This window comes from Podarcis melisellensis (assembly GCF_964234715.1).
Source record: "Podarcis melisellensis genome assembly, chromosome: 6".
NCBI lineage: Eukaryota > Metazoa > Chordata > Lepidosauria > Squamata > Lacertidae > Podarcis > Podarcis melisellensis.
Genome location: NC_138538.1, coordinates 78,029,258 through 78,101,346, shown reverse-complemented (window position 1 = coordinate 78,101,346; position 72,089 = coordinate 78,029,258). Strand labels below are relative to the sequence as shown.

Sequence of the window (72,089 nt, the reverse complement as noted above, 5' to 3'; positions counted from 1 at the left end):
TCTAGGCGTAATAACTAGTCTGTATAAAGAGATTTGAGGGCGGACACTTCAGGTGCCTTTATGTTTCTGATCAAAGCTTTCCTGGTGAGGTGCTTGATTATGACCCTTTGTGTACATAGGATAATAAAAATACCCGTCTTGCTCTTCTGGTGCCCTGACTGTCCAACTTACTTTTGGCACCCTAGACAGAAAATCCCCCCAAAAAATTCCTTGGAATATAGTGTGTGTGTGTGTGTGTGTGTGTGTGTGTGTGTGTGTGATAATTAATTAAGAAGTAATCATTCACTGATGTCTCATGACACCCAAAATCCACTGCTTGAGGCAGGTGCTTCACTCTGTCTGATGATAGAGCCAACTCTGTCCATCCCTGATTAAGTTCCCTATTTTTCCTTTTCCCTGGCTGGTACTGAAAATGATAACAGCAGCTTCGATGACCTAGACCTAGCCCCATTCTGGAAAATGGCAGCCAGAACAAAAAGAAAAATAAATTTGGAGAATATGGGTTGTATTCAATATAGCATTAAGCAGATTGTTTTGTCAGCAGAAGGATTTTTATTTGCACAGTGGCATAATCTCCTCCCTCTGTGTATCCCCTCAAGATGTTATGGAGTTTTCCCCTAACCCTTCAGAGCAGATTTGGAGATGGAATGGGGCACACACTGGCGGAGGAGAGATGGGAAATCCTGTTGCATTGGCACTAATCATTTCACTAGCATAACTTATTTAATTGAATTCTGTGGCCCTTTTTAAATGGGGGGCGGGGAGTGGTGGGTGTGGCCAGAGGCAAAAGTGGACGGATGAATGCATGTGAGTCTTAGCTTTGTATAGCAGGTTACTGCTCTACCCTTCATCCAGGAAGCAAGAGGTGTTATCACAATTCAATAGCACACTCCAGCTAGGGAAAAGCACTTGAGCAGGATGTGGTGGAAACCCACCAAGGAGTGGAACTCTAGGAAGAGTCCTAAGGGCTGGATAGAGATGCCTGGATCTTTCCCCAGCAGTGGCCTACAGTGAATTTTTTCATAGGGGAACAGTTAGGGTCAGAGGCACCAGCTTGCAAGAGCAATTGAGGGAACTGGTGTAATGTGTGTCACCTCAATATCAGGAGTTCAGCCTACACTTGAGTAGGACCCTGGCAGAGACACATGCCAGACTGGCATGTTCCCTCCTTCCTGGTTGATCGTTCGGGAGCTTCAAAAGCTTTCTTCTGCCCGAACATTACAGCAACTGATACCAATAAACACTGGCACACTTTGGGATCCGCAAAATTTGTGCAGTTGCGTAACAGACCTCAGCAATTCAGCATTTTGGCTAATCTACTTTATTTAGATATAAACACACACGGAGCACTGCAACATGGCTCCCTCTCTCTCTAGCATCAGACAGCAAAGAGAAAAAGAATGAAGGACAATAGTCCCACTTCACAGAACACAGTAACACAAACATCCTGTCTTTGTCACTTCCCACTCTGTGGAGTCAAAACATATACCATCATGTGATAGACAAAAGTCCCATGACTGCAATCTCTAACACTCACAACGTCCTGACGTCATGTGTGTGAGCACTGTGCCTCCCTCCCCAAGCTGGGCAGAAGCTTCCTAGGCTTTGGGAAGGAGACTCTAGGCTTTAATGCTTTAATACTCTAATTTACCAGGAACATTTAGGGGACTAGCCTAGTCCCCCTAGTTAACTAACTGCAAGCCACTGTTCCCTGGCCCTACTGTACACAGTGTGTGCTGCATGTGATTCCACAGCCTCAATGCTACCACTTTCTCAATGTCTGCTCACTTTTACCATCCATTGCAAAGTGCCAAAATCATAGTGCCTTCCACTTCATGTGTTGAGGAAGGTACTAACCATGGCTCAGCTATGTTTGTCTCTGCTGCTGAGTTCTGTTCTTTCCACAAGCAAGAACTGGTAAAGGAGGCCACTGGATATCTATGGTATATGATCTGTGCTCAAGTTGTGCTCCAAAGCCAGCCTTGTCTCTAGGAAACTGGCTCATTAATGTGTGTAATAAGTGTGTGTGATTTGCAGATTTGTACCACGGGAAGAAAGTGGGAAGTGTGTGGAGGGAGGCATGGAACAAAATATGCATAGCTGTCAAGCATCCCTTATTTGAAGGGACAGTCTCTTATTCCAGCACCATGTCCCGCTGCTGTACCTTATTGATGGATGTCCCTTAAATGTTCCTTAAATGATGTCCCTTAAATTTCAAAGGAAGCAGCTCCTCTCCTCCCTCCCTGCCGGCCAGGGAGGAGGGAGGCTCCAACTGTGTTGCTTGGCTGTATTGTTCACCCAATAAGAAGTCTAAGAACGACTGGGGAGCTTGCATGCCTTGTGCCCAGCCACATTGCCTGGGGACTCGCCTTTGCTCAGTGCTTCCCAGGGGAGAGGTGACGGTGGTTTCCCTTGAGGCTTCATTTGGCTGCTGGCTGGGCTTTCTGCCTTTGGCTCAGAGGGGCTCAGAAGTTGAACATACCTGTGCTGAGTGCTTGGATCGGAATCGGATGGATACGTCATTGACAGCCCACTCACCCTTGCCGGCGAAAAGGTCTGTCTGGAGCGGGGGCACATGGTTGGGGGGGGGGAAAGGAAAGGAGATCTCGTGGCGAGGGGGGGAGGCTGTGTGTGTGTGGCTAGTTAATGCAAGCTGAGGGGGTTTTTGAATGCTGGACACCATTTTGTTGCACGTGCTGCTGCAAACTTTGCAGTGCAAAGCCAGGCCGGGGAGCCATCTTAAGTTGAGGCTGCATAGGCCTTGCGGTGCATGTGATTCAGATTCTATTCAGTTGAACCTCTGGTTACAAAGTTGGTTGGACAGTGTTCTCGAAGCTACCCAGCATGAGTTTGACCAGACTGCAGGAGGACAGGAAGACTGGAGTGCCTGGAACAGGTGAGGCTGCAGGTCCCTTATTTTGACTGCTGGTCCCTTATTTTCAAGGCTGCTGGCCCCTTATTTTCAAATCTGTAAGTTAACAGCTATGAAAATACATAATATTCGTCTTGAATGGGATGGTTGGATCATTGGGATACTAATAAAAATGATGTATTGGACAAATGAGATGATGCTTTCCTGGTGTTGATAGATGCAAGCCAACAGGACACTCCTACTCTGCAACTTCCATCAGGAAGTTTTGCTGCCTGAGTCAAAGAGAAAAGATGGCTTCCTATCCTCCCAGTTCCACATACCTGCACAGAATTACTTCGTAAAACTCACTACACAAGATAAGCACTGAATATTTTATATTCAAACTGCACTGCAAGAGATATGGAAGGCTGTGTGTTTATAATTGTATACTTGATGGATCTGTACATTATTAATATTGTTTATACAAGGGCTATAAATATTTTTTATTTAAAAAAATTAAGCTGCTTGCAAGAAACTTGTAACACAAGGCAGGCAATGAACAATAGACGGTCCAGAGTAAAGGAGGTGGGGAAGAAAGTTAAAAGGACCCATTGCTCCTGGACCCTGATGGAAGAGATTAATGGTGTTTGAGGAGAAGGATCATAGAGAAGAGTGCAAGGTGGGTGTGTTCTAAGGAAAGGTACCTGGCCTTTCCCCACAACACTTTGTCCAACCAGGTGAGTGAGCAGATATTATCTGGGCAAGATCTTCCACACTAGTCAATGGAAGGATGCAGATGCAGACCATTATGACAGACCCATGCTATAAGAACATCAGGAATGCCTAGCTTGTTTCAGAGCCACAGCTTGGGGAAAGAGTATCTGGTGGGGATAGTTTGACTGGGAAAGCAGCAAGTTGGGGAAGGGTTAGCAACCACTTGCACCCACATGCTTCTCTGCTTTAAAATACCCCCTTTCTTAATTCTTAGAGGTGTTTAGTGGCAACTTGCATTACAGACGCCACTCTGCCACTTTTGTGTGTAGCTTAGGGTTGCCATATTTCAAATATGGACAGTGCATGTAAAAACCTAATACATTTATGCTTAATTTCCTTGGTATGTGATTTTGCATTGGTGATTGCTTTTAATAGGTAAATATGAATATTATTTATGAAGTCCCTGGTTTGATAGCCTTACTCTTGTCTCTGTTGCTTTATGGGTGCATTCAAAGTAGCTGTGACTAATACACAACAGAGCAGTATTGAGTGTGTGCCTTAAATGTTGACCACAGTCCAGCTTTTGCTGCAAGCAGTTGTGTTGCCCATTACTCATGGCTGTGTATGGGATGCACATCTCAATCAATAATAGCACCCAGGGGTGCTAATCCCATTTTGCTGCCTGAGGCAAAATGGGAAAGTGCTGTCCTGTCCCACTGCATGATTTCCAGTCCAATAAGGAACTGCAGAAAGAGCTCCCTCAATGGATCAGGAAAATAAACAGAGGAATTCTAACTATAGAAATCTGGTGTATGTTATATCAGCTTAAGTTACCCCATTCCAAATTCCTTTCCAGATAATTTTGACTCACACTGCCTTTTCTGCTGGCTAAGTTTCTCTGGGTTGCTAAGTCATATGTCAGAGCTGAAAGGGGGTTAGAATAGTTAGTGTCTCCTTGCCACACCCTGCTCCCCACTGCCCCCTATTAGGGACTTACACCAGCGTATGTTCCACCAGCTTAATTTCTGCCAACTGAGACCTAGCTGAGCTAGTCAAGTCCAAGGTCAACTGAATTCAAACTCGTGCATCTTGGGTTTGCATTGTGTGGTAACTGTGGAATAACTTATAAAATATGTGAGCTCTGTAATTGCACTGAGATTAGTTGACAACAAATTGATAACCATTTTCATCTAACCACAAACTGAAGATTACGTGTGCCGATATTATTTTATTATATATCCAGCAAGATAAATAAATAAACAAATAAATAACTCTAAACACGCTTCCTTTGTGCTTTACAGGAAACTCAAACAGAATTTCCTTGTTTCATGAATAATATTAAAATTATGGATAGGTGCCATTTGTGCATCGTTTTGCTAAAAAGCATGCTGTGCTGGAAGTTAGGTGTCTAAAGGCAGCAATGTTTTTTATGTGCTGTATAGATCTCTGAATGAAATGACAGAGGTGTAAAAATCACTAAGAGCAAAGAGCTCCCTAGTGATTTATACAGCGGAGGGAATTTCTGTGTTTAGAAGCAAGCAAATACATGAAAATCCTACAATTCAGAAATGTGGATCTTGCATTTACTGCTCTGAAATACATGCACTTTCACTTGTTTGACATAAGAGATGGGCGCAATGAAACCACCGACTAGTGAATTGTTGCACAGATGTAGTGTGCCTGCTTCAGGACAAACATATATCAAAACTGTTCTGCTGATCCTTCAACCTCCCCTCCATAATTTGAGACTCCTGCCTTTGTCAGGGTCAATGCTACCAGAAAGGACACTGAGTCCCCTGGGAGTAGTAGTGGAATAAACATGCATCCTCTGCGGTCTCCCCAGACCCTCATGCTTCCCAAGCCCCCACCACACCAGCAGAATGAGCATAGCTCCATCAGTCATGTTGCTCGAGCTCCCACTATTGGCCAGGGACTCCACAGCTAGGATGACACCCAACCGGGCAGAAGAGGAAAAGTGAGCCAAATAGATAGGCTGGCCAGCAGTTGGAACACAGCACTGGGTGACTGAAACAGTAGAAGGTGTGGTGACCATCCACAGGTTGAACCTGGGCAATGTGGAGAAGAGTCAGTATGGGAAACAGGGTGCTAGACTTGTACAGGTGATGAGGGAGCTCACAGAGTCACTGTTTAGAACCTCTCACACTCCTGATTATGTCATCTAGTCAGTTTATGAACTTCAGAATTAGATTACAAAACGAACTATTTCCCATTTTCATAGCTTCTTCCCACACAAACCAACCGAGACCCTGCATTCTTCATCTGAGGTCCTTCTCTGTGTGCTCACTCCAAGGGAGGTGACAACAGAAGAATGGGCCTTCTCAGTGGTGGCTCCCCATTTGTGGAATGCTCCACCTTGGGAGGCATGTCTGGTGCCATCATTATCTGCTTTTAGGCACCAGGCGAAAACTCTTTCATTTACCCAGGCTTTGGGCCCTTAATTTGAAGGATATGTATCTGCGGTCTCTTCTTCTGCTCATCTTTTTAGTGGAGTGGGTTGCATTTGATCTTCCCTTTTATATATAGTAGGGCATTCTAGGTTCTTATTTTACTTTTGTTCCTATGTTTGGTTTTAATGTTTGATTTTGCACTGTAATAAAAAAAGTGAAGGGGGAATATGCTTATAACAACAACAATTTCCAAAATAGAGGATGCGTACTGTATTTTCCATCATTATTTCTATGGGGGTGCCGATCTGAAAATTCAAAATATGTACTTTAACGTGAATTCTTATGCACTTTTTTTTTTAAATCACACACACAAATTAATGCAGAAATGGGACAGAACAGATTCATGTATGAACATTCTTGTATTAATGGTACAGGCCAGAAACCTGCCTATCTCTAACTGGATCTGAACATTACACACAAGGCTAAATTCCTTGTTTTAGCATAGTGCTCAACAACATGGTTTGTCTTGTAAGTTTCACTGTCCTGTCTTTTGGATGGCTTTGCCAATTCCCTTCTTAGTATTCATTGCAAGGTTAGGCTTGCCAGCTTATCATGGGTTTCTCAGGTTGTTCCTGTACCCTAATTGTGGCTTGTTATGAGTTCTAAAATGTCCTCAGCCAAGCTCAATATAACATTCCTTTACGAAGAGAAAATACACTGTCTTTGGGTATGCACGCTAGGGAGAAATACAACCTACCATGAATTTTCAGCCCATGAAAGAGCTTGCGATGAAGAAATAAAATGCTGTTTGAACTTCTGCATAAAGCTTATGAATCAAGAGTAAGACTGCTTTTCTTAATTGAAAATGATAAAATGTATATCCAGTAATTCAGCACCAACTGTTAAGCCTCCTGTAAGAACAGTTGCATTGTTTTGAACCAATGCTGCATTATTCTTTCTTCAGGACAGACCAAGCTTTCATGCATTTTTGATGAGGAACAGCAACAATGGCAGAAAGCAATAGTGAATAATTCCATTCCCATTTTTTTCTCCTCCTCCAAGCTTCAGGGAGTTTAAAGAAAACCTCAGAATGGGTATGAAGTCATGCGAATACCATGTTAGGGATAACATCACACACCATCTAGCAACCAAACTTTCCTGTCTCAAAACTTTCCTGTCTGGGTCCAGCATTAGATAAACGATCCAAAAGATTATAAGCAGGCCACTTGAAATCCTTCTAGCCCAGGGGCCACATGAGGTGCTGCCAGACCCTCTGGACTCTCACCAGTCACGCCCCCTCTCCCGAGGCCACACCCATCCCTTCTTCACCCCCTTTGCACATTCCTTTCTTTTCCCCCAATAATTTATTATTAAATTTTCCACAATTGTAACAAATATTGAAACAAACATTGCACAAAGCGTGTTCTCCTTCAGGGAGAGCACGTGTTGCGTGGGGTCTACTGAGCCATCCCTTTGTTGCTGGGTAAGTTCTCCAAGATGGCCAGGGGGCATTGATTGGATTGCCGAGTTGCTGGGGCAAAAGTTATGTTGCAATTTTGGTGGGAGGGGTAAAAGGTTTAAATACTCTGCACGCAGCCTTGTACTTTCTCTTTTGCTGCGTGCAACAGATCACCCGCCCACCCGCCCTAGAATAAGGGGTTTGTTGCGTTGACCTTGCTATGCCTGTCATGGGGTCGTCTGCCTTTGAGCAGGGGCCTGGTAGGAATTTTTACACCTGGCAAATTGTCTGGCTGGGTGGTTTTTTGCCTGCTGCGTAGCAAATCGTCACAATTTGTAAGGTTGTGGCTAGGCATTGGTTATAAATCTGGTGGAGGAGGGGTTAGGATAGGCTGGGCCTACCCCTCCGTGGAGGGGTTCAGGATAGGCTGGGCCTGCCCCTCCATGGTTGCTGCGGAAAGGGAATTCTGTTAAAGGAATCCTGGGGCTTGCCATCTTTTCGTCCAATCCCTGGAATGGGACTAGGGCCGGCAAGCCTTCGGGGAGCAGGCGGGTGAGAGTTGAGGGTCTGTGTCTCAGCTCCAATTCTTCCCCGACTTGCTTTCCCCCACACTGTCTTTCGGTGGTGCCCGGAAGTCAGTTCTGTCCCCAGGCGGGGGGACGGATAGTCTTAACCAATGCCTAAACAACCACTCACAGTTTGTATTTTAATAAAGTTGTGGCCAAAATCATGCCAAAAATCTTAAACAAAAAATACGTGTCCGTTGTGAGTTATTTTGGGGGGTGGATTGGGGACCTCAACACGCAACCGAAGGTCAAACCTAAACAAAAACAAAAGAATACATCAAAGAAAAAAGGCACCAAACAAACAATAAAAACAAACTTAATTGTTTAAAAACCCAACTTTATGAACATATTAATTGACTTCCTCTAGTCCCTCCCTTCTGAGTTTCCTTGTCTCTGAATGTAACAGCATTCCAATATCATTATTAAACAACAATATTCCAATTATAATCAAATTTATTCACTTTTCTTACTGTTCTAAATCCCATTTATTTAATTAGATCATAATTTAATCCCAGGCCTATTTAGTACAGTGGTACCTCGGGTTAAGTACTTAATTCTTTCCGGAGGTCTGTTCTTAACCTGAAACTATTCTTAACCTGAAGCACCACTTTAGCTAATGGGGTCTCCCACTGCCGCCGCGTTGCTGGAGCACGATTTCTGTTCTCATCCTGAAGCAAAGTTCTTAACCTGAAGCACTATTTCTGGGTTAGCGGAGTCTGTAACCTGAAGCGTATGTAACCTGAAGCGTATGTAACCTGAGGTACCACTGTACTTTCAAGTAATTTCTATTTTTTTATATTACAATATATATTCAAAAGTCCTTGAATTTCCTCCAGTCTTCTTGATATTCCTCTTCTTTCTGGTCGCAGATTCTTCCAGTCAGTTCAGCTAGCTCCAAAAAGTCCATCATCCTCACCCCCTTTGCACATTCTGTTTTGAATGACTGTAATGGACCCTTGAACTTTTATAATGAACAGCTAGAAAGACGTGGGTGGCAAGAAATAAAATGTGCAGCTGTGGTGGCTGATATGGAGTCCCATAATCAGTTGGAGAATTTCTACCCTCCTGGGGGAATTTGATGAAATGCTCCATATATATATATATATTTGCACTCTCAAATAGGATGGGGACTGTTGAGAAACCATTTGCGCGCATCTCTAGTTTTAAGAGCTTCGCAGTCTTTCTCGAGCACTTTTTTGTCATTGATTTTGTAAGTGGGCCTGCTGCTCCTTAAGTGCGTTGACTGCTGCTTTGGGGTTCTTATTGTCCTTTAAAGTTTATTATTTATATAAAGTAAATTGGACCTCGGCATATACGATGCAGGGAGATATATCAATCTGATGAAATGTGAGCAAATAAAAGAAATAACCAGTACCCCTTTGCATTTCTAGATTTATTGGAAAACTATTTTTTCCCCAAATGAGAATGCAAAATATTGGGGTACTATTCATCTAAGTTTTATTCAGAATAAACTTATTGAAATGAGTGGTCCTTACTTGTCATAGTCATTAATTTTAATGAGTAAAATTTAGTTGAACACTGTCCTTAATAACATATAAGAAAACTCAGAATTTTCCTTTTAAACTATTGCAAAGGCAGGGAAACAAGGGTTTTTTTTGCACTTTCCCCCCGTCTGCATTAAAAATTCAGTCATCTCCACCTAATGCCCCGTACTGCAAAACCTTTAGTATACCAGTTGAGATGAGCCCCAGATTGAAGGTCTGATGATTGACTGAGCTGTAACATTCAGAAGGCTTCAAGAAAGGTTTCTCTCTCTCTTATTTCACTCAACACTCGCTCCCGCAGGAGTTCACATTTTCTGTTTTATCTCTGGGAGTGAGCTTAGTGACAGACACACATTGAAAGTCTGTGTGAAATGCCATGGGAGCTGCTTAACAGCATTCAGATGCAGAGATGGCATTTGATTCCCAAGCATCTTTGTTGAAGCCACTCTAGAAGAAATCTAAATCGGGATGGGGAGAGCGGGGTGCCGGGCGGAGGGAAACGGCAGGGTAACAAAATGAAAAAGTTGAATCTGCACCCTTCAGCAATTAGAACCTAATAAAGAAGAAAAATCATTGAAATGTTATAAGAATAAGCAAGAGTTATAAGAATACTTTTCTCTCTTCTGTAAAGACATCAAACTCTTCAAAAATAAAAAAGCAGATGTTCTTATGGAAGCATATGTTAGCTGTCAATTGAGGACCTCTGGAAAAATGTCTTTCAGATTAGGCCCTTTCCACATTTACCATTTATCAGAGATGGCTCATCAATGATGCAAGGTGAGGCAACTGCCTCAGGTAAAAAAGTAAAGGGACCCCTGACCATTAGGTCCAGTTGTGACTGACTCTGAGGTTGCGGCGCTCATCTCATTTTATTGGCCGAGGGAGCCGGTGTACAGCTTCCAGGTCATGTGGCTAGCATGACTAAGCCACTTCTGGCGAAGCAGAGCAGCGCACGGAAACACCATTTACCTTCCCGCCAGAGCAGAACCTATTTATCTACTTGCACTTTGATGTGCTTTAAAACTGCTAGGTTGGCAGGAGCAGGGACCGAACAATGGGAGTTGTGGGGATTTGAACCGCTGACCTTCTGATCGGCAAGTCCTAGGCCCTGTGGTTTAACCCACAGTGCCACCCGCATCCCTACTGCCTCAGGTAGCACCTGAGAAAAACAGCACAAAGGAAGTGGAAGCCGCTGCCCCACTGCGGGGTTGCCACAGCCACCATGTAAGGCAGCAGCAGCAGCAGCAGCGGAGCAATGGCTTCTTTTTTTCTTCCTCTTCCAAGTGCCACCTGTCAGGGCTGGAGTCAGATGCAGGTCAGCACGAAGAAACCGAGTCAGTTGTCAGTGAAGTCAACTCTTTATTCAAGGAAACAGCATCCAACTCAGGAACACTTCTCAGGAGGTCTTACAACTACAGAGGAGTTGAAAGGACTGAAGATCTCTGCCACCCACTCTTTCTAAGGCTCCTCCTCTCCCAGATGTTTCCAAAGCAGTCTCAAACTGCATCTGCCTACTTCTGACCTCTGTTCAACTCTCCTTATTATTCAGTGCATTCTTGGATACTGGAGAGAGGTGAGCTTGTTACAGCAGGAGAGGGAGTCTCCCAGGATTCTTCAGCACTCTTGACACCCCTCGTCTGCTTCAGCCTCAGAGTCTGAACTGCTCCCTGTCACAGGTTCTTCCCGCTCACTAAACCCTGTTGTACCTTCAGTATCCAGCACCTCCTCCCAATCTCCCCCCTCTGACTTCTCCTCGGTGTCCCACCACCAATCCCCAGGCTCTGAACCTTCCTCCTCTGGGATTTCCTTGGGAGGTTCCCCAACTGGCACCTCCTTCCACTGCTCTGCATCTAGCCACTCTGACACCACTCCTCTCTGGATGGCCTCAGTGAATAGGCTTGCTGCTTTTTGTAGCCTATGTAAGAGAGCAGCAAGCATATTTGCCGAGCACCCGGAGAACAGCAAGACTATAGGAGAGCAGCAAGTTACTCCCCCCCCCCCCGCTGCTGCTGCTTTACATAGTGACTATCATCATCTTCACGATCATCGTTACTGGTGAGTGCTTGGTACTGTGTAAATGTGAAAAATGTCCTAGCAAGGTTGCATGGCAGTAGCGTGGGGTGGGGTGGGGAGGTTCCCAAATGTCTTGGATTTGACCCTGCCATTTATAGTGGAATAGGTCTGGGTGTCACCCCAAATCTCAGTTTTTTGGCATGCTGTCACATGCTGTCAGCATTGTTCAGCTGGCATTCTGGAACAATGTGCTTTTTTATATATATCACAAGAGTCCGGCTTTTGTTAAGGATACACAATAGATTCCCCATTATTATTATTATTATTATTATTATTATTATTATTATTATTTGGCAGATTGTTGACCAACCAGGGCTGGTTCTAGGGAGCATATGACTCCCTTGATAGAGAATCTCCACTGGCTACCAGTCTGTTTCTGGGCACAATTCAAGGTGCTGGTTATGACCTAGAAAGCCCTAGGTCTAAGCTATCGCAAAACCTCATATGAACCTGCCCAGGTTTTGATATCACCGGGGGGGGGGGGTTAGTTGAGTCCCACCACCCTCATAGACATGCTTGGAGGGGATGTGGCAAAGGGCCTTCTCAGTAGCTGCCCCCGGACACTGAAACTCCTTCCCTGGAGAAGCTAGACTGATTCCTTGTTGTCCTTCTGCCAGCTGGTGAAGATCTTCTTGTTCCAACAGGCTTTTGGGAACTGACTACTTTTAATGAAATGGCTGGTGCCGTGCTGTTGATATTGCAACTATTTCTATGCTTTAAACCAATTTCATATATGTATATAGTTTTAAATTCTATTAATCTTTAATTCTTTTAATGATCATTTTGATGTATTCAGCAATTTTTGTTTTTATCTGTAGGCGGTCTCAAGTCCTGTCAGGGGGAGAAGGCAGAATAATAATAATAATAATAATAATAATAATAATAATAATAATGATGATGATGATGATGATGTTTGAGCACCCTCTTTGTGTGTGATTTGGTGGGTGTGACTTAGGAAACATCTGTTTTGTTTTGCACCAGTTCCCTCTGACTGGTGTGAGCTGTCAGTTAATCATCTCAGTTAGTTATCAGAGTTCAAGGACCTATCACAGTCAGGCAAAACCCTCATGGAATGTGCAAGGGACAGGGAGGGATGTAGCCTGGGGAGGAGGGTGTGGCTGATGTTTGTGCTGTGGGGAGAGTCCTGAGAGCCAGGTAGAGAGCTGGGGGGGGGGGCTCATTTGGCCCTGAGGCCTGAGGTGTCCCGTCATGGTCTACAGAAAGGAACCGTTTATGTAAATGTAGGCTTTTCTCATTCCTCACCCCTAGATTCTGGAGGAGCATTGCCATGTTCGCCCTCCTATGAATGAAGAGTGATGGGAGCAGAGCAACATGCTAATCTCTGCTGCCTCATATACCCCTGCATAGATCTACATCTGCCTTTTTATCTCTTTAAAAGAGATACAGGCCTCAGTCCTGTATACCTGAAGGAGCGTCTCCACCCCCATCGTTCAGCCCAGACACTAAGATCAGCACCAAGGGCCTTCTGGCGGATTCCTCATTGTGAGAAGTGAGGTTACAGGGAACAAGACAGAGGGCCTTCTCGGTAGTGCCGCCTGCCCTGTGGAATACCCTCCCTTCAGATGTGAAGGAAAAAAGCAGCTATCTTATCTTTAAAAGACATCTGAAGGCAGCCCTGTTTAGGGAAGTTTTTAATACTTAATGCTGTATTGTTTTTAACACTTGATTGGGAGCCACCCAGAGTGGCTGGGGAAACTCAGCCAGATGGGCAGGGTATAAATAAATTATTATTATTATTATTATTATTATTATTATTATTATTATTATTAAGCCTTCTCTAGCAATGTTAGTTTTTCATTCAGCTGTTAGGTTTAATTCTTTTATTCTTAATTTCACAGAAACTTTCAAATTAAGAAGATGGCTGGAAATTAATGGGGAAACAAGTGACTAGATGAAAGAGGTAAAATATAACCACTGCAGCTATAAGATAGCATCACACTTCACTTGCGGATGAAGGATGGAATAACTCTCAGTATCCTCTCCCTCCCCCACTATTTTTAAATTCTCCCAGAAAACAATTGATTTAAAGGTAAAACCTTTTGAGATGCAAAGAATCACACACCCTCCTGCATTTACAGCTAAGTGCTTAAGAGGTTAACTATAATAGAAACATAAATCTCGAGTAAGTCTTATTAAAGGATAAATATCTGCAGTATCTAGGTTAGACTTCTTTCAACCAAAAACTCCTCTTCTGAAATGCTCGCATTCTGACAGTGTGACAAATTGCTGGAACAAATGCTAAATAGTTAAATGGACAGGTGATGGATGGCCTCATAAGCCTTGCAGGGCAGCCGGTGTAAGATACTAATTGGTTCTGTGGAACTGGTTTTAGTCAATAAATTCACTTGAGAGAGGGTTTTTTGGGTTGTTGTTTTTTTGTTAGACATCCAGAATGCAGTGCTGTAGGTGACAAACCACTTGGAACATATTAGGCCACCAACAACTTTATTACTTTTCAAGGGTAGAATCTCCATCTCCACCCATCTTGATGTGTCAGCTAACAATTTATATAGTGTGTGTATTTATTTTTTTAAACCCAAACAAACAGGGAATGCCAGCCTATTTGTATCAAGCTGTTTCTACCTAGTTTTGATCTTATGGAATACTAGTGTCGGTTTGTAAAATAATTCAGAATTTCAGATCTGCATAATTATTTTCTTTGCAGTGTTGCATAGTTCCATAATAATGAATGTATGAAATCAAATAGAAAGCCATTGTGCTTATGTATACATTAAACCAGAGTCTCCCAACCTGGTGCTCTACAGATGTTCTACAGGTAGAATACAACTCCTGCTATCCCTAACCATCAGGCATGGTCTTTGGAGCTGATGAGAGTTTAGTTCAAAAGGTGTGGTAAACACCAGGGTGGTGAAGGATATACTGAACAAACATGAACACACACCAATCCTAAACATAAAAAGAAATAAAGGGAAGAGGGAAGGAAGGCCTATTCCACCAGGGAAAAGAATACTATGACTTTAATTATAAGAGTACATGGTTAACCTTTTTTCTCTTATATATTGGCAATAAAAGGATTCATGAAACAATGAAACAAATTTAATAAAGCATTCCATTGTCTTCTGATTACTCCCTTTATGCTCAATTGAGAAATTCATTCATAAGCTGATGGGGTTGTCAGCTAATTCAGTCTGCCTGCCTGCCTATAAGTACATGTGGCGAGATTATATATATATATATATATATATATATATATATATATATATATATGCAGGTTTTGGTGTCCTCGGGTGTCTTCCCGTGTAAAAGTTGGGGTGTCTAGGCGACGTTTCGACGAGGTCTCACTCGTCATCTTCAGGCTGGTGCTTTCGGCTTCTTGTTACTGGAACAGAGCAGGATCTCAGTGTTTGAGTTCCTATAAATACTGTTGAGGGGGTGTGGTGTATAGCCTCCAATGTTCTGGGCAGAGAGGAAGTTCCCAGGCTAGTGTGCCTTTTCTTCTTTTGTTCCTTAATTACTTGAGGGATATCTTGAGTGATTTCTTGAGTGATATCCTGAGTACCACTTAGGTGGGTCATTAGGTGTGGATTAGTTGCTAAAGTCTTTGTGTCTTGACCTCTTGAACTTTGTGAAGAGTTTTTCTGAGAAGATGGCTGTACTGCACTTAGTTGTGCTCTGGCTTGGCTTCGTGTATAGGGGCGAGCTGTGGTTTTGTGGCCTGTGTCAGCCAGATCTGTGTAGGGATTGCAGGGGGGTGCAGCATCCGGAGGTGCCACCATGGTTTGGCTACTGGATGGTGTCTGTAATTTATCTGTGGAGAGGGTCTGGGTTTGGGTCTGGTGTGGTTGATTGGTGATGGCGTTCTGTGTGCCTCTGGATCTGGTGTCAGTTTTTGTGGGGAGGGCTAATTTCCAGATGTCTGGCAAGCGGGATGTGTCGTCACGCTTGTTCATGTTGTGAGGGTGTTTCTCTATCTCGATGGCTTCCATGATTATTCTCTTGTGGTGATGTTCCATGTTAAAGAGCAATTTGGAATCTGCAAAATTAATTTCGTGTCCTGTTTCTTTCATGTGTTGGAAAAGAGAGGAAGTTTTTTCTTCTTTTTTGACGGCATTCTTGTGTTCTGCGATACGTGCATTTATTCGTCTGTTTGTTTGTCCAATGTACGTGGCTGGGCAGACTTTGCAGGGTATTTCATAGACCCCTTGGTTTTCCAACTGGATTTTATCCTTGGGGTTTCTGAGGATATTGGCTATTTTTTGGTTGGTGCAAAAGGCTGTTTTGATATTGTGTTTATGGAGGATTTTGCTAATTTTATCTGTAGTGCCCTTGATATAAGGAAGGAGGGCCATGCCATTGTTTTCTTCTGTGTCTTGGTTTTTGGGGGGTGTTTCTTTTTGGATTAGCTTCGTAACCCTGTTTTGCTGGTATCCATTGGCAATTAACACATTTGAGAGATTCTGTAACTCAGTTGTCAAGTGGTCTTTGTCAGCCAGGCGTTTGGTTCTGGAGATGAGAGTCTTGGCTACGGAGTTTATTTGTGCAGGGTGGTGGTGTGATTGTGCATGTAAGTAGCGGTTGGTGTGTGTTTTTTTTCCGGTAGATAGTGTGTCCTAGGGAGCCATCAGGTTTTTTGTAGATTAGGACGTCAAGGAAGGGAAGTTGGTTGTTGGCTTCTATTTCCATAGTGAATTGTATTTTGGGGTGTAGGCTGTTGAGATGTGTGAGGAAGCTATCCAGTTTTTCCTTCCCGTGTGGCCAAATTACAAAGGTGTCGTCAACATATCTGAGCCAAAGTTTGGGTTTGTGTTCTGACTTGTCTAAAGCATTGGTTTCAAAGTGTTCCATGTACAGGTTTGCGATGACCGGTGAGAGGGGTGATCCCATAGGTGCTCCTTCTATCTGTTTGTATCTTTGTCCATTGTGGATGAAGTACGTGTTGGTTAGGCAGTGGTTGGTCAGGTCCAAGATGTATTCGGGGGGATTGTATTTGTTTTGAATGGCTGTCAAGGCTTCATTAATGGGCACTTGTGTGAAGAGAGATACAACATCGAAGCTCACAAGTAGGTCATTAGGATGTAGGTTTTGCTTCTTTATTGTTTCTATGAACTGGAAGGAGTTTGGAACGTGTGAAGAGATGGATTCTGCATAGGGCTGAAGTTGCTTGGCGAGAAATTTAGCGAGATTTTGTAGAGGTGAGCCTATGGAGCTGACTATTGGTCTGAGTGGTGTTCCTTCTTTGTGTATCTTGGGGAGGCCGTAGAGTTTGGGGCATCTGGATGATTTTTCTCTGGGGATGATTCTTAGCTGGATTTCTTCACTGATAGGAGAGGCTTTTATTTTGGATTTGGTGGTTTTTTCCAGATAGGTGGTGGGATCTGTTTTTATAGGTTGGTAGGTAGCAAAATCCTCCATAAACACAATATCAAAACAGCCTTTTGCACCAACCAAAAAATAGCCAATATCCTCAGAAACCCCAAGGATAAAATCCAGTTGGAAAACCAAGGGGTCTATGAAATACCCTGCAAAGTCTGCCCAGCCACGTACATTGGACAAACAAACAGACGAATAAATGCACGTATCGCAGAACACAAGAATGCCGTCAAAAAAGAAGAAAAAACTTCCTCTCTTTTCCAACACATGAAAGAAACAGGACACGAAATTAATTTTGCAGATTCCAAATTGCTCTTTAACATGGAACATCACCACAAGAGAATAATCATGGAAGCCATCGAGATAGAGAAACACCCTCACAACATGAACAAGCGTGACGACACATCCCGCTTGCCAGACATCTGGAAATTAGCCCTCCCCACAAAAACTGACACCAGATCCAGAGGCACACAGAACGCCATCACCAATCAACCACACCAGACCCAAACCCAGACCCTCTCCACAGATAAATTACAGACACCATCCAGTAGCCAAACCATGGTGGCACCTCCGGATGCTGCACCCCCCTGCAATCCCTACACAGATCTGGCTGACACAGGCCACAAAACCACAGCTCGCCCCTATACACGAAGCCAAGCCAGAGCACAACTAAGTGCAGTACAGCCATCTTCTCAGAAAAACTCTTCACAAAGTTCAAGAGGTCAAGACACAAAGACTTTAGCAACTAATCCACACCTAATGACCCACCTAAGTGGTACTCAGGATATCACTCAAGAAATCACTCAAGATATCCCTCAAGTAATTAAGGAACAAAAGAAGAAAAGGCACACTAGCCTGGGAACTTCCTCTCTGCCCAGAACATTGGAGGCTATACACCACACCCCCTCAACAGTATTTATAGGAACTCAAACACTGAGATCCTGCTCTGTTCCAGTAACAAGAAGCCGAAAGCACCAGCCTGAAGATGACGAGTGAGACCTCGTCGAAACGTCGCCTAGACACCCCAACTTTTACACGGGAAGACACCCGAGGACACCAAAACCTGCATATATATATATATATATATACACATACATACACACATACACATATACATACACACACACACACACACACACACAGAGTGGTACCTCGGGTTAAGTACTTAATTCGTTTCAGAGATGCTTCTTCACCTGAAACTGTTCTTAACCTGAAACACCACTTAGCTAATGGGGCCTCCCGCTGCCGCTGCGCCACCACTGCACGATTTCTGTTCTCATCCTGAAGCAAAGTTTTTAACTCGAGGTACTATTTCTGGGTTAGCGGAGTCTGTAACCTGAAGCGTGTGTAACCCGAGGTACCACTGTATATATATCCATGCTAATAGAGATTGGCCTCAATTCCTTGTTGTGGGTGAACATTTTGTCTTAATTTGTGTTAAATTGTAAGCCTAAGCCCCCTGCTTTCCCTCCTCCAGTTTTGTTTTTGTTCTCTCTTTTTTCCTGAGTACAGTGGTACCTCAGGTTACAGACGCTTCAGGTTACAGATGCTTCAGGTTACAGACTCCGCTAACCCAGAAATAGCACCTCGGGTTAAGAACTTTTCTTCAGGATGAGAACAGAAATTGTGCAGCGGTGGCAGCGGGGGGCCCCATTAGCTAAAGTGGTGCTTCAGGTTAAGAACAGTTTCAGATTAAGAACGGACCTCCGGAACAAATTACGTTCTTAACCTGAGGTACCACTTTATTGAGGGGAGGAAGAGGACTCTTTGGTTGTGTGCACACTATACCTTTAAAGCATGTTCAAAACACACTCTTTCCCTCAAAGAATTATGGGCACTGTAGTTTGTTATGGGTTGCAGGGAACTGTAATTCTGTTAGGGGTAAACTTCAGTGCGCAGAATCCTTTGAGGGAAAGAATGCGTTTCAAATACAATTTAAAGGTACAGTGGTACCTTGGGTTAAGTATTTAATTCGTTCCAGAGGTCTGTACTTAACCTGAAGCACCACTTTAGCTAATGGGGCCTCCTGCTGCTGCCGTGCCACCGGAGCCCAATTTCTGTTCTCATCCTGAAACAAAGTTCTTAACCTGAAGCACTATTTCTGGGTTAGCAGAGCCTGTAACCTGAAGCGTATGTAACCCGAGGTACCACTGTATAGTGTGTGGACAGCCTTGGGCTCCTTACTGTTAGGCTGTTTAACCTGCAATTTAAGCAATCTAAGATGGAGGCACCATATGAGTTGTTAGAATCCAACATGCCCCCTACCAACTTTACTATGAGGGAAGAAGGACTTCCCAGATGTCTGGTGACAAGTGAAGAGACACATTCTTCCCAGGCAGCTAAGATTTGGGTAGTCCATGGTAACTAAGATGTAGAAAGTCTATCTCTGTAACAATGCACCAGAAAACATCTGTATATATGCTATGAACCCAATTATGGTAGATTACTGTACAAAGACATGGCTAAGTGTTTTAAGTCTTAAGAGGGCTGAAGGAAGGTTTGATAGATTGACTACAATACAAGCAAAATTAATAAGGAACTTTTCAAACTCTAATATTTGCTGAGCTGATTCTCTCCCCCTCCACCACTTACAGCACCAGTGTACTTTTTGAAGTAGCTTTTTATTGTCAAGTACTTAGGGTGTATTTAGATGAAGCCTTTGTTGTGTTCTAAAATGCTGTGCTTAATTTATAAAAGAGGATTGCTAGGGCTCAAGTGTGCTTGGAAGTTAGAGCATTTCTGACTCTGAAGATTCATGACCACAATGGATCAAAGGACTAGAATGGGAGGAGTCTCCTCCCCACTCTTTGTTTCAATACCTGTGTATTTAGACAGCATCCCAGTTCTACACAACTGACTGTGTAGTTATAGTTATAGTTCATTAAACAATTTAATGGCAGTACTGTGCCAAAGGAATAAAATTAACAGTTCTACAGATAATTATGATGATAATTATGATAGATATGTGTGTGTGTGTGTGTGTGTGTGTGCATATGTGTGAAAGAGACAGACAAAGAGTAAAAATGAGGATGTTTCTGAACTTGTGCCTTCCCTCCAAATTTCTCCCCAGACTGAGCAAACATTATTTACCTGGTCCTAGTATTTGAGTACTGACCATCTGCAATAAATATATTTTTATGGAATTTGTAAAGATCACCGCAATGATGCTTGGTATATTATGGGGTATATACATGGGATTTATACATATTGTAATAAAATTGTATGAGTAGCTGTTCACAAGAATTTCTTTTTTAGAAATGTTATAACTTGGGATAGCTCAGTCAGTAGAGCACAAAACTCTTCATCTTAGGCTTGTGTGTTCAAGCACCTTGATGGGCAAAAGATTCCAGCACTGCAGGAGGTTGACTAGATCTTGCGATCCCTTCCAATTCTATAACTCTGTGCTTGTGTGTCCTTTTGAACACCCTTTTACCTTGGCTGGCTAGGGAAGGGAGGTCATCAACTGTCACTGGGTGGTATAAGAACACTGCTGATTCTTTGAAGAAACTGACAAGTTAGATACAAAGCACACATTAGGTACAGATGCCGATATAAAGGTCTTTTGTATAGTCTTCTCAACTAACTAATCAACTTTTTATTGTCTTATATATGTATTTCATTTTGCATTATGAAGACATTATGAGATCCATTTGTTACTGAAATTGGCTGGAATTTGTTTTATGGGATTTGTAAAGCATTTGAGCTAGTTAGAAGACATTTGCTATAACTGTGGCCATACTAATTGGCATGACTTTTAATGCTACAGGGGTCCTGGCATGGGAGGGTAGGGGAGGGGGAACCTTGGATGCTGTGATTGTATAAGAAGCCTAACAAACTCCTGACAATGTACTCTTTCTATGAGTTCTGCAGAGCCTTTACCATTACCAACTGAGCTTCTGGCCTACAGGTCACTTCAAGCATGAGGCTGCTTTGTGGTTAACCGCAGATATCTCTCTGAATTGAATGGTATTCATTTTTTTAAAAAGCATAAAAATAAAACTTGGACTTTGTACTCTTCTTTTTAAACTTTGGGAACATCTGACTTCTCTCCTGGCATTTGTCTCAAACAATGGGCCAGAGATTAAAACATCCTGTGAATCACCAGGCATTAGTCACTGCTGATTATGGGGCACCTGCCCTAAATTGACTCCAATTCTTCCTTCAGCACTGGAACCTTTATCATAATTCGTGTCCCATATGTCACTGTCTAAAACATTATTTGCTGTTCATTGTTAATTTGGAAATGTGAAAAATAGATTCCCCCCCACCCCCCGTAAAACCATATACAGTAAGCACATTGGTCTGAACTACTGTCATGGATACCAGCATTAGCTAGCAATTATCTGATAGAATGAGAGAGGATGCTGAATTGATTTGGAGCCAAGTTTTCCAATACCCTCCTGTGGTTTTTGTTCTGTGATCAAACAGTGAGGGGATGGGCATTCTAAGAGTACTGCTGCACTGCTAAAGAACTGGGCTGGATTTAGAGCTATCCATTAACCTCATAATAATTCTATATCATTCCTTTCTGAATTAATCTTGCCTTATGATGTCTTACTAAAGGCATAGAGTCTCTTCAGAATAAATCTATCAATACGAATAAATTGTGGGCATTTACAATAAACAAATATTATGTGATTTCTCCAATGCCATTTTCTTTATATATATATATGAACAATTGAAGCTCAGAAAGAGATGATTTAAGAAATTCAGCCGTAATATTTAACTATTGGATCAAACAACGCTGACAGATTAGGGTCTCTCTGTCTCTTTCTATGACACTGAAGTAATAAGGTTTTATTGGCAAGACCTATTAAAATGACACTTACCATATATCCTTGAGATATTTTATTTCATCACGATGCAACATCCCTAGGCTTCATCTTGTGAGTTGTCTAAACCACCTTCCATGTGGAGGTTCGTGAGTGGATCATGCCCAGAACAAAGGCAGGATGAACAAACAGCAGTGATATCAGTCACCCTTTCCAGGATGAAAGAGGTGAGAATAAATATAGAAAGAGAATGAAAATAACAGAGAGGCAGGTAACAACTAAGAAGTGTGTTTTATGTTACAGGTTGTCAAGGTTGAAAAAGTTGGAGATGACTGTTATAAATTCTCCAAGGGCATGAGTAGAGGATTGCAGTAAGCTAAGTGAGCAATCATGGGATCCGTGTTATGTCACGCCTAGCAAAAAATTCAATGGAGGAAGGGGCTCATGTTCCTCCACAACTGGTGACTTATCCAGTTTACTGCAACTCTCTATTAAACCTACGATTAGACCAATCAAGTTCTCAAACCTCCAACCCCCATTTACTGTCCCAGGCAGGTCACAGTGTGTGACTGCACTGGGAAGATTGGGAAAATAAAAAATAAAGATTAAAGTTTATGGTTGGGGGTTGAGGGGCATACAAAGATGTGTACACCAGCTGTATGAATAAATGGCTAAAATACACTAGAATTGAATCGAATTTCCAGTCCCCCCTCAAAAAATAATTACTAATTTTGTCATTTATAATTTGCTTGAGAAATGTTAGCTTCAAAAAGGGTGAGTGCCTTCTACTTACTAGTGCTACGGAATACGTAATGTAATTGCAAACAAAGTGTTGTCAGATATGAATATCACTGCATGTTATCTGTCAATACCATCTTCATCTATGTGGATAATTTCTTAGGTGCTGTCAAATGTAATCATATATATCAAACAGATGCATCAGTGAGTATTAAGGAAATAGTCAAATATTCAGCAGATATTTGACACTGAAATTCCCAGCCAGCAGATATGTGAGGAAAATAATCCTTTGCACTTTACTTCTAGAGGCTCCACAGGGCACAGGGGCGCAGAAGGGGCTTCAGACCCCTTAATATTTCTAGGCTGAGGGCCGAGCCCCCCCCCAATATTTAGGGGGCCATCATCCCCTGCTGCCCCAGGGAGAGCTGGCCCGCCAAATAGGAGTGGGAGGCATGGAGGGCGAAGATTACCCTCCACATTCCCCAGCCCCCGCCACTACCAGGAGAGCATTGGCACGCAGGGGTGGATCATATGATGCTAGGCCTCAATGTGGGGGGCAAGTTGGCGTCCCTGACATGGCAGGACCTGCCACACCTACAGCAACAGTCCCTAGTAAGGCCAGCCAAACCTCATGGCTCTGGGGTTCACCAGAAGTGCCCCACTGGAAGATCTCCATGATGGAGATGAAGTATAGGGGATGCTACTTAAGGTTCCAAGTTGATTGGGACTTTCAGCATTAACACAGGAACCTTGAACTTGGCAAATTGGCAGCTCAACAGTTGTTCTTGAATGGCAGTTCACTTCAGCCCTGCTGACTGGCCATTCTTGCTGAGGCTGGGTGGGGTGGGGAGGAGGGGAGTTGAATTTAAGCGACTTCTGGAAGGCCAAGAGTTCCCCACACCTGCTTTGAGGTGCCTCAAGATTTGTTGTTGTCAGAAGCAGGCAAACACAGCTACTCCTCCAGCAATTAAAAGCTACACTTTTAACACTGGCAATATGAGTCACAGAAAGCATTCATTGCAACATGATGAAAGTAATTATCTTTCTTTATCAGTGTTGTAAACTGAAGCTTTGCCAAGTATAGCTGTTACAGCTGCAGTGGATTTGTACTTCTAGCTGCATGGGTGTGTGTGTGTGGGGGGGAAATACACAGTACTATCTGGGCCTTATCAAATTGCATCATCTTAACATTTGACAAGTTGTCAGCAGGGGAGGCAATTATTTCAAGCAAAACACTAAGAGCAAAACTTAACATTTTAGCGGGGACAGAATGCAAGAGACATGCATTCATTTAGTGAGAGTTCAGCTCTTTATTTCAAAAACACTATAGCATTTCAGATGACAATAAAAGAGTATTTCATTTAAATGGTTTAATTGTGCTCAGTCTCTTAAAGACGAAGGGGGGAAATATATGGAATTGACAAACGGAAGCTGCAAAATAGCCTGGGAGTCTCAGAACGAAAGCTTATATTTATGGAACAGTGTCATCATATTTCCAGTTTGCTGAGACTCATTGATGCAGGAGCAGTTTGTGTTATAGAAAGAGCATATATCTCAGAGTGGTGGCATGTTGGGTCTCTGGGGGCAGCAGTGAAGAGTGTGAAGAGAAGCATGTGTGGTTATTAGGAGCTGAGCTGCTAAGATTATGAGAGGATTTTTAGCTTCTTGTTTCAGTTTTTTAAAAAAATATTTTTTTAAAAACTGAGCAACGCTCCCAAGAACAGCAAGTATTTTTGAGCTAAATGCTAGAATACCTAAGAAGCTTAAGGGAAATGGAGAGTGGGCCTCAGAGTGGCATCAGAAGCCTGCGGAGGACCGGAAGAGCAGTTCACGTTGTCTGAAAATGGAACAGCTCTGAGAGTCCGTCAATGGAAATGTTTCTGCTAAGTCTTAACTATGTAGCAAAAGGAAGAGGATACGGAGCTAGGAGTGGATTGAAATAATGTGAGGTGGTGGTGGTTTCAAAGCACACACAGAGTAAGTAAGTAGCGTATCAAAGCGGTTTTGAAATGGAGGGCAGGCACACCACAAATTGCATGGTGTTGGAACGAATTAAATATCGTTTCTGCAAATGGTGATGGAGTGGAACTGGGCAATGAGCATAATAGCTGCTCAAAGGGCCATGGAGATATCAGGAGAGGGATACCTTGTACAGAGGTTTATATGATAAAGAGAAACTACTTAATCTGCACTTCCCAAACCAATACCTGCACTGAAACACAGCTGTCATTCAAAATCCACACTTCTCTGAATTTTGTTTTTTTTTTTTTTATAAAAATTTTTATTAAGATTTTTTACAGATTAACAAACAGAATAGGTTTCATAACATCCTTTCATTCTATTGCGGACTCCCTCACGTCTCCCGCTTCCACTTTCATCATTAAAAACGAATTTTTCCAAGCAAATTATCATCTTGTTTATGCTCTTAATTACAATATTTAGGTTAAACTCAAATAAAAAGTTATAATTTAATGGTAGACAGTTATTTCTGCTCTGGCTTCCTTGTTAGGATTCAACCAAATTACAGTACTTTTGTAAATAAATCTTAAATTTCTTCCAGTCTTCTTCAACCCCTCTCCTCTCCCAGGTCGCGGATTCTGCAATCATCTCAGCCAGTTGCATATAGTCCATCAGCTGCATCTGCCATTCTTCCAGTGTTGGTAGATCTTGGGGTTTTCCAGCTCTTAGCAATAAGTATCCTTGCCGCCGTTGTAGCGTACATAAAAAATGTTCTGTCCTTCTTTAACACGTTCTGGCCGACCATGCCCAGAAGGAAGGCCTCTGGTTTCTTGGTGAAGGTATACTTAAATACCTTTTTTAACTCATTGTATATCATTTCCCAAAAGGCCTTCACTTTAGGGCAGGTCCACCAGAGGTGAAAGAATGTTCCTTCATTTTCCTTACATTTCCAACATTTGTTATCAGACGAATGGTATATTTTAGCCAATTTCACTGGGGTCATGTACCATCTATATATCATTTTCATTACATTTTCCTTCAGAGCATTACATGCTGTGAAGTTCAGCCCGGTGGTCCATAACCTTTCCAGTCCTCAAACATGATGTTGTGCCCAATATCCTGGGCCCACTTTATCATAGCCGATTTAACCAATTCGTCTTGTGTGTTCCCATTTCAGCAGCAAGTTATACATTTTTGAAAGTACCTTGGTCTTAGGTTCTAGCAGTTCTGTCTCCAGTTTCGATTTCTCCACCTGGAATCCTAACTTTTTATCAATCTTAAACACTTCCTTAAGCTGAGCATAGTGTAACCAGTCTCGCACTTTATCTTTCATTTTCTCTAAACTCTGCAGTTTCCAATTGTCTCCATCCCTTTCTAGTATTTCCCAATATTTTGGCCAATTGGCCTCCATATTGGGTCTTTTTCGGGCCTTAGCCTCCAAAGGTGACAGCCACCTCGGTGTTTTGTTTTCTAATAAGTCTTTGTATCTTGTCCAGACATTAAATATTGCTTTTCTGACAATATGGTTCTTAAAAACCTTGTTGATCTTAACCTTGTCGTACCATAAATATGCATGCCATCCAAATGCATTGTTAAAACCTTCCAAATCCAGCACATCCGTGTCCTCCAGAAGTAGCCAGTCTTTTAGCCAGCAGAAAGCTGCGGCTTCATAATACAACTTTAAGTCTGGCAGGGCAAAGCCCCCTCTTTCTTTTGCGTCCGTTAATATCTTAAACTTAATTCTGGGCTTTTTGCCCTGCCAGACAAATTTGGAGATATCTTTCTGCCACTTCCGGAAGCACTCCGTTTTATCTACAATCTGCAATGTCTGAAACAAAAATAACATTTTTGGCAATACATTCATCTTAATAGCAGCTATTCGACCTAACAATGAAAGTTTCAATTTTGACCAGCTATCCAAGTCTCTCTTAATTTCAGACCAACATTTTTCATAATTATCTTTAAACAGACTCAAATTCTTTGCTGTTATGTTTACCCCTAGGTATTTAACTTTCTTAACCACAGTTAACTCTGTCTCTCTCTGAAACCGTTCCGACTCAATATCTGTCAAGTTTTTTCCCAACACCTTGGTTTTTTGCTTATTTAGTTTAAATCCCGCCACCCGACCAAAATCTTGGATTAGTTGTAGTACTCTTTTCGTACTAGATTCTGGCTCCTGTAATGTCAGAACTAAGTCATCTGCAAACGCTTTAAGTTTGTATTGTTTCGCTCCGACCTGTATCCCTTCCACCAACCTGTCCCCTCTAATCGTGTTCAAGAGCACCTCCAGGACCGAGATAAATAACAACGGGGAAATCGGACAGCCTTGTCGTGTTCCTTTTTCAATTTTAAACTCTTCTGTAACCACATTGTTAACTATCAGTTTAGCCTTTTGTTCTGAGTATATTGCATCAATCCCATTCTCAAACCCCCGGCCCACTCCCATTTCTTTTAAATTCCCTTTCATAAACTTCCAGGATATGTTATCAAAGGCCTTCTCCGCGTCTATAAAAATTAAAACAGCTTTAGTATTTATGTCTGTTTGTAAAAGCTCCAATATATCTATAATGTTCCTTGTATTGGCAGACATATGTCTACCTGGGAGAAAGCCTGCCTGGTCTTTATGGATTACTTTGTTTAAAACCCTCTTGAATCTACTTGCCAAAACGTCTGCAAATATTTTGTAATCCACATTTAAAAGGGAGATGGGACGGTAGTTCTTAAGCTGTGTCTTTTCAGTTTCCGATTTTGGTATCAATGTGATGAAAGCTTCTTTCCACGATTCTGGCGCCTTCTTCCCCTCTAAAATTTCATTGCTGACCTCCATCATTGGTTGTATCAAATAGTCTTTCAATGTCTTATAGTACTTGGAGGTCAGCCCATCTGGTCCTGGTGATTTGCCCTGTTTCATGTTTTGGATGGCCTGCTCAATCTCTTGTCGTATTATTTTGCCATTCAGAATTGATCTATTTTCTTCTGACAACTTTGCCAGTCCATTTGTCTTTAAAAATTGTTTAATCGCTGCTTCATCTTGTGGCCCTTGAGTGTATAATTTTTTGAAATATCTCTGGAAACACTTTCTAATCTCTCCGGGGTTCTGGATACATCTTCCTTCAATCTCTAAGTTTGTCACTGTGTTTAACTTTTGTCTCCTCTTCAACTGCCAAGCTAGCAGTTTTCCACATTTATTAGCCGACTCAAAAGTTTTTTGTTTCATTAGTTTGATTTTCCATTCTATTTCCTGATTTATCAGTTTACAATATTGTGCTTGGTAAAGTTTGATTTCTCTCAGAATCGGCTGGGACTTCGGATTAAGTCTTAACTTCTTCTCCAACTCCTTGATTTTTTCCAAAATTTTATCTTTCCTTTCGTTTTGTTTCCTTTTCTTTACTGTGTTCTGTTGTATCAGGAACCCCCTCATCACGGCCTTACTTGCGTCCCAGATAGTTCTTTTTTCCACTGTGGTGTTCATATTGATCTCAAAATAATCCTTTAGGGCTTTTTGGGCCTTCTTAGTAATCTCCTGATCTCTAAACAGGCCATCATTCATCTTCCATCTGAAGGAACCGGTTGGAATCAATGTCATGTCCATTCTCAGTGCGTTATGGTCGGAGCATGTCTTTGGGCAGATTTCCACCTTTCTGATCTTAGGTGCCAGACCTCTAGTTATCCATATCTGGTCGATTCTTGTCCAAGTCAGTTGGGCTTCAGAGAAAAATGTTCCTTCCCTTCCCAAGGGGTTTCTCACTCTCCAAATGTCAATCCAGTCCATATTGTCTGTCATTTCAAAGAAGGTCTTTGGTAGTCTCCCATCTTTAGAAATTTTTTGGCTCTGTGACTTATCCATGTTGGTTGATACAACTCCATTCATATCTCCCATCATAATGATGTTGTTGTAGTCCAGATAGTCCAGCATAGTCTCATGCAACTTCTTATAGAATTCCGATTTTCCTTCATTTGGAGCATAAATTCCTAATATCAGTATTTTTTCCCCTTGATGTTGTATTTCTATCGCCAAAATTCTTCCATGCTCATCTTTAAACAGAAATTTAGGTGAAAGGCTCTCTTTTGCATAAATTACCACACCTCTCTTTTTAACTGTATCCGAAGATATAAATTCCTGACCAAGTCTTTTATTTGTTAACACTTTTCTGTGGAGCCTGGTCACATGTGTTTCCTGTAAGCAAATAATGTCCAAATGTTCCTTTTTTAAAATGTGAAAGATTTTTCTCCTTTTTCCTGGAATGTTACAGCCATTTATGTTCCAGCTCAAAAGTTGCAGAGACATCCTGAATATATCTGGTTATTCTTGCTGTGGGGGTACCTTGTTCTCAGATTTTTGGGGGTCCGAGGGTGCAGGAACCCCCGGAGGTTCAGGCCCTGGGGGTAATCCAAGTCCCTTATGGAGATCTTCTCCGTGTGCCACCAAAAACTTGTCTCTATCCTCCGGCGTTCTAATTTTGATCTTCCTCCCTCTGAAAGTAAACGATAAACCTTGGGGAAACTCCCACCTGAAGATGATTGAGTTGCTCCTTAGCAGTTTTACTAATTCCGAGTAGTCTGCTCGAAGATCCAACAGCTGTTTAGGAATATCCTTATAAATTTCAATTCTTTTGTCCAAAATATCCAGTGACTTTCCGTAGTGCAGGCCTAGAATCTTGTCCCTTTCCTCCTTTGATCTCAATATTATCAAACAGTCTCTGGGCTTCTCCTTCTTTATAAGTCTTCCAAGCCTAAAAGCAGATAGTATTTTAAAGTCTTTTTCTTCTAAGTTCCAAAACTTGGAAAATTCTTTGGTAAGGAACTCAGTTAAGTTACCTTCTTCCACTTCTGGAATTGAGCGTATCCTTAAATTGGCCTCCCTGTTCCGAAGTTCTGTCATGGAAAAGTAGATCTGGTGTTCTCCTACTTGTTTGCTGAGTGGTCTTACTTCTTTTTCAAGCTGTCCCAATCTTTGGCTAGTGTCTTCCGCCAGTTTCCGATTTTCACCTACAGCCTCCTTCAATTCTCCAATAGATTGAACATTCTGTGCAACTTGTCCAGTTAGTCTATTTAAACTTTCTGTGTTTAAGTCAATTTTAGCTGATTGCTGGTCAGCCTTTCTGTCCAGAGCCTCCAATTTTTCAAAAATTTTCTCCAAAATAGTGCCACTTGCTCCTGAGGCCATATCTTCCAGTTGTAATTCCTCAGTTTCTCCCTCCCCTGATTGTAGCAGGGAGGCCGCTTCTGCCTCAGGAGGCAAAGTAGTAGGCAAAGCAGGCACAGATGATCTACGCTGTGAGACTGTCGGTAAAGTTAACGTTGTTTGTCTGGTTCTTCCCCTTTTTCTTGTTCCACTCATTCCAAAGTTATCTAAAGACCAAGGTCAAACTGAATTGTTCCCATGAGAAAGTAAGAGCCCAGATGGTAACACTCAAACAGGAGGCCGGGAAAGAGAAAGTAAAACAAAGTCACTGCTGTAAATCCAAAAATCCTCTAGGTGGAGCTTAGAATGTCTTTGGGGAGGAAGTCCAATCCAATTAAAATTAGTAAGTCTGAATTGATCTCCAAAGATCTTCACAAAGATAAATTTTAGCAGAGTTAAAACTTAAAGCCAAACATTGTTTCCAAAAGTGCTTAGACCACAAGTGTTTCAAAGTAACAAATTCAAACTCAGTATGTTCCAAAGTTCAGATTCAAAGTATCCAAAGCCTGCAGGCTGACTGCTCAGTTGCTCAGGCAGCTCCAGTACCTGGGTTTCTTACTTTTATTTGTAATCCAATAGATCAACAGAAGACAGGTACCCTTGTCTCAATGAAGGTCCAAAAATCAGCCACTTAAAGTCTTTACATCAGCCAGAAACAACAGTTTAAATAGATGCCAGATCAGTCAATGCAAAACGTTACTCTTTGTCTCCACTCCTCCTGCTCTTTACTTTCAAGTTCAGTGTCAGCGGAAGACGGACTTCCTGTTTTTCGTCACTCCGCTTTCAGCCAAATTCACAATTTTTAGAGGCTTTAGAAGTATATTGTCCAGATTACTCACGGGTTGTTGTTTTCCAAAGTTAGCAGTTTCAAGAAGAAAGGTCAGCGCTCACCGGCAACAGCGACGCGGCTTCGCTCCGTTGATCGCGCAACGACCCACAGCGCCGCTACCCCCTCCGCGGTCCGGAGCCCCTTACGGGGTCCCTTCTTCGTTTTAGGGGCTGCTTTTGGCGCCCGCCGGGTCTCAGGACCACAGGCTTCTGCTGCCTGTGGTTTTTCTGGATGGGTCCCCGCTTCGCCGTAGCGGGCGACCCGTTTCAACGGAGCTACCCTCTCCCGTTCAGGAGCTGGCAGCCATTGCCGTTCGCGCCGCCTCCGGAAGTCTCTGAATTTTGGGGATGCAGATATTGGGAAGAACTCACCATCATGCAGTGGCGTAGGTATTAGAATATTTCCATTCCACCTTAAATAGTCAGGCATGATTGTTGTGTGTCACATGCCTGTTTACTTCCTGCTCACTAGGAGTTTCCATTTTGTATATAGCATTTGTTCTGGATGTTTTCCTGGACATGGATGCAAGCAGTCATGTTTTTCCTTTGTTCTGATCAACATTGAATAAAACTGTACATATGCTCTCCTGCCTGAATCTTCCGTTGTGGAAACTCTGCAGAAAGGATGTGCACGAGTCTCAGAATGTGTCTGAGGCTCTTGTCGCTAATTGACTGATGCTGTTCTACGGGAGACCGGGAGATCGTCCAGAGACGACGTGGAGGTTGCCTGATGCCTCTGTCTTCCTGGCAGTATCCCAACAGTAGGAAGGGCGGGCGGAGGGGGTGGTCTGCCCCGGGTGCCACTCTGGAAGGGGTGACAAGATGGCCCCTGCCTCCCCCCAGCTGTAGAGCAACCAAGAGCACCCACAGTCCGTATGGGCGCTGCTCTCGCGGCAGCCTGTATGGCCGCTGTGCAAGCGGCAGCCTGCACATGTGTGGAATTCCGTACATAGTGTGCACATGCAGGATGCCGCACATGCACAGTCTGTACGGGTTGCGCCACCCCGGGTGCCGGAGAGGGTTCCTCCGCCACTGCCATCTTGCTAAGGTGATGGTTCTATCTAGGCAATCATTTCAGCTTGTCAGTTGGAACAATTCCCCCTCTCTTCCTGCTATGCACTGTTCCAGGGGCTCTCTGAACAACACACCTGAGTCCATTTGGGGGGTGCAGCGGCGGCAGGGGTTGGGGAGACAAGTGAAGTCTTGTTGCACAAGCAGGAGTTCTTGCGTAGGACTTCTGCTGATGGGACTCATCGGTTGAATCCTGCCCATTGTTTATCAGTTATTTAACAAAATTTAAACTTGATTGTAACAGAACCTCTAAGTGATTCACAAACAAGAACCCGTTGATACTATAATTATCAATAAAATGCAGAACAGGCATTTAAGAACCTTTAAAAGGTCATTAAAATTAAAAGTAAACATAAAAGATATCTTAACCTGGAACTGTTCTTAACCTGAGGTACTACTTTAGCGAATGGGGCCTCCCGCTGCTGCGCGATTTCTGTTCCCATCCTGAAGCAAAATTCTTAACCTGAGGTACTATTTCTGGGTTAGCAAAGTCTATAACCTGAAGCGTCTGTAACCCAAGGTACCACTGTACAGTGAAAGAACCTGCCTGTTTTCAAATGGCAAGAAGTTCCGAAGTGTTGCTGCTACCACACTAAAATATTGATTATTTACAAGCGCAGAACAAATATTATGTGGCATCTTTATCCATGCCAGTTCTGTAGATTGAAGTGATTGATTGGGCATATATGGTGTAAAGTGACCCTTCAGGAAAACTGGTCCCAAGCTGATAATAGAAACAGATTGAACTTGCCCCAGTAGCAGTGCAGATTTCTAAGCAGAGGTGTCACATGCTGACAGTGTCAGCCCTGTCAGCGACCTTGTTGCAGCATATCTCTGGATAAAGCACAAGGGAAGTTGCCCACAGAGCAAATTGCAGTAATCTAATCATGAGGTCATCTGAATGGTATACCTTAGGGGGAAATGTGCAGAAAAATGCACATATTAATGAAAAAAAGCATGTTTTATATATGGGGAAATGGCTTGCAAAAATGTGTGCATTAGTTAAAACTGCTTCCAAATATTTGTTTACTAGGAGAAATCTACCCTAAAGTGCTGACATGTTTTCATTACCATGTGGTGTGTTTCTTTAAAGAAATATGGAGAATTGAGTTTAAGACTGGAGAAATGAGAAACTGAGAAAATTAAGACTGGCATCGCTAGTGCCTGGATAGGTACACATGTGGGATTTCTAGAGTTCCTTCTTACTCTGCCCCACAAATGATGCTGAAGGATGATGCAGTGTCCCCCTTTTTGTGTGTGTAGGAGAGTTACAGAAGGAGGCAGCTGCATCCATCAACTTGCATGGGTCTTCAGTGAGCAGCAGATAATATATTGTGCAGATCAGGGGTAACAGTGTTTGGGGGTGCAAGGGCACCCATTACTGCTAGAGTTAGTGAATGTTAGAAATGGTAGAAATTCAATAATATTTGAAGTATTGAAGGGAAGTTGCCAGGCCAGTGAAAAATGCAGGCTAAGCTGTTTCCCCCCCCAGGCCAGGGCATAACCTGGGACCGGAGTCTTTAAGAATGACGAAAGCTCGTGGAAGCAAGTCATTAACCTATCAGCCAGGAAAGAGGCTGTTCTGGTGAGAGGAGGAGGTTGCCAAGCTGTTGAACAGTGTGATGTCACACAGGGAAAATATCATTTTACACACAGGGAAAATATCATTTTAAAAAAACAGAAGTCTGGAGGAATGAGGGTAAGTGGACGGAAAGGGAGGTGTTGCATTTGGCAAGGTGTTCTGGAAACTAGAAGCAGGAAGTAAGGAGAACCATTTTGGCACCTGCTGGAGGAGGCTGCACTGAGAGGAGATGATGATGATAATAATAATAATAATAATAATAATAATAATAATAATAATAATAATAATTTATACCCTGCCCATCTGGCCGGGTTTCCCCAGCCACTCTGGGTAACTTCCAACACATATTAATAATGATAATAATAATAATAAAAAAGTGATAAAACATCAAACACTAATAACTTCCCTAAACAGGTCTGCCTTCAGATGTCTTCTAAAAGTCAGATACTTGTTAATTTCCTTGACATCTGGTGGGAGGGCGTTCCACAGCGTGGGTGCCACTACCAAGAAGGCCCTCTGTCTGGTTCCCTGTAACCTCACCTCTCACAGTGAGGAAACTGCCAGAAGACCCTCGAACCTAGACTTCAGTGTCCAGGCTGAACGATGGAGGCGGAGACACTCCTTCAGATATACAGTGCCGAGGCTGTTTAGGGCTTTAAAGGTCAGCACCAACACTTTGAAGTATGCTCAGAAATGTAGATCTTTCAGGGCTGGTGTTATATGGTGGGAGAGACTGGGGACAATGACTGACTGCTGCTTTGGACCCAAACTTGCTGAAGCTATAGGTGGAACAAAATGGAATGTTCTGCACCCCCTTCACCGAAGGCTTTAAGTGTAAATATGTGTAAACAACCCCATCCACCACCCACTATATTTCTTAAAGAAACTAGTCTCAAATGTGCCTTGATTCCCCAATGGAAACACAACCCTGGGTGAGTACCTGGAACTCCCTGGAATGTAGAGATTGGGGGTGGCATGCAACCTTTGTAACAATATTTTAAATATCTTTGCTTTATCTAAGTACCAGATTTTGTGTTGAGCGGACAGCTGCACTGTTATTTTGCTCAGGATCTGCAGCAGTGCCTGGGGCTTGCCAGGGGCATCAATCTCCCCTCCGCCCAGAGCGTCTTCTCAGCTTTGTGCACAAAACAGAAAGGTTGAAAAAGAACCGGTAAGGCAACCTGGCACATGCTACCAATGGTCAGGCAGCAACAGGTGTTTTGGGCTCTGAGCAGGTGCTCCCAAAGAGAGGGGAACTGAATCAAGACTCTGGGACAGAGAGGTAGATGCGATGAAGTTGGGAAATGTCCCTTCGATCTGGGGATGGATAGTGAAGGTGTGTTGTTGTTTAGTCGTTCAGTTGTGTCCGACTCTTTGTGACCCCATGGACCAGAGCACACCAGGCACTCCTGTCTTCCACTGCCTCCCGCAGTTTGGTCAAACTCATGCTGGTTGCTTCAAGAACACTGTCCAACCATCCTGTCCTCTGTCATCCCCTTCTCCTTGTGCCCTCCATCTTTCCCAGCATCAGGGTCTTTTCCAGGGAGTTTTCTCTTCTCATGAGGTGGCCAGAGTATTGGAGCCTCAGCTTCAGGATCTGTCCTTCCAGTGAGCACTCAGGGCTGATTTCCTTCAGAATGGAGAGGTTTGATCTTCTTGCAGTCCATGAGACTCTCAAGAGTCTCCTCCAGCATCATAATAAAAAAGCATCAATTCTTTGGCGATCAGCCTTCTTTATGGTCCAGCTCTCACTTCCATACATCACTACTGGGAAAACCATAGCTTTTACTATACAGACCTTTGTTGGCAAGAGTGAAGGTGTAGGTATAGTTAAATAACCCCTCCCCATATTTTATTCAAGTTGGCAGCCCTGATATGGGTTCAGGCTATAGTGAAGATGTAGATATAGTTAAATACTGCAGAACTGCCATGGAGAAAGAAGCCTGAACCAATATCAGGGCTGCCAACTTGAATAAAATATGGGGAGGGGCCAGATAAGCCCCACCCCGCATAATCACTCACATGACATGGTGCATGCACACCATTTGAATGACAGTGCCCATCAACATTTGGGGGCCACAGCTCCGTCAAATATTTTATTGGGGGACCGAAGATCCCTTCGCCCCTAGGAGTTGGCTCCTATGACCAACACTGAGCAGGGGTGACCCTGTGGCCCTCCACATTGTTTGGACTACAACTCCCATCAGCCCTGGCTAGCATGGCTAGTGGCTGGGGATGATATGGGTAAAAGTATCAAACATCAGGAGTGCAGCAGGTTGGATCAGGCCACTGTTGGAAGTCTATTCTCAACCCTCTGAACTAGACCTGCCAATGTTCTCTGTGCACAGGATGTTTTGTTCTCCCTGTGATAAAACAATTGTGCATTTTTTTCGTGAAACAGTTGTGCATTTTTGTGAAAACCCATCTTCCTTCTGAAAAACTCTCCCCGACATGGTATTTACAAGTGATTTGATTAGTAAGACTCTAATGTGATCTGTTGCTAAAGGTTCATCTTTTTGAGTAGTTTAAATAACTCCCAGCAGTGTAACTAGGAAGCGAGGAGGAAAAGAGTGAAGTGGGAAAGCGGGAAGATTAATAAATGCTCCAGGCACAGCAAATGTTCACATGTAATCCACCTTCAAGTCTTGACACATTTTAAACTGTAAACTGTAGGGTTCAACTCTAAATTTTTGGCTTTAAATGTTCTGCTCCTGTGTAGATACCTGGCACCTGTCAACAGCAAGGAGGTGACACAAAACAATTTATCTCGTCTGCTGGTATTGTTGCTATTTTTTTAATCATTATTATTTTTAATGTGCATTACAAGTTACCAAAGCAGTTGGAGAGAAAAGAGCTCGACTTTGAATTCAGAAGGATTAGGGGTCATATTTTCTTTGCATGACTGTTGTTAGGTGGATGTAAACTCATAGCCCAAATTTGCACAAAGTTTGCATATGTTATTTTTTATGTGTCAGTTGGAATGAGGGAGAAAAATTGGTACAGTTTGCTATTTAATACCAATTTACCAGCCTTTCTTCCAGCAATATGCAATCCAAAGATGTCACAGCCTTTGGAAATCCATACCTCCCTATTTTGCAATGCAGTTCTCCTAAAATCTCTGCCCTTAATCTACACCACTGCAATAACTCCTTGGAGGAGAAATTTAATAAATATGTGAGAGGTGATTTTTAAAGCTCTTCATAGTTAGTATCTCAGCTTTCTGATTGACCACCTATAGTATTACCATATTGCCCACACAGTGAAATCCCAACTGGAGAATAATAAGCAGCACGGTATCTAAAAATATAAAAGCAGTGCACAGATGCAGAATTTTCTCTTTCCAAAAGTAGCTCTTCATCCTGACCCCCACAGAAAATGATAGACCCTCTCAGCACTCACCTGGGAGCTCCCCCTCCTCTCCCAGTCTCCCACCCTAGGAGATCTTCACTTCTCTGCCTGTCATTTTGGGGCCTACTGCCATCAATCTGTATTCATTGACTCCTAATGGCACCCATTGCTATGGTCCTGAAAAAGTAGGTTGCGATATCCAGGAGCTGTGACTGGGGGTAGGTCTATGCTCCTTTGAGCAGTGATCACATCAGCCGTATGCTATAGCCGGCCAGCATTGATCAATCAGAGTTTTCCTGGAGGAGTTAGGCTTGCATCAGGGACACATTTCCCCTCCATCAATTTCCCCAGGATATCACTGAAGTTAGTTCCCATGCTAGTGATCTCTCGCTGACACCTGGCCTCAGAAAGTTGGCAGCTTCCAACCAGGGAATTCTGCAAGAGGTTGCAGCGGGTGCTTGTGCTTGTGTTGATTGACAGGTAGCGTTCTTCTCCAGTAAACTGCTTTCTAGGGTCCAATGGCAAATCTCCATTTGTAGGTACTGTGTGTGGCTTTCTTAAACGAATCTTTAAAAACCAACACCGAGAAAACTGCCACTGCTTTTTAGTTTCAGAACTGCTCAGTCACCTTGGATAATTTCTGCGGTGACTTTACAACTGTTGCACAGATGCATTTATTTGGAAAGTAAGGACCAAACTTATATCCACTTTCCATGTAAACCTGATATTTCATTCGGAAAACAGCTGCCCCATGCTGTCATTTTGTGAAGCTGCAGATAACCCTTCCCATACTGGCAAATGTTCCAGTCCCCTCCTCCTGCTGCTACTTTCTGAAACACCCATTGAGGCACTGAATTGCTGCTACTTTCTGAAACACCCTTTGAGGCACTGAATTGATTTCAGTAAAATTAATCATCAAGTATTTATTTATATGCATTTCTCACCACCACCACCTTTACCATGTAGTCCTGAGGTGGGTTGCATGCAGCTTAAAGCAGCAGGTAATCTGTATGGTGCATAGCAATGATAGACCATCAATTAGACTGTTTGAAGCTGTGAGAAAAACCAGAAGGAAGGCTGCAGAAGGAGTGATAAAGTGAACTCACCATCCATGCCCAAAGGACTAGTTCTTGGCCCACAGATGAAACATTTGAAATGATGGGGAAGACTAGAAACAGGAGAGGAATTAGATTCAGTCTGCATTTAAAGATAAACCTCGCTAATTTACAATTTCTGAAACAATCTAAGAACCAAAATACAGCCATCCTTCAAAATTCGCACTTTGCAGAATTTTGCAATGCAGGTCTCCAGCCAATGTGTACACAATTTGTATAAAAATGCACATGATGGGGAAACTGGGCATAAAAATGCAAACGTTAGGGAAAATGACATACAAAAATAAATTATATTAGGAAAAATTGTACGTATTGGGCAAAATTGTATACAAATGTGTATTTGCAGGGGAAAATTGCATTAACATGCTGGTGAATTTTCGTGAAGACTTTTTAAAAAATAATAATAATAATAATGCAAACTGATATGCAAATGTGCAGACCTGAACCTAAGGTTGGGAAAACAAGAAATTGAGAGAAACCATCATTTTCAGATTCATCCATCCTTAGCCCTAGCTTTAATGTGATGCTAAGTAATATTCCAGGGCGCTGGTGGTGCTGTGGTCTAAACCACAGAGCCTAGGGCTTGCCGATCAGAAGGTTGGCGGTTCGAATCCCCACGACGGGGTGAGCTTCTGTTGCTCGGTCCCTGCTCCTACCTTTTGTGCAAAGGTAAAAGTTTCATGGGTGAGACATGGGTGGAGCCGAGGACTTGCCAATCAGAAGGTCGGTGGTTCAAATCCCCGCGACAGGGTGAGCTCCCGTTGCTCGGTCCCTGCTCCTGCCAACCTAGCAGTTCGAAAGCACATCAAAGTTGCAAGTAGATAAATAGGTACCGCTCTGGCGGGAAGGTAAATGGCATTTCTGTACACTGCTCTGGCTTGCCAGAAGCGGCTTAGTCATGCTGGCCACATGACCCAGAAGCTGTACGCCGGCTCCCTCAGCCAGTAAAGTGAGATGAGCACCGCAACCCCAGAGTTGTCCATGACTGGTCCTAACTTTCAAGGGTCCCTTTACCTTTACCTATTAAGTAATATTCCAGGAGCATCCTTTTCAGTTTCAGTGTTCATCTGAAAGCACTGGCAAAGCCTGGGTGAAAAATTTAACCTTTGCTACATGATTAAACAGATTGTCCATCCTCTGCCTTGCTTTAGATATAAGATATGTATCTTCTATTCCTCTTTGACAGCCGCTATTGACACTTTCATTAAAATATAACCTCTGGCATCAATATAAAGTTGTTTTTACTAAATGACAAGCTGTAGTTAAATGTGTCCCATTTTAGACTACCCTTGATTCTTTTTTTTTAAAAAAATCCCTAATTATTCCTCAATCCCCTTAAAAAAAGAAAAGAACCTTGCTAGAATTTCTCATCCCTTCCCAGAATATCCTATGTGAATTCTAACAGGTACAATGAATGTGAATATTCAGTAGGAGAGAACCATCTCCAGAATGTTAAGTGACTTTCTAGAGTGGTACTAATTGTAGGAATGGGATGGTAGATATAGCTGTGTGCATGGCCTGGAGCAAACATTGAAATGGTGGGACAGTCAAATGTACTTTGTATTCAGGTCCCTAGGAAATGGCTGGCTGCAGCTGGGGATTAGAGACCTGAGCATTTTTCCACTAAACAAGATCTTGACAACTGAATAGGACTGATAACCAACACCAGGAATGGCTCATTATCTAAGCTGCATAGCTTGTTGAAAGCGGTACTTGATAGCATTTTCATACAAATGCCAGCACAAGATGAGACTTGACAGCACCCATCTAGTGCTGCAGTGATAAGTACAAGCCAAAGGTAAAGAGAATGTATTTGTTCTCATGATAATTGAAAGACGATTGCTTTAACGTACCAGAAGAATGATACAAAAGTGGGTAGGATGTGGGAGAGTGGAAGCACTTCAAAGAGGACTGGCGTCAATGGGTGGCATCTTTGAATGGCATCCTTGAACACCTGCCAAGTCTCCAGCATGGCTCATCATGGGCAACTGCCCTGGGTCCGTTTTATAAAGAAAATAAAACAGGTGGAGGTCCTAGTGGCAGCAGGCAGCTTGTAGCCATCGTCTTTGCTTCTAACCATGTCCCAGATGTTGCATCATTTTGGAGCACTGGGAAGGGCAGGGGGATAGTCAGTGGTGCATGCCATGTGGCAGTATTTTGTTCATTTCCAAGGCATTGCTAGAAACAAAGATGGTGGCTGCAGACCACTGGAGAGCCCAGCTGGTTAGAGCATGGTGCTGATAATGCCAAGGTTGCAGGTTTGATCTCCATATGTGACAGCTGCATTGCAAGGGGTTGGACTAGTTGACTTTTAGGGTCCCTTCCAGCTCTACAATTCTATGATAATAATAATGATGATGATGATGATGATGATGATGATAATAATAATAATAATAATAATAATAATAATAATAATAATTTATTTATACACCGCCATCTGGCTGGGTTTCCCCAACTACTCTGGGAGGCTTCCAACAGAATATTAAAACACATTAATCTAAATACTTTAAAATATTAAAATACAATAGTCTATTAAACATTAAAAGCTTCCCTAAACAGGGCTGCCTTCAGATGTCTTCTAAAAGTCTGGTAGTTGTTTTTCTCTTTGACATCTGGTGGGAGGGTGTTCCACAGGGCGGGTGCCACTACCGAGGAGGCCCTCTGCCTGGTTCCCTGTAAGTTCACTTTTCACAGTGAGGGAATCGCCAGAAGGCCCTCAGCACTGGACCTCAGTGTCTGGGCAGAATGATGGGGGTGGAGATGCTCCTTCAGCCCCACCACAAGCTGTTGGGCCCACTCTGGGACCATGACTTCAAAGCAGGGAGACGAAGAGATAAATTCCACAATTTACCAAACCACCAACAACCAACAATGACAGTTGTACCTTGGTTCTCAAACGCCTTGGTACTCGTACATTTTGGCTCCCGAACACCGCAAACCCCGAAGTAAGTGTCCCGGTTTTCGAACGTTCTTTAGAAGCCAAACATCCAATGTGGTTTCTGGCTGAGTGCAGGAAGCTCCTGCAGCTAATCGGAAGCCACGCCTTGGTTTTCAAATGGTTCCAGAAGTCGAATGGACTCCTGGAATGGATTAAGTTCGACAACCAAGGTACCACTGTATGCAGTTGTCAATCTGAAATGTTAGGTAGGGGTATTTAAACATATTATTACAAACAACTAGCAGTGATGAATAGAAAATGTAAAGTGCCACTAGAGCAAATATAAAATGTACTAGGAAGAAACAGGTGGCTTAAAAAAGAGCAGAAACAAGGAATGGGGGTAGAGGTAGCAGAGATGTGAGGGTAGTGGGCACTCTAGCACAAGAGTGGGGAACCTGAGACCTGGGGTGGACAGGAAGTGCATCTCTCTTTGACTCTTGGTACTGTGTCCAGCCATACCTCTTACTATCTCTGATCTGTGTTCTCCTCTAGCGGCTTTACCTAGATGGAACATGTCAAACTGTAATAATTATAGCTGACTGCAACATTGCAGGGGCATCTCACTATAGCTAAATACTTCTGCACCTGCTAGAGACTGGGGGGGGGTGACTAAAAGATAAGTGGGCCATTTTCTTCTTCTTCTTTTAGTTCTTCTGAAGAGCTTTCTCTGGATTTTGAGAACATTCTCCTTGCATAATTGAATCTCTCTCACTAGTACTTAAGCCCAGTCTTGTAAAGTTTCCCAGCTCACACTAAGCAATTTGCCAGATGCCACAAATATCTGACGCTCTTGGTACCCGTAATGGTAATTGGGTTCCTCCCAAGCTGCTCAAATTTTGTACGTTAGTAAAAAGTGTGTGAGTGCATATTGGGGGGTGGGGTGGCGGAGAGGAAGGAGTGAGTCTGTTTGTAATTCAGTGAGATAATTTTGACAGCAAAAGCAATCAGATGGTGATTGGGGCGATTAGCCCAGCTCTTTGCTGTCACATTGTATCACAATGTTGTGTGCTTCAGCGCAGTGTTTGCCATTTGTAGACCTGCCAACATCACAGAGCCTCAAAACGTGAGTACAATATTTCTGGGGATGTTGCCAAGGGGGAATTGCTTTCCCTGTTTGGTCCTTTCCCTACTTCCTGGATGGTGATCTCTGCTGGAGATCTGCCCATTTGGACTCCAGTCACATGCTCCTCCTTTTGCTCCACAGTGCCTGGGTGAGAAAGCAGGAACCTCTCCTGCTTGCAATTTGACAATTGTTGTTGTCTGCAACAGGAGAGCCTTACTAAATGGCGGGCAAACCAGAAATCTGTTAACATGGCAAAGGGAGATGTAAATATCTCATAGCATTTTAACGGCATTGCTGTAGTACCTCTACCAGCATTTGGGGTATGGAATCTACATCTAGGGCTACATCTAGTATTAACTGAAGGTTTGTTCCTGATTTATTCATTCTTTAGCTGAGCCATAAAAATAGTGACTGCAGAAGAGGTGTGGGAAATGTGTGGACCTGAATGTGACTCCCAGGCCTCTACAGCTAGCTCTCAGAATTATCACCAGGCCATAGCCCTACCCCCAGGCCATGGCCCTCACTGGCCCTGCTCTGGTCAACAAATGGTTTGGCTTGGCTAGAATGTGTCTTTAATCTCTAAAAATGCCCCTTGCCTTCCTGGATGGATGATAGAGAGGGGTGGGTAAGTGCATGTACAAACTAGCCTACTGTACAAAAGTAACACCGACATTTGTTTCTTCACTCACTTTTCTTTCTGGTCCCACCTACTGCTGGTATGTAGCCCCCAAAAGGTAGCCCAGAAAGCAACATGGTCCTTGGTGTGAAAGAGGTACTCCGCCCTCTTAGTTGTAGGGCAACTAAGGTACAAGTGTTAAACCCATCAGGTAGAGCTGCAGGAGTGCTTTAAAAAAAATAAAAATCTGTAAATAGGTCCTTGGGACCCTGATCGGAATCAGAGGCAGGCAGAGAGGGAGCATTTCAACCTTTCCCTCTCATTCTAAGATTTTGATGAAAATTGCACCCAACTGCTATTCAGGGGATTCTCAGGACCACAGTTGGTGGGAAAGAGTTAATTCCCTCCCAATCCTGACCCAGAGTTCTCTTTTTAGTCCTTTTTTAAGAAAGAGAGAGAGATTTGCGTAACATCAAGTGATGCAATGTCTCAGGTAGAACTAGAAGTCATGTTGGACACCACCACCTGACCTCAACAAATATCAATCATGAGATGCCAGCACAGCCAAAGTATTCAAATTTTGAGTTTTTAAGCAAAATGTCACAATAAAAATGCAAAATGGGTATTTTCCATTCAAATTTGAATATTAAAAATTGACCACTATATATACATACATACCTACATACATAAATGTGTGTGTGTGTGTGTGTTAAAGGAAGGACATTCAGTAACCAGTGGCACACAACTCTTTTCAGCAATTGAAATCATGTCCATGTTTAAAAGGCTGGATTTAAATTATGGAATCAATCTTTACAAAATGTTTCCTTTTTCCTTCAGTAATAGAGTAACTTTGAATGCATTAGCAATTCATCAAACTTGATATTCAAGGACAAAAATACATGCTACAGAGGAATGGGTCTTGTTTTTTGGTGGAGTGTGGGATTAAAACCTGTTTAATTCCATGGAAACCACTGAATGGACTGTGGTGCGCAGAGCTGGTTGCTCAATCCACTTCAGACAGGCTCTGTCTGGAGTCTTCAGAAAGCCTCATGTAAGCCCTGAAGGCCTTGAAAGAGCTCCCTGGATTGTGCTGTGCTTCCTCTTATCTTTCTGAAGCCTCTGAGTTTAGCATGCTGATGCGGGGGCACACGGTGTGTGCTGACTGGTGCCTTCCCTACATGGTCAATGCAACAGCATTGTTGGTGAATAATGTGGTTCGTTAGGGTGACAGAGTTGTTTGTCAGTGATGGTGTGGCTGTCATTGTTGCCACCTGAGCTTTAGTTACTGTTTCCTTTAATTGTTTTATCTTTCCTGTCACGGGCACATAAAATCCTAACAAAATGACACGCTGGCATAGTAGATTACCCCCCCTCAACCTATAAAATTGAACTGCTAAATGACTCCATATTTCCCCCCATTTTTTTATTTTTTAAAAATGTATTTAATTTTTTTAAAAAAAATGTAAAGTGGCTGGGGAGACTCAGCCAGATGGGCGGGGTATAAATAAATTATTATTATTATTATTATTATTATTATTATTATTATTATTATTATTATTATTTGATATATCCATTTAGACCAGGCATGGGCAAACTCCGGCCCTCCAGATGTTTGGAACTACAATTCCCATCATCCCTAGCTAACAGGACCAGTGGTCAGGATGGTCAGAATTGTAATCCCAAACATCTGGAGGGCTGGAGTTTGCCTATGCCTGATTTAGACAAAGCTTTTTAAAACCCACACCATCATGCAGTTGCCCTCTGCATTGCAAAAGCTTGTGATGAGTCTTCAATATTGTCCGATTGAGCCAGAGCATTGTATTCCTTTTAAAAGGGAAAGTGCCAAAGGATGAAAGACATCCAGTCGGATATCATTTCCCCACTTACCTCTTTCTAAGGACCTGATGCAGTTCAGTTTCCCCTTCCGAATGAATGATCTAGTGTTCCTTCCTACCTCCTTAAAAAACAACTATAACCAAGGAAATGAAATCATTCAACTGCAATTTGACAGCGCTTATTAATGAGGGTAGTTAATTGCTGTTAAATATCGCCTGTTTATGCTCATCTGAATTCTAAGATTATTAACCCCCTTCTTCTTTTCAAATCTTTCTTTTTGAGGTTTTCCTTCTGTAACTGTTCTTGTGGATCTGTTTACTGAGACAACAAGAAAAATGGTATTAAATGAGTACTGGGGTAATAATGTTTTCACAGCACTTTCTGAATTCTTGGTCATGATACCAGAGCCTGAGTTGAAAATTCATGCATTTTGAAAGAATGCATTTAGTACTTTCAGAATATTTTGGAAAGAACTACCTTGCTTTTGTAAATAGAAAGAATTAGGGGAAGAGTGTCTCAGCTAAATTCATTGGGCTCAGATCCAGAAATGAGATTCAGGGGCTCAGTAGCGCTTGTATCAAAGGAGAGGTGAACATTTGATGTCCTCAAATTTTTCATCTGCTCAGATTGAAATGTAAGCCAGAGAAACTTTGCATGCCTGCTCTTGTTAAAACTGAAGCACATAAAGGCTTAAAAAAAGGGTGAGGAACTGATAGTCTTCCAGATATTGCTAGACTCCAACTCCCATCAGCTTGAGACAGCATGACCAAAGGCCAGGGCTGATGGGATTTAGATTCCAGTAATATCTAGAGGGCTATAGGTTTCCTTATCCCTATGTTACACACAGTCAGCACTGGCATTTCTCCAGGGTTTCCAACAGGCTTTTTTGCCAGCTCTACCTGGAGATGCTGATTATTGAATCAGGCACTCTTTGCAGGCAAAGCTTGTCATCTCAACTACTGGTGGTGGTGGAGAACTTGCTTCCTCTGTGGACTCGCCTACCTGCTCCAAGGCTCACTAAAAGGGTGGCTTTCCCCCTACCTTCAGGTCCACAGGGATATCTCTTCAGTGCATCTCTTAAGTCAAAATGAGATGTTTCTCTGTTCAGTTGCATAAGAGGCTGCTTTGATGATCAGGGGAATAGTTCAGCTTGTTCCCAGTCCAATCCAGCAGAAATAGGAGGACCCAATACAAAGCAAATAGGGAGTCCATGGCCAATCTCCACACCATATATTGCAAGCAGTTGTGTCTTCCCCCAAAGAATCCTGAGAACTGTGGTTGGTTAAGGATGCTGAGAGTTGTTCTGCTTCACAGCACTACAATTCTCAGAATTCCCTAAGAAGATGAGTTGGTTGATAAACCACTCATGGTTCACCCATGAGCATAGCAGTCCCAAACACTGCTTCAGCAGCAGATGACTCTAACCTAGACTTGTGGTTTAGATAAGGCTACAGTTCAGCACAGGTGGCTAGGTCTAGGGGAAGCCTTTCCCCTTATTTAACATTGTCTTCAATGGCATTGTGGTTATCTTGGGTCTATTGTGATTTCCAGGCTGGAGCTCTGGACTTGGAATATGATGGTCATGAGACCTCCTCAGGCTAGGGAGGTTTTTGTAAAATGGGTTTCTCTTTGGGGAGAGAGCGGGGTCATCCATGGTTGGTGCTAAGGATAATTTCTCCCCCAGTCCCGTTTTCTTCTCCACAGAGGCAGTGGTCTCATCCCCCAAATGGGGAATCCAACACCAGAGCCATTATAGTAGTGCAGAAAATTGCCTTTGTTACAGCCATGTAGATTTCTAGGCTGTCTGATTAGAGAGATGTCTGTGTGCATGAATAAATTTTATTTTTAAACATTATGTTGACAAGGACAGAATACCAGCCGCTGAAATTGCATTTGAGTAGCTCAGTGTGCCTGCTCACCATCATTATTCGTCAATGGTCTGTGGCATGCAGCTGTCGACCAACTTCATTATGACGCCAAAATTAGCGCTAAAAATCAACTTAGGAGGAACGAAGCACCAAAGTGTGAGAGTGTTTTGGAGGCCGTGTTGGCAGTTGGTGACATAGTCTTGGAAAGGCTAAAGTGCAAGCTGTTCAACTGTAGGAAATGTGTTGAAAATGCAAACAGCTTATTCTGTGAGTCATTGTGTGCAAGTCAATGAAGGCATGCAAGAAAATCTGATTTCAGCAAAGAGAAATGCACAGGCATGATTATTCAGCAGGTGTTGGAGACTGGGAATGTGTGGAATTATTCCAATTTGGGAGGGGGCAGCCATATCTTTAAATTTGAGGTGGGTGAGGTTTCCTTTTCCCTCTGCTTCAAGTGGTGGCCTGGCCACTCTTAGCAGATGGACATGTTTCTGGGAGAGAATGCCCCTGGAAACCTAAGAGCATCAGAAGATTAATGGATTAGGCCAAAGATCAATGTAGCCCAACATCCTGTTTTCACAGTGGCCAGCCAGACGCCAATGGAAAGCCTGCAGGGAGGATCTGAGCTCAACAGTGCTCTCCTCACTTGTGTTTCCTAGCAACTGGCATTCAGGAGCATACTGCCTCTGAAATTGGAGGTAGTACATGGCTATCATAGCCAGCAGCCACTTATAGCCTCACTATACATGTATTTGACTAATGAGGCTACGTCATGATTTCATGTTGTTTCCAGGGGCATTCTTGGGATGGATGGGAGAAAGATGGCTGCTACCACAGGAACCAGAGCAGTAGGACCCATCACCAGAGCCAGAGGGGCCCCATCTCCACAACCATGGCAGGCTCTGAGGTGTAGGGAGCAGGAAGCTGAGGCAGACAAGGACCCACAACCCAGCTCCCTAGTTGGCCAGGTGTGGCTCTCTAGCTCTAGGAGGAGGTGTGTGATTCCTCAGCTGAAGTAGGCTTGGAACAGGTGAGGGCCACATGCCTCATGAAGCCCAGATGCTGTCATCAGCATGCAAAGTATGAAAGCAGAGCTGAGGTGCTGTGTCTGCTCAACTGCCCATGTTGATGGACCTCTGTTTGGATTCTTCAGAATCTCTGCAGGACTTTGGACACATGGATTGACCCCAGACTAGGAAGTTCACATACTGACTTGCCGCCAGATAGTCCAGGGGTTGAGGACACAGCTCTATGGAACTTGCAAAAACTGTTGGGCCAGATAATCTGCCCGATTACTACAGCCTCGGAAAATGAATAGAGAAGAGGCAAGAGATGGGTTACAGAGGATATAGACACTGTGCTAGCACTGAAAAAGTCTTACTGTACACCTATCCACACTTCTAATGTAATCTTTCAAAAACTAAAGAGTTTTGCTATGAGAAATGTTTAAAAATTGGAATGGCTAATTATGACTGAATTTGCCACCACAAAGGGACGCGGGTGGCGCTGTGGGTTAAACCACAGAGCCTAGGGCTTGCTGATCAGAAGGTTGGCGGTTTGAATCCCCACCATTGCTCAGTCCCTGCTCCTGCCAACCTAGCAGTTCGAAAGCACAAAGTGCAAGTAAATAAATAGGTACCACTCTGGCAGGAAGGTAAATGGCATTTCCATGCGCTGCTCTGGTTCACCAGAAGTGGCTTAGTCATGCTGGCCACATGACCCGGAAGCTGTATGCCGGCTCCCTCGGCCAGTAAAGCAAGATGGGCACTGCAACCCCAGAGTCGTCTGCAACTGGACTTAGCGGTCAGGGGTCCCTTTACCTTTACCTTTATTGCCATCACAAAGTATGATGATAGCCACTAACTAACAAGACATCTTGATAGAATGGGCACAAATTCATTGAGGAAGGGTCATAGCTCATTGGTAGCACATCTGCTTGGCATCCAAATGCTCCCAGGTTCTGTCCTCAGGTAGAACTGGATAACTACTGCCAATCAGTGTAGGAAATACTGAGCTAAGTGGACTAATGATCTCACTCAGTATAAGGCAGATTAATAGATAGATCTATTAATGTCCATTAGCATCCTTAGCTAAAGATGGGACCTCTGTGTTCCAATACAGGAGACATTTGAGGATCACATGCTTGGGACTAACAACAGAGGATGCTTATTATCATGATTGTGTCCTAACAGTGAGCTTTGAGACAAATATAGCCAAATGCTTGTAAACTGGATGGACCTTATTAAGCACACCAGCCTTTGGAGAGGAGGAAGAGAAGACAGACTGGCCAACAAATTAATTTTGAATAGCCATGCTCATTACCCTTGTAATGTTGAAAAGTTATTCAATTCTGGGTTTTAGTTACCAAAACTTTAGTCCCCTGTCAATAATTTCATCTCCAAGATAACAATGTTTGGTTATGGAACCAACATCCATACTTGCTTTTAAACCTGAGGGCAAAGATCACTTCAGCATTCATTATGGGCAATTTACATCAATCAAGTCCAAGGCAAAATAAAAAATAAAATTCATCTGAATGGAATATGAAATTTGTTGCCTGGTCAATTGCATTTGACCTGCTAGTGGATCATTCCCATCCTGTTAAGCTAGAAATGCGAACATGGGATTGATATTGTTTAGAAATATGAAAATCAAAACTGTGTGTTAATGGGGGGAAACCTGTGTTTTCTGTTTTGGTTGCCGATATAAACAGTCTTTTTACAATGAGGAGGCATGCTCTCTCCATGACACAGATCAATAGAATATTATATGGGAGGAAATCCCCGACACTTCTTTCTTCTCCTTTGAATATTGGACAAAATCTAAAACTAATTCTGTGGTTTAATGAGGGTGCTCAGGCCAACCCATAAAAACCCAGGCATTATTGATTGCAAAGTACGGCTTATAGTCAAACAGAATGGGAAGATGTAGATTCACAGGAGTGTAGCCTTTCATTTATTGGTTCTCCTTTTTGAGTTTGGGATATTAGCAGAGATGTCAGTCAATTTGCCGGGCTTGACTCCGAAAATGGAAACTTGGGGCAGGCTTGTTAAAGTCTGCCTTAGAGGCAGACTTAACAAGTCCGCAAACTCTCTCCTGTAGCTTGAGTTGAATTTGAGAAGGGGGAATTTTTTTTGCACCCACTGCTCTTCCATGTTGCTCTGCCACCATGATACCCCCACTAAACCACCTCCACTGCCCTCATCAGCCATCCTGACCAGGTCACCAACACCTAAAAAAAGGATGGGGATCCTCAGGCCCAGAAGCCATATTCAGCCCTCTAGGATTCACTGTCTGGATCTCAAGACTGTCCCCCAGGCCACACTTCTCACTAGTCCACCTTTCACTAACCCTGCATTATGCTCCAAATGCTTTCGCCTGGCTGGAATGTGGTCTGAAATTCTAATTCGCCTATTGTTTGTCTGGACTGAGAATAGAGAGGGATGTGTGAGAGAAACCACCCTGCTCTATAAAGATAGCATTTATCTTTGTTGTTCCGCCCACTTTTGTCTCTGGCTCCACACACCACTGGCATGCAGCCCATGGAAGGTTACCCAGAGAGCAATGTGGTCATGAGTTTCAAAGGGTTCCAACTCCTGCTTCACATGGAAAGCTGGAAGATAGCCTAGTCTGTTCCAGCTTTAAAAGACATGTGTCTTTAAGATGGAGGAACATTCACTCAGGGCAACTTCCTTTCTCTATCTCACCTACATGGAAACATTTGTGTGAACAGTATTCCACATTTGAGGATAATATATGCTCCCTTTTTGCACACTGTTTGGATTGTTGCTCCTGTTTCCGAATCCGAAAGGCACGGTTTTCAGCAACAGAAAATCTGGCACTTAAAGGGAAAATATCCCTTTCTTCAGTAGACGCAAAGCCATGGATTTCTGACATCTTCGCTAGAACGCATAAACGCTACATCTGAGTACAGTCTGAAATGATCACATATGTGCACTGCTCTATGGATTCGTGGGTTTGCCATCCCTAAATAATTTATGTGGGAAATGTGCTGTTCGTTATCCATGGTGTTATCACTTTCTTGCTGTGAATACTGAAGTGAGAATGGGAAGTCAGATGCCATCAGAATAATGTACATTTTCTATTCACAGGAATTTTCTGCCACTTTTGGCTGGGGATAATTGACTCTCTGCATCAGCTAAATAACTACAGGCAATGACAAGGCAGGAATTAGATGCACAATTCTATTTTATTAAGAGAAAGGAAGGAATTGATTGAGGGAGCGAAACTTTGAGAACAACAAAGCTTATCTTGTCACAGGCAAATGGTGGGGTTGATAGGAAACTGCTCAGCTTGATTCAAAGTGGGTTCATGAGCTCTGCACATTTTTGAAAGGTGGGGAGAGTTATTGGAAAAAGCCAAGGCTTTTGTTGCTAATTTTCTTCACATAGTTTCTTAACCATGTAGTATGGCAACAACAATTTTGTGTGTGTGGGGGGGGGGAATAAAGACACATACATGCAAGCCATGATTTAAACAGCTCTACTTGGCAATACCAAGCAATTTAAAGACAACATGCATATCAAGGGAGCTTTTAAGTACGTACTGACTAAAGCCAGTGGATCTGGTTAATGTGCCCCCAGGGAATAACATTAGAGACAAAGCATGAAAAAGGCTGCTTCACCAATATATGCAGATGATAGTGTGCACATAAAACTGACTAAAAGGGTCTTTATATCATTAAAAAAAGCTCTCCCCAGATATTTAAGACACAGAACTTCATTACACCCTAATCAAGCCCTCAAGAAACCAATGGTCCTCTGTAATGCAATGGTCAGTGAAACTTATGCTGTTCCCAGACTATTGGGCATAGAACATGATTTATTAAGTGCCTCGAAAGAGACTAGGCATCTTGCAAAGATTAAGAGTATACAATCCCTGCTTGCAGGCTTACAGTCTAAGAAGACACATGACACAAACACAAAAGAGAAGGAAAATGGAAGAGGCAGAGCTGTACTTACAGTATTGTGGCAATAACATGTTTGTAAATAGCCATTTGTCCAGTCTTCTGTGGTGAGTAAGGATCTCCTCCAGGTGATTAGGCATGGAAGCATTTCAAGAGTTGGTTAATTCCTTCTTATGTGCCATAAAAATATCTAACATGTGCATGTGGGGAAATGGGCTACTAAAAAACTTCTATGGTCGAGGAACTGATTGGCAATGATGCCATTAGTGTGACAAGCCACCTGCTGCCAGTTTTTGGGTAATGTTGGAGCAGAAGTTGGGAAACTTTCTCATGTTAAGTACTGCTTTCCCATGGGGGGGGGGGATCTCTCATATCAAGAATGAATGGGGCCAAAGTTGAGGGTCAGTGGAGCTGAAGTCAAAAGTGAATGGGGCCAGCACTGATGGTAGTCCACCCATTTTCCTCCTGTCACCCTTTCTCTTCTTCTTCTCTCTCTCCTGCCCTCCTTCCTTCCCTCCTCTCTTCTCTCTTTGCCCTCCTCACTGAACCCACTTCCTAGGCAGACAGGAAGTGGAAAAGCAAAGAAACTAAAGATCAAGTGTTGAGCCAGTTGACCTCCTGCCCTGCCTCCTGCCCAATACAGAACATCATGGATGCCGTTTATTTGTGGGAACCACATTATAGTGCCACTGTCACCTTGTTGTTGCTGAGATTTTTGGCTGTTTTTATTTCAAAGGGGAGCAGGTTGGTCTTTGTTCATGCCGTATTCCTTCACACATACAACCTGTGTGCTGGGACAAATTGGGAAGTCAAACCAAGCTTCCTCCCGATATATAGAAAATGATACATGCACTAGAGAGAGAATTTTGCAACCTGAAGCCTGCAGAGACTCAGCTGCGCTTTTACTTACCATCCTTCAAAGGGTGTTTGATCCTTAGATAAAGCATTTGTTAATACTTTAAAGATTTCAACTTAAGATCTATAAAGAGCCTTTCCTTTCCCTTTTTTTTTCTTCCTGAGGTGGAAAAACTACCATATGTGATAATTTTTCTTAAGTATGAAATTCTCTTCAATACCTGGAGCACAATATTTCCCCTCGAGGCTTTCTAGAAAAACATAATATATCACTGAAAAGTTTAAAAACTACTTAGTTTGTGTGCATGTGGAGGAAGGCTTATGTTTTAAGAGATGGGCATCAAGCAGAAATACAAACCGTAGAGTTAAATGATTCAATTTATCAGAATCTTTTCAACTTCCTTCTTGTCAAAATAAGGCTGTGTGTTTGTTTGTGTGTGTGTGTGTGTGTGTGTATGTGTGTGTGTGTGTGTGCGACTAAAAAAAAGCCCCACAGAGCTGGGCAATAGCTTGAAGGACATCCATTCCAACACCATTTGTCCAGTGCAGGATCTGCAATTGGGATGCTACTGCAACAGCCCTGACAGATGGCTATCTGGCCTTTACTTAAATGCCTCCAGCAAAGGAGAGTAGCAAGGGCTGCTGGAGGTGTGGGGCCATATGTTTTGTGGAAGAGACATTGGGGTGCCTCACTGCTATTGAGACTGTTTTCTTCTCCCACCTCCCTAGGTATTATATAAAAACTGGTGACTGGCAAGGGCATGAACTGTAGGGCTCTTGCCCTGTGGTCCTCAGCTGAGAGTGAGCAGTTGGAGCACAAGTTGAAGAGGTCATTAATGGCTATAAAATAGTAGCATTACCCAAGTTCTGGAATATCTTCCTTCTGGAGGCATGTGTTGGTTGGGTCTTAATGGAATTTTACTTAGTTTTTTCTCTCTAGTTTTGGGTGGCTATAGCTGGATTGGTTTTGAGTTTGTATTACAGTATGGGTGTTTGGTTTTTTTTTGGTACTGATTATATATTTTGGTTTATATATTGTAGTTTTGTTACTGAAATACTATACCACACATTCAAACCAAGACCATACAGATGGAGCATTCCATATCCCTGCATGTTTCTAGAGGGGGAAAATATATTTTGCAGTTCTTATCTCTCATGGGGTCAGGGTGGAGAAAGTTTCCTGATCTTGACAAATATATTCTTGCTTGAAAAGAAAAGAAAAGGTGGAAGAACAAGGATTTGCTTGATGTTGCCTTGGCATTATTTGTTCTGTTGGTTTTAAATGAATATGTAGGTCACTTTGAATATGCAGAGTGCTGGATTAAAATACATATGGGATCCCATTGATAAAGGAAAGTGAAAAGGTTGTGAGTTCCCATCATCAGTAGCTACACAACTCTGAGGATCTCAGAGTTCCTCAGATTTAATTTTTGCCTGAAGGTTTGTTTCAATGTTAAGTGGCAACATAGACCTATGTGGAACACTCAAACATTTGCACATGTGGATTCTGTCCAGTTAAATTTGGGCTTCTCCTCAGAATTCCTCAGATGCCTGCTTGGTGAAATAACCTTCAGATTTGCTTTGAATTTCACATTAAGCAAATGCATTGATACATGTTTCCCCTCTGCTAAAAAGAACTTCTGAATGGTGGACTCAACAGTGCCTCATCTTATTGCGACACTACATTACAAAGGACATAAATGGCTATTACGCTCTGAAAAACTCTCCATCAATTGCTCATTGGCCACAAGCTTTTTATGGTTTTTTTAGGTCATCATTTTGAAACAGTCGCATCTCCGACAATTAAAGTTTTTGTTCTGATCTCCTTTACAGTAGGATCAAAAAGCCATCTCCCCTCCCCTCCCCTTTGGGGGGATGTGTGTTCAAGTGTCCATCATTTGTGGCTGGTAATAGAATTGCCTTTTATGAATCAAAAGGGCTCAGATCAAAACAAGAGGAGGAAAGGTTGTAAGACAATGGAGCAGCTGTGTTTCTTATGAAATAGACCAGGCTGTGGTGTGAACTCAGAGGAACAGTGGCGTGTTAAGTAACTAAAGCAGAAATAGGAAACCTCAAGCCTAGGGGGCAAAATGTTGCACTTCAGGTCTTTCTCTACAGTACTCCCCACACAGCACCTCTCATTGCCCCTGCTCCATACTCTCCTCGAGTGCTTTTGCTCAGCTTCAGTGTGTCCTTGAGCTGTAATGATGCCTCTTGCTTGCCCGCACAGAGGTGTAAGAACCACATCAATTGCTCCACCTACATTTTGCTTCTGGCTGCACCCACCACTTTCTATGTAGCCATTGAAGGAATGCGGCACATGGGCCAAAAATAGTACCAGACCTCTGATCTAAGGGATTCCCTTCCCATCTCCACTCTTCAATGGGAATTTAACAGTATTTATATACAATCCAATAACAGAGGTTCTCCAACCAGTCTACATATAAAATTTTAACCCATATATATATATATATATATATATATATATATATATATATATATGCTTTCGTAGATTTTCACGGGTACAGGAATGCAGGTTTTGGTGTCCTCGGGTGTCTTCCCGTGTAAAAGTTGGGGTGTCTAGGTGACGTTTCGACGAGGTCTCACTCGTCATCTTCAGGCTGGTGCTTTCGGCTTCTTGTTACTGGAACAGAGCAGGATCTCAGTGTTTGAGTTCCTATAAATACTGTTGAGGGGGTGTGGTGTATAGCCTCCAATGTTCTGGGCAGAGAGGAAGTTCCCAGGCTAGTGTGCCTTTTCTTCTTTTGTTCCTTAATTACTTGAGGGATATCTTGAGTGATTTCTTGAGTGATATCCTGAGTACCACTTAGGTGGGTCATTAGGTGTGGATTAGTTGCTAAAGTCTTTGTGTCTTGACCTCTTGAACTTTGTGAAGAGTTTTTCTGAGAAGATGGCTGTACTGCACTTAGTTGTGCTCTGGCTTGGCTTCGTGTATAGGGGCGAGCTGTGGTTTTGTGGCCTGTGTCAGCCAGATCTGTGTAGGGATTGCAGGGGGGTGCAGCATCCGGAGGTGCCACCATGGTTTGGCTACTGGATGGTGTCTGTAATTTGTCTGTGGAGAGGGTCTGGGTTTGGGTCTGGTGTGGTTGATTGGTGATAGCGTTCTGTGTGCCTCTGGATCTGGTGTCAGTTTTTGTGGGGAGGGCTAATTTCCAGATGTCTGGCAAGCGGGATGTGTCGTCACGCTTGTTCATGTTGTGAGGGTGTTTCTCTATCTCGATGGCTTCCATGATTATTCTCTTGTGGTGATGTTCCATGTTAAAGAGCAATTTGGAATCTGCAAAATTAATTTCGTGTCCTGTTTCTTTCATGTGTTGGAAAAGAGAGGAAGTTTTTTCTTCTTTTTTGACGGCATTCTTGTGTTCTGCGATACGTGCATTTATTCGTCTGTTTGTTTGTCACAGAAGAAAACAATGGCATGGCCCTCCTTCCTTATATCAAGGGCACTACAGATAAAATTAGCAAAATCCTCCATAAACACAATATCAAAACAGCCTTTTGCACCAACCAAAAAATAGCCAATATCCTCAGAAACCCCAAGGATAAAATCCAGTTGGAAAACCAAGGGGTCTATGAAATACCCTGCAAAGTCTGCCCAGCCACGTACATTGGACAAACAAACAGACGAATAAATGCACGTATCGCAGAACACAAGAATGCCGTCAAAAAAGAAGAAAAAACTTCCTCTCTTTTCCAACACATGAAAGAAACAGGACACGAAATTAATTTTGCAGATTCCAAATTGCTCTTTAACATGGAACATCACCACAAGAGAATAATCATGGAAGCCATCGAGATAGAGAAACACCCTCACAACATGAACAAGCGTGACGACACATCCCGCTTGCCAGACATCTGGAAATTAGCCCTCCCCACAAAAACTGACACCAGATCCAGAGGCACACAGAACGCTATCACCAATCAACCACACCAGACCCAAACCCAGACCCTCTCCACAGACAAATTACAGACACCATCCAGTAGCCAAACCATGGTGGCACCTCCGGATGCTGCACCCCCCTGCAATCCCTACACAGATCTGGCTGACACAGGCCACAAAACCACAGCTCGCCCCTATACACGAAGCCAAGCCAGAGCACAACTAAGTGCAGTACAGCCATCTTCTCAGAAAAACTCTTCACAAAGTTCAAGAGGTCAAGACACAAAGACTTTAGCAACTAATCCACACCTAATGACCCACCTAAGTGGTACTCAGGATATCACTCAAGAAATCACTCAAGATATCCCTCAAGTAATTAAGGAACAAAAGAAGAAAAGGCACACTAGCCTGGGAACTTCCTCTCTGCCCAGAACATTGGAGGCTATACACCACACCCCCTCAACAGTATTTATAGGAACTCAAACACTGAGATCCTGCTCTGTTCCAGTAACAAGAAGCTGAAAGCACCAGCCTGAAGATGACGAGTGAGACCTCGTCGAAACGTCGCCTAGACACCCCAACTTTTACACGGGAAGACACCCGAGGACACCAAAACCTGCATATATATATATATATATATATATATATATATATATATATATATATATATATATATATATATGGAAGCATGGCATCTAGGTAAACTTCATTAGGAAGCTTACTCAGCCATGCGGTGAATTAGAATATAAACTTTAATGTGGGGTGCAGAGAGGAGGAGAGAGAGAAAGCAGAAGGTGAAATAGGAGTGAGGAGTCATGATTAGTGTGACCTTCTAAGCATCACCCCAAAGAAGAAACATGTTGCCATAAAAGGGGGCACAGATATTTATATAAATTTTAAAATTTTCATATGCACATTTTAAAATAATTGCAATGACTCAAATAAAGAATGCAATACAGATCTCACTATAGTGGGGAAGACTCTGACCAGGGTTGACTTCTGTGCCTGTTTTGTCTGCTGTCCAAGGTGCTGATAACTGCTGACGGGCAACATATAGACCTTGCTTTCCCTTCTTACGGTTCTTTATCTTTAAACCAGACTTGGACCTCCGAAGTCATCTGTCAGCCTGTCGAACAGAAGACACACAACTGACCTATTTGTGATTTGAGCAATGGCAACCAAGCAACAGCCATCAGAACAGCCAATTCACTGGGTGTTGGCTTATGACTGCCAGATACCCTACCAGATACCCTGCCAGATACCAGTATTGGCTTATGACTGCCAGATACCCTACCTTTTAAGAGCTTCAAGGGAGTGAGAGAATACATGGAGCACCTATAGGGCTGCCTGCTAAAATGGTCATGAAATAGTCATATTGAGCACCGGGACAGGAAGGTACTGCTGCTTACCACGCTGCTGCATTCAGACACTTAAAGCTACAACCAACATCCCTAGATCTGATCCTCAGACTTATTGCATATATCAGTAAATTTCTACTGTCTGTAAAAGAGATAGGTCTAAGTAATTACCTTAGAGCATAGACTGATTACCTTCAGGTTGACATTGGTTCAGACCTTTTTCATAGATGAAGCCATTGAGGTCAGAAGGTTGTATCCATCTAAGTAGTACTCAGAGTAGACCCACTGAAATTAATGGACTTGACTAACTTAAATCCATTGGTTTTCATGGGTCCACCCTGAAGATGACTTAGTTGGTTAAAACCCAGAAGACTTCAACAGCTACTGGTTGGCTGGCTTAAAAACATGAGTTGACTTGGACATAACAGACTTGGCTTTATAAATCATGGCTTGTTTAGCTAGGAATCCATATTGTGCCTGCTTATCCCCTTCCTCCCATCCTCTCCTTTTGTACCACAGTTGCCACTTTTATCATGATTACTTTAAACCAAAGTTTCTTGTTACATCTGAATCAGAAAAAACTGATCCTCAATATAAAGCTATAAATGTGCTTTAACAGAGCCAGCTGATGGTGTTAAACACTAAACGCATGCTAAAAGAGATTACTAATTATATTATCAGTACAATATCCATTTAGCTTAATCTCGGATTCCTTTCTCTACTGCCTTACACTGCTGTATTTAAAATGTACCTTAACAGGATGTGGGGAATGAACATTCTTAGCATTTTAGATATTTCATGCCTTGCATAGTTGTTATATGCATGTTTGTTACTAGGATGGCTCAAAGCCTCCAGTTCCTATTGTTGCAGAACATTATTGCTATGACAATAGTGTAGTCATAGCAATGTCCCAAGCCAAACTATGTTTGATCCTCAAGTGGATAAAAGGCTTAATTGGACAAAGAAATAAAAATAGCCTGCCATTCAGAAGTTCCATGACCTGTTTTTCAGTTATACATCTATGATCCTGAAGAAAATTGTAAGTCTGGAGTTTGCTAATAGAACCGAGAGCAGAAAATGAAGCTGAATGTTGGAAGGGTTGGGGACAGATAAAAGAAACTATTTCTTCATGTACAGTTAAACTATGGAACTTGTTCCCATGGGAGGCAGTGATTTGCGTCAACTTGGGTTGCTTTAGAGTAAAATTAGACAAATTCATGGAGGATAAGGCTATTGGTTGTTGATATTTCTTCCGGCAATCTTAATTCCAGCTAGGGATTCATCCAGCCCAGCCTTTTGCATGATGAATTCTGCATATAAGTTAAATAAGCAGGGAAACAATATACAGCCTTGTCGTACTCCTTTCCCAATTTTTCCAACAAAGGTCCGTATAGTGAAAGCTATGGTTTTCCCAGTAGTGATGTATGGAAGTGAGACCTGGACCATAAAGAAGGCTGATCGCCAAAGAATTGATGCATTTGAATTCTGGTGTTGGATGAAACTCTTGAGAGTCCCATGGACTGCAAGAAGATCAAACCGATCCATTCTGAAGGAAATCAGCCCTGAGTGCTCACTGGAAGGACAGATCCTGAAGCTGAGGCTCCAATACTTTGGCCACCTCATGAGAAGAGAAGACTCCTTGGAAAAGACCCTGATGTTGGGAAAGATGGAGGGCACAAGGAGAAGGGGACAACAGAGGACGAGATGGTTGAACAGTGTTCTTGAAGCTACGAACATGAGTTTGACCAAACTGCGGGAGGCAGTGGAAGACAAGGGTGCCAGGTCCATGGGGTCACAAAGAGACGGACATGACTAAACGACTAAACAACAACAACAGCAAGAGAAGAGAAGACTCCCTGGAAAAGACCCTGATGTTGGGAAAGATGGAGGGCACAAGGAGAAGGGGGCGACAGAGGGCGAGATGGTTGGATAGTATTCTCAAAGCTACCAACATGAGTTTGACCAAACTGCGGGAGGCAGTGGAAGACAGAAGTGCCTGGCGTGCTCTGGTCCATGGGGTCATGAAGAGTCGGACACAACTAAACGACTAAACAACAACAACAACAAAGGCTATTGGTGACCATGATGACTATGCTCTGCCCTCATGGCTGGAGACAGTTGAGCTCTAAATACCAGTTGCTGGAAACTGCAGGAGAGGAGACTGCTCTTGTGCTCAGGTTCTGATTTGCTGGTTTCCCACAGGTATCTGGTTGGCCGCTGTGAGAACAGGATACTGGACTAGATGGCTATTGGCCTGATCCAGCAGGCTCTTCGTATGTTTAGCTGCTGCCCCATTGCACTTAATCTTGAAACCATACTCAAAAAACAAATACAGTCAAATGTTGTCAAACTGAATGACAACAAGATATCTGGAGAACTTTAATTTACCAGGCAGAATTCACTGTCCTCTTTAAATAACTTTTGTGAGTCAGATTAGGAAGGTCATAATGAACATTCACTGCATCTCAACCTTTTATTTCAGAAAGAGTTTCTGAAATTGATACAATTCCTTCAAATTTCAAGATTTAGCTGGCCCTGACAAGCCACACAGAAGACACAAAAGGGTGTCTGCTTTGCATGCAAACATCATCTCCCTCAAAATTATCCTAACATATGCAATTCATATACACTGAATATTAAGAACTGTCTTTGCCCTTATCTTCCCATGTCTGCATGTTCATCCATCCGAAAACATCTGCACATTGAACGAGATGTCAAGCAGAAGGCTAGTCCTTTCTTATGATGACTCTCCAACGGTTTAAAAATAGAGGTGGTTTTTGTTTTGTAAATCAATGAGGTAAAGATGTCAGAATCGCAATCTGCTGCCACGCTCGTCACATCCACACCACTCTTTTAAGGAACTCTTTACCATTTTGAGAGTCATGACTTTCCACAAAGAATCCTAGGAACTGTAGTTTGTTAATGGTGCTAACCTCACAGACCAGCAATTCCCAACATCCTTAAAGAAACTACAGTTCCCAGAATTCCCCATGACTATTCAAGTGGTATAAGTGTGCTTTAAATGTATGGTGGGTAGATGTGATTCCCCTTTCCATTCCACATATTCAGCGTCTTCTGTTCTTTTCTTTTCCTTACAAAAATGTATAGATGGCTTAATCAAATAAATCTCTTAAGCCGTGCACATATTGAAATAATTATCAATAAAACTCAGATGAAATCAGCAAAACATTTTTGCATGTGTGTTCATGTGGAGAATGTGTGAAAGGGACTTTAATCTTTTCCAGGTGCTGTGATTTGGGGCTTTTCAGTATCAAGCAATTCAGTGCCTTAGTTTTGTCCCAAAACAATTACAAACGTCCAGCAGCATGCTGGCCTACAGTCCTGTTTCATGATCAAGCACCCTGAGCATCCAGAAACCAGTGCAATAAACCCAAGGCCCTCCAAGGAAACAACAAGGCAATATTTAATATTCACTGGCTTTCTTGCCATATAAAAGCACCACACTGAACCTGCCGCAATTGCATTTCAGAGGGCAATCAGTATTCCTTATCTAAAGCAGCTGCTGTACAGCTGCAGCTCTTACTGTGCTTTATACATTTGTATCGGCATAGGAGAGGAGTATGACTTAACTTGTTGTGGTATTTAATTGGCTTATCCTTTAAATAATAGTAATTAGCATCAGAGTGTGAAGTTTTATAAGATTACCACTAGTAGTACGCTTTCCTCTTTTCTCATGTTTGGTACAGCTTCTGATGTAACTTCCACTGTTTTCTATTGCTCCCCTTCCTCACAGACCTGCTCCCTGCTCTTATATGTGTACGAGTGGCCCTTTCTTTCTTTTGGAGGTTTCAGATGTTGCAAGATGCTATGGCAAGCAGCTGTCTGAGTGTGCTTTGCTGCAGGGATGGGTAATGTGTAGTCCTTTAGAAGTTGCTGGACTCCAGATTCCAGCAGTCCCAGCCAGCAGAGCCAATGGTCAGGGATGATCGGAGTTATAGGTTCCCCAATTCCTGTTTTACTGCTATATCTGGAAGCATCTCAGATGTTAGTGACTTGTGGAGGTCAGTTGGTAGATCACCACACTTCAACTAGCGTGATGTATCAGCAGAGTAAGTGGCACGCTAGCAGAGGTTTCAAAGAATTCCTGCTCTCAGCAGAACAGCTCCTTCCTGGTTAAGGCCAAAACTAATCTCCCACACAGTTCAAATTAACAAAGTGTTTATTGTCTCCAGACACAAGACAAAGCTAAACCTTACTATCTACTCTATACTGTTCTTCTGGTCTTCAAAGTAAATTTACATATGTACAGATCCACTAGCACTATCACCATGCTAGCTAATGCTGCTGCGTAAAACCCACAGCCTTTTCCCCTGAGTCTCACAGATGCAGTGTCAGATGCTGACAGCAAACAGGTTAGGACATGGACAAAACACCAGGCCATGATGAAAGCAATGCCCTAGAGACTATTATACCTGTTTCTACACAAAAGCATATTTTCTGAACCATTGGGAGGGTGATTGGCTCAGCAAATCATACACTCAACCTCAGTGGTGTTCTGTCAGGGACTGGACTGAAGAGGAATGGAGGGGACTGCCCCCCCTCTTCCTGCACCTTCCCAAGAAGAGGAGGGCAGTATAGATTTAGAACAGTGGTTTGCAGAAGGTCCTAGTTCAGAGGCTGCAGAGGGGAAAATCTGGGAAACATTGGGAAAGGAAGGAGGGAAGAAGGAAGTAGGGAGAGCAGGAAGAAGAAGCACCAGGGGGGAGACAGCTGACAGACTCGGTGTCTCTAGAAAGCATTCCTGACCCCACCCCAGGACCAGGCATGCATTGAGAGTACAGTGGTGCCCCGCAAGACGAACGCCTCGCAAGACGAAAAACCCGCTAGACGAAAGGGTTTTCCGTTTTGGAGGCGCTTCGCAAGACGAATTTCCCTATGGGGTTGCTTCGCAAGACGACAGCCCATAGGGAAATCTCCGGGACAGTGGGGAAGCGCAGCGCGTCTTCCCCGCTATCCTCGGACCTCCTCCGAAGCCTGGCGGCGGGGCGGGGACACCTCCTCCCACCGCCGGGCTTCGGAAGGATGCCCCGATGCCCGGCGGCGGGGCGGGAAATCCTCCCTCCGCCGCCCGGCATCAGAACGATGCCCCGATGCCGGGCGGCGAGGCGGGAACGCCTCCCCCCGCCGCCCGGCTTCGGGGCGGGAAAGCCTCCCCCCGCCGCCCGGCTTCAGGGCGGGAAAGCCTCCCCCCGCCGCCCAGCTTCGGGGCATCGTCCCGATGCCGGGCGGCGGGGCGGGAAAGCCTCCCCCCGCCGCCCGGCATCGGAACGATGTCCCGAAGCCAGGCGGCGGGGCAGGAAGGTCTCCCCCCGCCGCCCGGCTTCGGGGCATCGTCTCGATGCCGGGCAGCGGGGCGGGAAAGCCTCCCCCCGCCGCCTGGCTTCGGAACGATGTCCCGAAGCCGGGCGGCGGGGCCGCGAAGCCTGGGCGCGCTGGCAACTCTCCGCAAGGAGCGCTCCCGCTGCTTGTGGAGAGGTCCGCGAAGCCTGTCCTGGACCTCTTCTGAAGGCAGGCGGGGGGCAAAAGTCTTTGTCCCCCCTGCCTGCCTTCCCAGGGGCTTTTAAATCGCCCCGGACAGCGGAGAAGTCCTCCGCTGTCCCGGGCGATTTTAAAATGCCGCCCGCCAGAAGAGGTCGGGGGAAGGCGGTTTCCATAGGAACGCATTAATTGATTTTCAATGCATTCCTATGGAAAACCGTGCATCGCAAGATGAAAAACTCGCAAGACGAAGAGACTTGTGGAACGAATTAATTTTGTCTTGCGAGGCACCACTGTATTAGAACAGAAAGCTCAGAGGCAGAAAGCGCAGATTACCTGGTGCAGGGATGACATAGAATTTGAGAGACTGAGGGGGTGGGGCTTTACTTGGAGCAACATCATTATCTAAGAGAGACTGCATCCCTTCATCTCTCTCTGTTAATATTGAATAAACTACTTGGTAAGAACTCTTCTTGTTTATCTGCTTCTTGGCTGCCACCGTGGGAGGGATAGGATTCCCTGAAGCCTGGCATGTTCCTATGGCAAGCCAGTGCACCCTTCTAGCAGAACACCCAGACTGGGGGATGTGCTCCTCAAGACATGAGACCAAGCACCGTACAATATGAACCCATTGTTCATGTTACACCAAAATCAGAGAGCTCCGCTTATTAAGACTCTCATGTAAGAATGCCTTATAGGTTTTCTAAAAATAATATTTTATTCTTCTTTCCAATAGAAAGTTACATTTGTTACTCAACAATTATCTTCCAATTCAACAAAATTAAAGACTTTCCACTCACTCAACATCTAGATTTATTGTTGTTGTTGTTGTTGTTTAGTCGTTTAGTCATGTCCGACTCTTTGTGACCCCATGGACCAGAGTACGCCAGGCACTCCTGTCTTCCACTGCCTCCCACAGTTTGGTCTGGGATTTGTAGGTCTGTGAGGAGGAGGAGGAGGGGGAGGAGGAGGAGGAGGAGGAGGAGGAGGAGGAGGAGAAGAAGAAGAAGGAGGAGGAGGAGGAGGAGGAGGAGGAGGAGAAGAAGAAGAGGAAGAAGAAGAGCTTGGATTTGATATCCCGCTTTATCACTACCTTAAGGAGTCTCAAAGCAGCCAACAATCTCCTTTCCCTTCCTCCCTCACAACAAACACTCAGTGAGGTGAGTGAGGCTTGGAGACTTCAGAGAAGTGTGAAAAGCCCAAGGTCACCCAGCAGCTGCATGTGGAGGAGCGGGGAAGCGAACCCGGTTCACCAGATTAGGAGTCCACCGCTCCTAACCACTACATGACGCTGGCCTCTCTGAGAGGGAAGCTGCAATGCCCAGGATCATTTGGGGGACGTCATGTGCTTTTAATGCTCACTGGATGCACTTTAAATCATAGCATCCGAGAACTGTAGAGTTTTGAGGGACCCTGAGGGTCATCTAGTCCAACCCCCTGCAATGCAGGAATCTCAGCTCATGGCAGGTGGGCATCCAAGCTCTGCTGAAAAACCTCTAAGGAAGGAGAGTCTACCACCTTCCAAGGGATTTCCTCCCACTGTCAAACAGCTCTTGCTGTCAGAAAGTTCTTTCTGGAGTCGGAATCTCCTTTTGGTCGCTTGAAGCCATGGCTTCAGGTCCTGAGGGCCTCTGGAGCAAGAGAAAACAAGCTACTTCCCTGTGATGCCCTTGAGATATTGACAGGGCTCTCATATCCATGTCCGGAGGGACAGGGAGCAAAACATCTCTCTCTCCCCTTTCTCCACCCCATGCAGAATGGCAAGGGGTCTATGCATCTGGCTCGGAATAAGGTGGTGGGAGTTTGAAGCCCAGCCAGGGGCTGGCTGTGGGCAGGATCCTTGCACTGCTAGGGGTTGGACTAGCTGACCCTTGGCAACCCCTTCCAACTCCACCATTCTCTTGAGCAGCTGAAGGAACGGGTGGGGGAGTAAGATGCAGAAGAAGGGGAGGCACAACCACACACCCCAACAGCCCCCTCTGGCCTGACCCAGAGGGATCAGGGATGGCCTTATCCCAGCACACTTTGACCCCCCCCCCATTTTTATTTTTCTTCATTCAGCTGCTGGACAACCCAGCAGCCTGTCCCCTGTTTGCCAGCTGATGTCACAAAGTGCTGCTTTGCAAGCAAGCCTTATAATGCCCTCAAAGGGGATGCCTGTCAGATGACAGTGAGAGTTGGTAGAGAAAGATGGATTCTCAAGGTAGGAGGCCAAGAGGATATGAGCAGCAATATTATTATTGTGAGGTGATGCTATTAGAATTCCAAAGGGAATGCCAAGCAGGGAGGGAGGGGGAAGAGAGAGAGTGGAATTCTGGTGGAGACAGTAGATGCTTGGAAAGGGAGTTTGAATGGGGGGGGCAGGTGAGAGTCGGTTGAGAGCGGTGGGTTCTAGAAGGGGGCACGAGGGGGGGCTGAAGCTGAGCTGGACTTAGAAGCAGCAGCACAGCCACCATCGCTCTGAGCATGTGGCCGTTCAATGCTGAAAGAAGGGGGTCTCTCCCAACTTGGCGGCAAGAGGAGTCCCTTAATTCAGGTGAGCCATGGAGCCAGGGCTTGGCTTGTACAGAAATAGTACCTCAGGTTAAGAACTTTGCTTCAGGGTGAGGACAGAAATTGTGCAGTGGCGGCACAGTGGCAGTGGGAGGCCCCATTAGCTAAAGTGGTACCTCAGGTTAAGAACAGTTTCAGGTTAAGAACGGACCTCCAGAACATATTAAGTTCTTAACCCAAGGTACCACTGTATTGCTAAAGCCCAGATGCCTCACCCCCCCCAAGCTTCACAGAACTGGGCTAGGCCTGATTATCATCTCCCAAAGCAACTTGTTGTTGTTGTTGTTTAGTCATGTCCACCTCTTCGTGACCCCATGGACGAGAGCACGCCAGGCACTCCTGTCTTCCACTGCCTCCCACGGTTTGCTCAAACTCATGTTTGTAGCTTCGAGAACACTGTCCAACCATCTCGTCCTCTGTCGTCCCCTTCTCCCTGTGCCCTCCATCTTTCCCAGCATCAGGGTCTTTTCCAGGGAGTCTTCTCTTCTCATGAGGTAGCCAAAGAACTGGAGGCTCAGCTTCAGGATTTGCCCTTCCAGTGAGCACTCAGGGCTGATTTTCCCCCTCCCTCATGCGCCAGACTGGTGCTATCATCTGGGATCCAGGCGCTTGCTGAGTCCTCTGTTTCCTTTGCAGGGAGGGAGCCTTTCCCCAACGTTTACTTCGTTCTGGCAAAATCCCTGGAGGGACGTGGCGAAGATCAGGTACTGGGGCAGAAGGAAGGAAGGGGTCCTTGTGGAACTTCTTTTGGGAGGGTCATAAAAAATGGGGCAGTAGTTTTTGGCCCAGCCCCTTCTCCTAAGATGCTTCCTACTTCCTCCACAGGGCCACGCCTCCAGGGATGAGGCTCCAGCACCAGCTCCCGGGACGAAGAGTGAGAGACCATTGTGGCGGTTCCCGGCTCCTGACCCTCACCTGTCTCCCCCTCTGTGCGGGCATGGCTTCTTCCTGGCCCTACTTGGCGCAAAAGCAGCATCTCAAGAGTTATTCCGGAGCTTGAGGAGACTTTGGCTGCTGCCTCTGTGCCAGGCCGGTCGGGACGGAGCCCAGATGCCTGTACGGAGGAGGACAGGGTGGGGCAGCTTATAAGATCAGGTAGGAGGAAATGCCCCCTTCCCAGGTCCCCCACCCTTCTGCCCCAGACTAGGACTAGCATGGCTGGGAGCCAGGCATCGGCTGATGTCTCCCGTTGTTTTGCGGTGAGGAGAAGATTCATCCTGGGAGCTTCCACATCCCAGGAGGGACTGGAGCCGAGACAAAGGCCTCTCGCCTCCAAGGTAAGGGGACAGGGGGATTTTATTGCTTTGCCACTAGCGATTTGTGGGTTTGGGGGTGGCAGGCAGGAGGCGTGTCGCAATCCCATCCCCCTTCAGGATGCCACCCGGGGCAGCCCACCCCCCATCGGTACGCCCCTGGCCACAAACAGGATTTGAACCCAATCTGCTCACCTGGGACTTCCTGCAACGTCGTCTTCTTCTTCTTCTTCTTCTTCTTCTTCTTCTTCTTCTTCTTCTTCTTCTTCTTCTTCTTCTTCTTCTTCTTCCTGCAAAGGCTTCTTTAGATCAGGGTTCTGCAATACGGTGCCCTCCTGATGTTGTTGGACTGCAACCCCCATCACCTTTGACCACTGACTGCACTGGCTGGTGTTGGCTGGCACCAGAGTCTCAGAGTACTAGATTGGCTACCTCTGATTTAAATGCTTTCTTTGTGTTTAATCTGTAAAACTGGAAAACAGTGTTGCACTCCTTCAGTGTCTTTTCCAGTTTTGGGGAACCCTTAGGCAAGCTGCTTTCAGTGTCCCCTCCCTGGCCATGTCCTCCTCCTTCCCATGAAGTCCCATGGTTCAGTGGTTGAGAACATGCAGAAGGACCCAGGTTCATTTGCAGTGCATGTGGGAAAAGACCTGAGACCTTAGGAAGTTCCTGCTGCTTTCAGTGTCACTGACCAGAGTTGTATAATAAAGGCAATATTTCCTCCTCCACCACCTCCTCCCCTTCTTCTTCTTCTTCTTCTTCTTCTTCTTCTTCTTCTTCTTCTTCTTCTTCTTCATCATCATCATCATCTCTTGCAAGCCTGAGCTCATTCTGAGCTTTGGCCTGCCTGACATTCACCCTGCAACTATTGGCTGCTCATGTATATTCCTCCTTTGTGATTTCCCCTTTCTTCCATTTCCTATACATGCCCTTCTTAAATCTCAGCTAATCTGTAACCTTCTCATGCAGCCACACTGGTTTCTTGAGATCCCCCACCACAATAGGCAGACTTGCCACCCAGCAGCCTGTTCATGAATCCAAAGAGTGACTTACGTCTTCCAATCTCAGCCAGAAAGAAAGCATTATCTCTCTGTTTCCACCACATCAGGTTCAAAGTGCTATAAGGTCAAGGTTGTGATTAGCTGGTGCTGCAAGGTTGCCTTTTTGATAATTTACCATGTAATTAGCATAGGGATTGCACTGATTTGTTTGACGGATTAGAGTTTGTCTTCATTTTGTTTTATGTTTCCAAGCTGTTGTTTTTCCACCCAGTTTTCTGTTTTAATGCTGCATGTGCAACCGCAATTTAAGGTCAAATTATTTTCTCATCACCTTGCTGAGGCGTGGAATGGAGTTAGAATTTGATTTTAATGTGTTTTTAAAGATATAAAATGGCAGTGCCGCTACTGTTGCTACCAGGGATGTTTAATTCTCTGTGCACTGCTATGATGATCAATGGTAAAACCCAAACATCTGAATAATGACAAGTTGGCTATTCCCTCTCAGCATCAAATGGTTAACAAGTATATCATTATTGTTTCTTTATATAGCATGCATTTTCCCAACCATTAGCGCCCGATTCAAACAGTTAAGCACATTACCAAGTTTTGATAGCTCTTTACAATCACCAATTTGATCCTAGTTCAGAGCACTACAATTCCAGCTCAGCTTGAAGTAGAATTAAGAGGCGTGTAAGTTTTACGTTGCTAGTGCAATCTTTAGATCTTTGCATGAAGTGGAACTCTTAACTTTAAGTTAAGTCTGCTTCAGACACCCTTTCTCCACTTAAGGAAGCACTGCTCTAGGAGGACTTATGGGTATCTCAACACTTTAGGCAGCAGGCACAATGACTGCACGTTACACCATGGTTATGCGGCTGTTTTCTGCTGTGGATTCATAAGATATGGAAGACTTTATACATATATGGGTGCCCTGATGGGTCTAGACTTCCCAAACACACACACACACACACACACACACACAAACAAACAAACACAGGTGTTCAAAGACACATCTTCAATACCTTATTACTCAGGAAAAACCCACAGTTGTGGTGCTGTTCTACTTCATTTATTTATTTTTTATTTATTTATTTTATTTATTGTATTTATATATCGCCCTTCATCCAGAGATCTTGCAGCAGTTCATTCTGAACTTTCTCAGAAAGCCACATTGGCCATTGTGGGAGCTGCCACACAGCTCATTCTATGCCTGTGTAGTAAGTCCTGGTGTATTAAATGGAACTTCCAAGTAAGTAGCCTAGGACTGGAGTCACAATGCAGTGGCCAAGAGCATGGGGTTGAGAAGTCGCTGCCTCAGCCACAAATTCAGTGGGTGGCCCTTTGATCTCATCATTGCCTTCCGTTAAGAGTTTGGGTGTAATCCTTGACGCCTCCCTTTCCATAGAGACGCAAGTTACAGCAACAGCCAAGGCGACATTTTTCCTCCTTCGCCTCATCAAGCAGTTGGTCCCTTACCTTTCCTGCCCCGACCTGGCCACAGTGATCCATGCAACGGTCAGCTCCAGACTTGACTACTGTAATTCGCTCTACGCGGGGCTGCCCTTGAAGCTGACCCAGAAACTCCAGAGGGTGCAGAATGCTGCAGCGAGGCTCTTCATGGGGTCTCTGCCATGGGAGCATATTCACCCAGTGCTTTTCAAACTGCACTGGCTCCCTGTAGAGTACAGGGTCAGATTTAAGGTGCTGCTTTTGACCTTTAAAGCCCTTCACGACCTAGGACCCTTGTACCTACAGGACCGCCTCTCCCGGTATGCCCCACGGAGAGCCTCAAGGTCCATAAATAGCAACACCCTAGTGGTCCCGGGCCCTAAGGAAGTTAGATTGGCTTCAACCAGAGCCAGGGCCTTTTCAACTCTGGCTCCGGCCTGGTGGAACGCTCTGCCTCATGAGACTAGGGGCCTGCAGGATCTGATTTCTTTCCGCAGGGCCTGTAAGACAGAGTTGTTCCGCCTGGCCTTTGGCTTGGAGCCAATTTGATTCCCTCCCTCTCTTTCTTTTTCCTTTCCTTCTCCTCCTGCGATGAGGCTACATTTTAATATGTTAATGTTTCAATATTTTAATGTTGTATTTTAATTTTGTTTTTAAGTTGTAATCATTCAACTTGTTTTTATTATTGCTTGTTAGCTGCTCTGAGCCCTGCCTTGGCTGGGGAGGGCGGGGTATAAATTATTATTATTATTATTATTATTATTATTATTATTATTATTATTATTATCTTGCCTCGCCTCACAACCTCCTAAAATCTGCTCGAGAAGGTTGGGAGGAAACCCCAGAGCAGGTTTAGTGGGTGTGCAGGGGAAAAGGAAGGGGAGACCTCCGTTGTGGAAGAGTAAATATTTGTACTGATAGAAAGGGTTACTTGGATATTGCCTACTGTGTGTTGTCAGAGATGGTATTGCATTTATATCTTGGTGTCTGCTTGCAAGTCTGTTTTTGTAGTTACAAGACAAGAGTGACCTGTTTGTGGTTATCCAAAACATAATTTTTCCTCACGCTCCCCCAGAACTGTTGGGAAATGCCCTCTTTTCAATTCATCACACACCCAAAAAATGCAGTATTTTGGGAAGTCATTTTCTCTCAGTCATTATTGGGTTTCATAATGAGAGAAAGGAGGCTGTTGAGTTTTGTCTTCTATCCTTTCTTCATTGCACTGAGTTTCCCCTCCATCCCTCCTGTGTGCATCAAATGATTCATATCACATGTACAGTAAATCGTAATGAATGCAGTGAGGCAAATATTCATAGTATTGCAATGCAAATGGAATCAGTGACTCAAGTCTTCACTGATTCTCCCCCAGAAACTTTGCAAATCTTGAAATGCTTTTGATGTTGCTCAAATATCCAAAAGCATTTCACCTGATGAGGGACCCCTAAATCTACTTAGAATTTTTATATAGGGGAAACCCAGTGACAAGCTATTGCTGTGTATAGCCTCCCTAGAGATTTTGAAAATCGTAGCAAAACTCTTGGATTTTCTTGAAATTCTTCAGATGTTTTGCCTCAGGAGAAATTTCTAAACTGCCTTCCAATTTTGTTTGAAGTGACATTTCAGTGGTAACTCTGGATTCATCCTTCTGGGAATGAAAATGGTGAATTGGGAGATACTTATGTCTTTTTGGACAAGGTACTAAGAGGAGAGAGACCTTTAGGGGAGAGACATAGGCCTAGGAGCTACCGAATAGGGTCTGATGCTGTTTTGTAAAGCCAAAATCTCATTTCTGTTAATGGGAGTCTTGCCCAAGTAAAAACTATAAGAGGATTAAAGGATGGAAAAAACAAGAATGAGATAAACACAGGAAAAAAATCACTTACAATAGCTGGGTTATTTGTAAAAAGGCTTCCTGTGTGTGTTCAGTACAATGCTCCTCATTTTTAGCAAAGCATCCTTGATTATAACAGACATCTGGTTACTGTAGACAATAGAGTATTTTTTTTTAAAAAGCAGGCATTATTAACAATAAAAATGCATTGAGTTTGTTGAGAACAAAACTGCATTTTATGCAGGTTACAAGCTGTGTCTAAAAGGAGTGAAGAGAAAGAATAGCAAATGAGGTTGCAGACAAGTTAAATCATATTATGGCAATGAAGCTCATGTGTGTGTTTATGTGTGTGCATGATAAGAAGAGGCAAGAAGAAGAATCGACCTAAAGAAATAAGAATTTGCAGTCACTGTTTTGGTTTAATGTCTTTTTTGGTTTAATCTATGAGGTTGAATTGTTTTTAATGTACATTACCATTAAATGTTTTGCCTAGCAAAATATGTGTGCACATTCTCTCCTTGCATAAATGATATTTTCATCTGAATGAGCAACATTGTTCAAAAGGGACCTATGCGCGCTTTTAAAAGAGAGCCTAACCAAGCTGGAAGTCCATGGGTCAATCACAACATCTGTGAAAGAACCATTGGAGGTGCAAGTGTCAGAGTGTGTCAGTTTGTAGTAGTATATAAGAACACCATGAGCTCTTTGCCATGTGTGAAATGGGTTACTCCTGCAGAGACCCAGTCCATGTGGTCACCCATTCTCCCTTTTTTCAGGTGGGAAATAATGTAGACTAACGCCCCCTTTGGATGTTATTACCCTAAGGCAACAAGGGTAGAACAGGAATGTGGAGAGGCGTGTTTAGTCCTGCCTCAAGGGTCTATGTGATTCCAGTCCTTCATGTGATTAATCTTCTGCAGCAGGGGGCCTCGTGTATCTTGTGGATGGTTCCCATGTAATTGGCTGCCCTAATCACAAAAGAGCCAGAAAGAGGTTTGTGGCCCCAGGGTCATTCCCACATTCAGTTCTCCAGCCAAGTACAGTGGTACCTCGGGTTACAGATGCTTCAGGTTACAGACGCTTCAGGTTACAAACTCCGCTAACCTAGAATTAGTACCTCGGGTTAAGGACTTTGCTTCAGGATAAAATTGTGCAGCGGCAGCGGGAGGCCCCATTAGCTAAAGTGGTACCTTGGGTTAAGTACAGTTTCAGGTTAAGAACGGACCTTCAGAACGAATGAAGTTCTTAACCTGAGCTACCACTGTAATGGGTACAAAAATGCATATACTAAGGTGTGCATATAGATGCCTATATAGTGAACTTGCATTATACAGTATATGTGGAAATTGCTTTGCAAAAATGTGTATATTGGATAAAATTACATATAAGCATGTGCACATCAGGAGAAATACATACACTGAAATGCTGATGAATTTTTGGGAGGACTGAACTTAAGTGGAGGACTAAACATAAGCTTCGAAAAATAAGAAACTGAGAAAACGGAAATTGACACATTAGCTTTTGTGGGCACTTATTGACAACAACAAATATGTATTTTGTTCCCCTTTCATTGCAAAACCCATCCAATGTAACATTCAGTCCATGGAGAGATGCA

At 43.6% G+C, this 72,089-nt stretch overlaps 1 long non-coding RNA gene across 1 annotated transcript; it reads right to left on the bottom strand.

Moving 5' to 3' along the window:
- Window positions 1–56,522: 56,522 nt before the first annotated feature.
- Window positions 56,523–57,741, bottom strand: LOC309371753. Its single transcript, XR_014169276.1, has 3 exons — window positions 57,640–57,741; window positions 57,060–57,173; window positions 56,523–56,656 (listed from the first exon to the last, which is right to left on the bottom strand). It is a non-coding gene; the product is annotated as an uncharacterized lncRNA (long non-coding RNA).
- Window positions 57,742–72,089: the final 14,348 nt, after the last annotated feature.